The sequence below is a fragment of the Ruditapes philippinarum genome, unplaced genomic scaffold, assembly GCF_026571515.1.
Source record: "Ruditapes philippinarum isolate M1 unplaced genomic scaffold, ASM2657151v2 ctg1832_1_1_1_1, whole genome shotgun sequence".
Lineage (NCBI taxonomy): Eukaryota > Metazoa > Mollusca > Bivalvia > Venerida > Veneridae > Ruditapes > Ruditapes philippinarum.
Window position 1 is genome coordinate 14283 of NW_026853788.1, and position 72089 is coordinate 86371.

The window sequence follows — 72089 nt, forward strand, 5'->3', positions numbered from 1 at the left end:
TGCACAACTACACATTGTGATCAATATTTTCTGTAAGGTTTCAGGACTCGTAGGTCAATTTACTTTTTGAGCTATGTGCCACACAAAAGGGAACAGACAGACGGTAACGGATGGACGGAAAGGGTAAATCTAAATGCCCCCCCTATAGATGGTGGCACAAAAGACTATATATTTATATTCGCCGATGTAATCATAGAAGAAAAAAAAATATGTAAATTGTTTTCTTCGTTATTACACACATAGTTAGTTAGAAGAAAAAGGATATATAACTTATATGATGAAATCAGTGAAATCTAATTAAGCTTCAGGTCAAGGTCTTAAAGCTCAATTTGGTTTGATATTAATGAAGGTCTTTTTTCCTTAAAAATGTTCAGTATATACATATAGAAGTCAAATTCCTTCAATTATTGCAAAGTTACAGCCAATACAGCCCAAAAATTAATATTTAATACTTTGACATTCCAGTCATGATCTGTCTGGTTATTTTTAAGGGTATTCCTTGAATATTACTTTTTCAACTTAAAAAAAAATTCCATTTCAAAATAACAAAGTTATAGCCGATAATATAGAAAGAACAAGCAAAATTTGGACATTTTGACTTTTGCTCCTTGTCAGGTAAGGCAGTTTTTGCAGAATCTCACTCTTTGCCTCTTAGGTGACCTACTTTATGCATCAAACTGGGAACGATTTTTTTAACTTAAAGGAGTGCACCTAAGTATGCTCTACGATAGTTACACTACACATAAATTCTAGGATTTGAATTAGCGAGTGTAAAAGAAGCTTAACCTTTAGGTTGCCTATTATCATTGAGTTCATACTCTTTATCTATTCTCGTTTAAATTTAGAATGTTTAGCGTTGTGAAATCTATTAAAGAATAAGTTACGTGGTACTTTACTTGAGAGAACTGCCCAGGTGTTACAGAGTTGTCTAAACACTTGCACTGTGTTTGTGTTGGCTGGTTGTACCAAAATTCGAATCCACCAGACTGTACTGGCCGGAGTACTTGAGGGCAAACAAACCTCCAGAAGCATGAATTTATAAAACAATTATCATTTGTAAAAAAGGTTCGCACATACTCTTTGTAAATTCTGTAATGAATATTACTTTCTATGTGACTTAAAACAATACATAGGGTGCATAATGGCTGTTTGTTTTTTGGGTTTTTTTTTTCTGTTTTTTTGTTTTTTTGAACTGGTATTAAGTACATGTACATATTGTGAGGAAGATCTCAAACAATGTCAATGACCTTGAACTCTCAGCCACTAAGGTCCCAAAGCTAACATTATTGACCATGTTGAAACATTAACTTAAATAGTATTCCCAATACTCATTTGTTTTAGAGCATACATGCTCTTATACTTGACACTTTTTCAAAGATCCACTTTTGCGATATAAAATAGAGAAAGCAGAATCCCTAAAGAAAGCCCACACGGCAAAATTGAAAATGTTGCAGGCCTTACATCTCCTAAAACTTCCAGTTATTAATCATGTATAGTTTATGTTACTTAGATATTGTTAAAATAAGTCTTTAATATTGAAATTTAACAAATAATTTCTCAAAGAGTAAAATTTAAAAAGTAAGCAAATCTGGCGATACAAGGGTGGGCGAATATTTGTATCTGATTTTCTTAAGAGTTCATGAACCCACGAGAGATTGGTGGTTTATTACAGCGCATGAAATATGATCAGACTACTAGCTGACCATCTGTGAATTTTCATCTATATACCACCAAATCTGATAATAGACAGTACATGAAATGGAAGCTGGACAAGTCCAGGATACTGTTTAATGTCACAGGGTTGTGATAATACTTAATTCATTAAATGTGTTGTTTAATGAAACTACCAGTGTGTGTTAAGCTTCCCATCAGCTGGCTTTTGCAAAATTAAAAATCTTGAAAGGACAAAATCAAATATAAATAATTACAGTAAAAAATTGGAATTCTTCTTTCTGTACAAGGTTCCTTAAATACTTGATTTGAATTATTCAAGTTCAAATATAAAAATGTATTGTTAAACATGCACTTCATATACCATTTAAAATATTCTCACCTGGTTTTTAATTATTAGAACAACCAAAACAATTAATCAATTACTGGAAAAAAGTATTCGCAAATGATCTGTGTTAAATATCTCAGATATTATAGAAAGACAACTAGATAAGAGTTTCAAAAGCATGGACTGCACGCAATATACTTTACCCAAGAATCATAGTTTTACATACGTTCTAATAGAGCTTAAACAATAAGTTATTACATGAACGGTCTTTACTCAGAAAGTTTTGGTAAGTTTATTTCCTGTATAAGTAGCTGCTAAAAAGGTTAGTGTAGATGTGTGGTGGTTCCTGGACTTAAGTTTTTATCTGGATTTTTACAGATTAAACTCCATCTCAACTCAAAGATTTGTCAGTTTATTCATGATATACATTGTAAAACAATTTTTTTAAGTTTGTGTAATGTTTTGTCTGTTAAACAGTTCTACCACAAACTTTCTTCTTCCCTTAGCATGAAGTTTCTAAAGTCAAGCATTCATTAATTATTATTTGATCGTCAATCAACTTATTGGTTAGTGAATTGAAGGCATTGATTCAGATTGTTATCATTTTTACTCATGTGTCTCCAGGGCTTAAAAAACCTTCTTTGTGAGACTGATATAGGTTACTGCCTTCCCCATCCAAACTAGCCTCTTTTTTCCCCAGTTTGGTCTCAAAATTTCGCCCCAGTCTTTTGATCTCCATCAGAATTAAGAAAACAAATCAAAATCGATCGGTGTTGAAATGAATTGTCTTTTACTGCCTTATTAGTATTCCCAGTGCCTTTTGCCTTTCGTCGTATTTTGAAGGGAATTTTGTAAAAAGTTTGTTTAGAGATTTGAGGACCGCCTTTTACCAAGAAGTATGCTAAAAATGAACGCATATTTTTCCCAAAAAAAGGCTGAGGCGCCCTTCCCCAAAAATGGTTGTTTGGGCCCTGGTCTCTCCAGCTAGTCGTCTAAATATAATATAGAAATTTGTGACAATATGATGAAAATATTCAAACTTGATCTTATCAATTTATGTATCATAATTTTTCATTCTTCTGCTAATGGAAAAGCATTAAATGTTTATTGAAGTTTTAATTTTACAAATGCAATGGTTGTAAAAATTTCACATTTAATATGGGTCTATTTTTTCTTTCTTAAAAATTGGAAATAAGAAAGAAAATACTTCAATATATTATACTTATCAACAAATACATCTTTACTAAATCATATTTTTCTAGACATTTTTTCAGCTCTTTAAGACAAAATGCAGATACTTGGCATTCATCAAGAATGCAAGATGAATGTTAAATGCATTTAATGTGAAAGAGACAGACATATCTTTAATACTACTGCCAAAGAGTATGTGTATTATTTTCCAGAAGACCAGTCTTTAGAGATAGACAAATGCCCCCAAGTTGCGCCCAGTAAAGGAACATGACCTTTGACTTCCAAAGAATTCATGCCCTATTATTTCAAACACATACATGACTGACAATCTGATGCTACCAGAATTGTTGACCAGACATAGCAGTGATAGCACACTTTAAATTTCACTTCAAGTCAAGAATTAGTGCTTTTGACCTAAAAACCTTGTTTAAATGTGTGACACATCATCTCAAATTTATTCATGTGCCAAACATTTATACATAATTATTTCGTACATCTAATCATGCTAAAAATAACAAAGTCCAGGACTGAAAATGACCATCTATTCACAATCATATCAAGAGTTTGGTTGTTTAAGTGTGACATTAACCTTTAAACTTGTAAGCTGATTCTTGCGTGTGACATATCTTTAACATGTCCAACACATTTATGCAAAGCTATTTTCAAATCCATCCATGAATGACTAAATTATTGACCAGACACAGCCATGTATGCACTTTGAAATATTAGATTTAATGCTTTTATGGTAGCAATTATCATAAATATTTTTTTTTTACATTTTGTTTATTAATAATTAGTGTCATCCAGTTGAAATAAGGGATTTTTTCATTCTTGAAGTACTCTACTTTTGATATTTATGAGGACATTCAAATTTAACTTGATTCAAAGCTAATAAAGCTAGTATATAACTACAACCACATATTAGATTTTTAAAAACAATATAATAAAAAGCGGCTTATAAAGTTCTGGAAGCCAGAACTAGTAGGAAATTGAAATTTTGCACCTGGGCGAATTATGGTGGTTTCGTCTAACTACGGGTTCGGCAAACTTAACTTATGAAGAGGTGCGAAAGTGGTTTTTGTCGACCTTATGTTATATAGTAATTAAAGGCAATGTAGACATGTTTCATATATATAAACTTTAAAGTATTTTATCATCAATATTTTGCTTTTGCTATTATAATAGAAACTATTAAATCAAAGTTTTATATCTATAGAGTGGTGAATAAAGAATAAAAACAGATTGTTGTTGTTTATTACATATAAATAATGATGTATCCTCTTTAATAATATGCATACATGTGTCAATTGTTTATATAGAGAAGAATAAAGAAATTGTAATATGTGTTGTTTTAAAATAATAGTTTATTATGTATGTGGATTTTTTTATGTTGTTGTTTGTTTTTTTTGTAAATATTTAGATTATAAAATACATTGTTAATTCTTTCTCTTACAGGTTTTATTTTTTCTGTGTATATATATCGATTGTATTCGAAAAACAGAATCCCTAAAGATTTTTTTCCAACACGGCAAAATTGCAAAATGTTGCAGGCTCGGTTTGATTGAGCCTGTTCATGGAAGGTACTGGAAAGTGCAAGTTACCGTCCACTCCCTCTAGCACCGGCTTAAGCAGAATTCAACATTTAAACACAAAAATGGTGAAATTTTGAATTTAGAAACATCCGCAGATGTGTTCATACAGGGGTTATCATGGAACCTTCATTGTGACAGTAGTGTCATTCCATGAAAAGCGGTGTATGGTCCCCAAGTAAAAGAATGTGTGTGCCCTAAACGAGAAAACAATGGGCAGGAACTAAATAAAATGGAATTTTGAAAGGGGATCTGAGGTTATGAAGCCTACATATCACAGACAAGATATCAAAAGACAAATTTAACAAGCAATTATCATAGTATTGCAAGCAATCCATAAGTCCCCTACCGGTAGAACACCATCAACATTCTGAAGGGCCATTGGCTATTCACTAATGTTTCAATTTTTCTCTATTTTAAGTAAATTTGTTGGAAAAGTTCTTTAAAAGTGATCACAGGAAACAGTTTTTATGAACAGACAGACAGACGGACTGAAGGACACTCTAAAGTTAATATTTGAAACATCCCTGTTACCAAAATATAACATTTTTAAAAGCAAAATTCTTAAAGAGGAGATAACTCTTGAATTATTGTTATATTTGCCATGTTTTAAGCCTATTTGTTGCCAAGGCAACCAATATTTTTTCAAAATAGGAAGAACAGATAAGACATGCATAATCTCAAGACTGCCATCTACCCATATGTCAAGTTTCATAAAAATATTTCCAGTACTTTTTGAGTTATCACTGGATTCAGTTTAATCTGTGTGTAAAATTTGCCATATTTTCATTCTATGTGCTGCCATAGCAACCAGAATTTTCAACATAGGAAGAAAAGAAAAAGACGTGCATAATCTCCAGACTGCCATCTACCCATATTACAAGTTTCATAAAGATATTTCTATTACTGCGAATTCACTTAAATTCGTGGGCATGAAATTTCGTGGTTTTATCAAAAAGGGCATTTTCGTGGGTTCTTAAATTCGTGGATTTTTGTTTTCTTGTTAAAAAAAATTCAGTTACCTAGCAAATGCAAAATAATCTTAAACTTAATCGCCGAACATTTTTACTTACAACATGTATCTTTACTTGTCACACAGCGCTTGTCAATAAATTTAATCCTTGCCTCTGGGCATAACTAATATAGCACAGTTATTGGCGATAATTGACTGCAATTAACACATTTATGTGACATGATATACACACTGCCCCTGTAATTCGCCGATGTAAACATCGCATAATTTATACTACACCCTACAGGCTTTAACCAGCGAGTAAGTTTACACCCTTAATTGGTCTTAACATATATGACAGTACTTAACTACACGCAACGTCACAGCGACTGTGTAAATTTACATGCATAAAAATTAATCTCGGTAAATAACACGAGTATGTGTGGATCTTGTATTTTTTTATATCTTGTAAAAATCGGTGGCGTCTTTGATGTTGACGGAATAGCATTCACACAAATACAGATTAAAATTCATATAAACTTGATCATTTAAAACGACAAAAGAATGTACAATAAGTCTGTTTTAGCGATCGCATTTTTTTAAAATAATTTTGTGTACTTACGACAATAATATCAAATACTTTTTTTTAATAAATAAGAGCAAACTGACAATTTTTATTAGCGCTAATTATTGCACTGCCTGGGTTCCCATATTTATTCGATTATATCAAGTATTTTTGTTGACACAATCAAGTCCTAGTAGACTACAACAATCAAGTACGTATATGCGACATTTGTGACAGTAAATTGAGGACATATAATCGAGTTTTCTTTCAAGTGTCTTAAATATTGTAAACGGATTTAATATGTCACTAACCTGATTATCTGTCTGTATATACATCCATTTCACGAAATATCGGCCGGAACAGAGCCAACGCATTTTTGTAATACATAAAACAAAGACTTGGTAAGAAGTATTTGTTGGGATAAAAGTTTGTGGGATCTTAAAATTCGTGGATTGACCTACCCACGAAAACCACGAAAATTCGTGCCCAACGAATAATAATGATTTTACAGTACTTTTTGCGTTAACACTGGATCCAGTTTATGTGTAAAATTTGCCATATTTTCAGTCTATTTGTTGCCATAGCAACAAGAATTTTTAACATAGGAAGAAAAGAAAAAGACGTGCATAATCTCCAGACTGCCATCTACCCATATTTCAAGTTTCATAAAAATATTTCTATTACTTTTTGCCTTAACACTGGATCCAGTTTATGTGTAAAATTTGCCATATTTTCAGTCTTTTTGTTGCCATAGCAACCAGAATTTTCAACATAGGAAGAAAAGAAAAAGACGTGCATAATCTCCAGACTGCCATCTATCCATATATCAAGTTTCATAAAAATATTTTCAGTAGTTTTCAAGTTATCGCGGGATCCAGTTTTGTGGACTGACAGACAGACGGACAGACGGAGGGTAAACCTAAAGTCCCCTCCGGTGTTTCTTCTTTTTTTAGCTTTTACTATTTGTATATATAGTTTGACATAGATAATAAAAATAATGTCTTAATATTTTAGTTTTACAGGCTTAACTTAATGTGTGAAATGTAATTTGTGTAAATTTTGACTCATTATTAGTTTTTTTCAGGTTATACTTTTATACGTATATACAGTATATTTCTATGATGTTGTTTGTTCACTGAGATCTTTTGTATTCTGTTATTCTTTAATGAAAATATTACTAAATATTATGCTAAAGAAAAGAATAAATAATAGGTTTAAATTTTCAATATCTTGTCTTTAATTGCATGAATACGTGTGATAAACCACACATTAAGCCCGCGATAATTGGCGTGCCCATTAAAAAAATAGATATTGTACCCACAATATAAATTAAGTTTGCCGAAACCACTACCTGTTTTATCATATAAGATCAGCCAAACCATTTTCGACCGACCAGGGCCAGGGGTCTTCTGGGAAAATATAGCATAAAGCATACATGTGAACTCTCCCACTTTCAGCGGGAGACTCCCACTTTCTGCAACCATATTTGCAAAGATTTTTCTTAAAATAAGGCGTTTTTTCACAAATAAAAGAAATCTCCCTATTTTTGATGTCAGAACTTCCTTCTTTATTTATTGCAAATTCTAAAATCTCCCTTTTTTTGAAGAAAAATCTCCCACTTGATCATCACAAAAAGTTCACATGTATGATAAAGATGTAAATAATTAACAATTTTCTTCGAATGTTTTAATTTTAATCAACAAAATAAACGAAAATATGTTAAAAATCTTCCTCGTATAACAGTTTTCAAAGTTTTTGATGTTAAACTTGTTCAGTATATTTTTTTAATATTTTGGGTTGAATCGTGACAGGGGCGAATCGTCATGCAAGACACATTTTGGACCGTTGAATGTTACTCGTTATCAGTAAATAAAGGAAAAGAGCAACCAGTTGAATGTAGATTTTTCTGAGTCTTTTTTTATGATCTGTATACAAATGACACAAGTCATTTTTATTCAAAACTAACAAAATTCTTAAAAACAAATCGAAATAGGAATTACCCGAATCCTGCTGACATTTTGGAAATGCTTTATTCCGCGCTTCCCGTCCTTTAGGTGAACACCGCTAAATAAAATGAAAAGCGAGCTGATGTGAATTTGGAACAGGATGAATTGTTACAGCGGGAATTCAGCAATGTTATTGTTAACATAGTTCGTATTTCAAATGAGTCAATAGAATCTAGATTTTAAAAAATGGAAAAGAATCATGGGGAAAAAAACGCAATAATTAATATCTTATTATCTATCTATCTATCTTCCATATAGTCAAACCCCTGCTGGGGACCTAGACTTGACGCGCGTCAACTGACAAGAATGTTAGTAAAAGAACTGAAATAAAAGAATATAAAAGTAATGGAAATGAGTATATTGTTAAAAACAGGTTAAAAATAAAGAAGGTATTTTAGGGAGACGTATGTTCAATCCGGCTTACAGCCAGACTGAACTCGGGGCCAGACAAGTTCATGATATCAGGTGGTAAAGCATTCCAGTGGACTATTGTTCTTGGGAAAAATGAATATTTATAGTAATCAGTTTTAGTTTGGACTTGTTGGAATGCATGGGGATGGGATGTTCTTGATGATCTTGTAAGAGGGACGATATATTTTGGGAAAGGGATAGCCACCTGGTCATGCAAGATGTTGTGAAACATGACCAGGCGTTGGTCAATACGCCGAAGGTCAAGGCGCCTCCATTGAAGGGAAGTCAACATGTCAGTGACACTCGACATATGGCCAAAGTCATGTTTGACCCACCTAGCAGCCCTTCTCTGGACGGACTCTATCTGGTCAATGAGAGTTCCTGTGTCGGGAGACCAGACCGTGGAGCTATACTCGAGCTGGGGCCTAACAAGTGTCTTGTATGCAGTTGACTTTAACCTTTCTGAGTGAACCTTGATGTTTCGGCGTAGAAAACCAAGTGTTTGATTTGCCTTTGTTGTGATGTTGTTTATGTGTTTGTTCCATGTTAGATCATTTGATATTGTAATGCCAAGGTATTTTGCAGATGAGACTGTTTCTAATGTGGTGTTATGTAGAAGGTATTGTGTTGGAATGACTGTTTTTCGTTTTGTGATTTGGATAACCGTGCATTTTGATGGATTAAATTGCATGTCCCATTTTGTCTCCCATTATTCTCCTGATCAAGTAAATTATATTCATTAATTTATTTTTAAATGACTAACACATTAAAAAGCATACACAAGATCTAATAAAAAATCAGAATAATATACTTATATGCTGAAAATATTTTTTTTCTAATTTATATCAATTGATCTTAAAACTACCCATGTATTTTAAACATCTACATGTAAATACTTCAATAAAATATTTTTTTTCTCTAATTTATATCAATAAACTTATCCAATTATCAAACCTCAGTAAATACTTCAATAAAACATTTTTTCTCTCTAATTTATAACAATTAATAATATACTTAGCCATTTATTTAAAAAAAAAATAAGTCTTGCGCACAAGTCACTATGTGGTGTGAACGAGATAATTAAGTTTGAGATAAAATCGTTTCTTCCATCAGCTAACAACATTCATGTATGTTTAAACACCATAGTAAGTTATTCATGACAAAGTTACTCGTCTGCACCACTTAATTATTTCATGCTTACGACATAGTAACTCGTGCGCGTGACATAGTAACTCGTGCATAAAACTAGGGCATCGATTGAATATAGTGGTGTTCAATTAAGACAAACACATTTAGTGGTGTTCACAATTTATTTGATAAAGCGTCTTAATACGCAGATTAAGGTAAACAAAGAAATTCCAAATTTTCCCGGTAAAGTCTTGTGAAAACTGCCTTGCTGCAAAGTATTGAAAGTAAAAATGCTTCATATACCCGTCTTTATGCTAATAGAGACCCAAACAGTATTCTGTTGCAATTTCAGGCTTGTTTGATAATATTCGTACCACTTACAATTCGACCCAAATTTTTCAAAAATATATTAAGGGGGCAGGGGACCTAAAAATGAACAATTTTGTATTTCAGTGTGGCCAGAAACACAATTCCAAATATTTCAAAATCTGTTTCACAGGCAGATAACCAGTTGCACAGCATTATTCAATGGTATATGACATATATTGAAGAAAATAATAGTTTGCATGCATTGCTCCTTAAAAAATGACTGACAGCAATTTATGTTTACCCCCACCCAGCCAAAATCACACCTAATATATACCAATATGGGCAATCTTCATGAAGGTGCAGCATACTCCAGAATCCGCCCGATTCCTATAAAAGTATCACTAACACACAGTGCAAGCTATGGCATTTTCAAAAATGACCAATAAAGTGTCTGTCATACGTTTAGATTTTTCACAAAATTTATCTGAAATTTCTTACTTATTTGTGCCAACTGTCAAAGCTTGATTTTTTACTTTTTCACCTCCATTCGGAGAGTCACAAATACATACAAAGCTACCAAAATGCTTAGTTTCGGGTAAAAACCCAAAAATACTGCTCATTTCCTACTTACAAACAAGAAAGAATTACAATGACAGAGAAATATCAGAAGTTTCCAGTACCTTCAAAACACCATGTCTTAGTTATTAAAAAATTTGAATATGTCCCCTGCCACCTTAAGAACATATATATTTAGTGAATGACTTTGAAATCATTTTCTATTTGACTATATATTTTTGAATCTGGTATTTCCTTGAAACATGATATAAATTTGATATTTAATTTTATGATGGGCATTCGGAACATAAATTTGTCTTGCCAATAATTTAAATGAATGGTCAAATTGTAATAACCCTCTCCCATTGATCATCAAGAACAAAATTACGATTCAGCACCTGTTAACTATATATAATATATACAAGGTACATAACTTGATGTACCATCTTTCTCCACAGTGTCAATATTTTGCTCCAGTAATTCGTTTAAAAAAACCATTATATCTTATAAATACTACATGCAAACATAGCACAATAGGTATACAATAATACATACATGTGTCATGGTTCAAAACTGTTCACTATTTAGAGGAGATGATGTGTAAATGGCCAGATAGCTCAGTTGGTAGAGCCACTGTACAGTATTATTGCTCTGTAACTCTGTGAAATTCGAGGACGAATTTCAATATAGCAGGGGAGTATGTCACGATTCAGAACTGTTCACTATTTAAGGGAGATGACGTGTAAGCGCCGGAAAGCTCAGTCGGTATAGCAGTGGAACTGTATTCCTAGGGTCCAGGGTTTTAGTCCCGGTCAGACTGCACATTTTTCTAACCGTGTGACACATGTATCTTTCAGTAACCATTAAAAATAGTGAGCCCACTATCTTCATTTACGATAAATGTAATATCAAACTTATTACCTGTAAAATTACCTTAATATTGCGAGGTCATCATGTTAAATGATCATGTTTTGTGCCAATGAAACTTCCAAATCAACACTGTTTTAAAGTAAATATACATTTTGCTGCTTGTTATTCATAAAAAAGTATTCCTAGCAGGTTAAAAATGACTGAAGATATTCCCCTTGATGAGATGGATGAGGTGGACGATATGGAAGATGAAGATTTTCATGATGAGCTAGGAGTAGAACAGTCTACACCAGAGAAGCGTGCCAGGCATGCTATTACAGGAAGGGGGGTTACTTTACAGATGTTGATGGCTGATGGAATTATCAAACCTGGAGATGGTGTATTGTCCCTGGAGTATTTGGTATGTTATTCTTTACCAATACAGTCAACTATCTCGACATCGCTTTTCTCGATATTTCGTTATCTCGATGAAATTTTGAAAGTCCCGATTTTCTTCCTTCTTTATCTATATTGGAAATATTTGTTTATCTCGATATTTCTATTTCGATATTTTCAGTATCTCGATGTACAATTTCAGCGCCAACAGTTATTTTTACACTATTATCCTTTGTTTATCTCGACTAATAGTTTTTTTCCGTCTGTTCCCTTCAGATGTGTGAAAAACACAAACTAGACGAAAATTGCTCAATAGCGCGTGTCATAATGATGATTATGTTTGTAACGTGTTTAGCTGTTTTGATAAAAGTTAATCTATTTAGCGTGTTGATTGACTTATGTCCAAAATGAGTGAATTTTACGTTCTTTATAAATATTCGAACACTGTATCAATTCATTATGACTTTAAATGTAAATGAAATAGTGAACGTATAGAAACGCTATCGTTGCAATATTGTTTCACAACATCACCACCAAATCAATCAGCGGTCGAACAACACCGAGAAAGACCCAATAAAAAGCCCGGGAGGATATCCGAATGAACTTCCCTGAAAACAATGTTTTCACTATATTGGTGTATTACTGAGTAAACCTCACTATGTGTTCTTATCACAGAAACCCGTTTATCCGCTGATAAACATCCGCTATTGTTACTTTGTTAAATATTGATTAGGTGTATGAAAACAAAACATGGGAATATCATAGTTTATTTGACATTAGGTATGCACATGTCTTTTGTTAAAATCAGTTTCTGCCTTATTCAAACCCTAATATGTTTATCTCGACATTTCGTTATCTCGATATTTTTTGGACGGTCCTGATGACTTCGAGATAACAAGAGTGGACTGTACTAACATATCCTCAAAATTGTACAGTAGAACTGAATATTTTCCATTGTTAGCTTAAAAGAAAATTGCTGTTATCATAAGAAATGCACTTTTTTTGTCCACAGGCCTATTACTCTGCCCTTTATTCAGTAATTCCCCTTTGTGACATATGAAAATGACTGCATGAATCACTGAAAAAAGTCATTTACATTTGCCTGTGACAGCTCTTGTTAAGGAGCACCCTAAAAGTCTTTCCTTAAGTTTATATACATGTAAACATCATTAATGATTACTTTATTACAATCATTGTATTTGGTCTAATCAGATTATATTTGTACCATTTTGTTTAGAATAACTAAAGTTTTAAGGCTGCAAGTCTCCAGAGTAGGAAACAAGCAATCAAAAAATAAAAATTATGTACATGTAGGAATAAAAGTAAATGGCACTTTGCATGTTTTATGCAATTACAATGTATAACTACATGTAATTTTACTATTTTGTCACTAAGTTTTTCTATTAATTTTCAAAAAGGAGTAATAGAGGATATTTGTTTAGTTCAGTGTAAGATCGGAATATATTTCACCGAGTGAGCACCAAAAGGTATATTTCACGAGTAGAGCAGCCACGAGTAAAATATGAACTTTTGGTGTTCACAAGGTGAAATATATTTCGATCTTACACTAAACTAAACAAATTTTCTTTTTATTATATGCAAAGAAACGTTTAAAAAAGACATTTAACCTAATACTGAGTGAAGAGCGCGCCAAATGATAATATAACGTGACGTCATTTACGACGTCACGTCGTTAAGTTGGTTCCCTGTACTGTGCACGCTGGTATTTCACTGAAACAACGTAAGGGGCTTAAATTCAAAACAGTGAAATTATCAAAGTGGTAATTTCACTGTTTCAAACAGTGAAATTACCATTTTTATTTCACTGATATATTTCTATAAACCACCGAAAAGCATGTAATAAAGAGCTATATCTACATTTTTGTTAAGTTCATTAGGCTAGCTATAACTCACTTTACAGTCTACAATGTGCACTTTGAAAAAATTATATTTAGTATTGAACATTTTTTTGAATTTATATAAAAAATGTGCATGAATCTGGAGGCATGCTGCTTTAACTAACAATGAACATTTTAAGGTTTCTATATTTTATGTTAGGCTTTATCACATTTCTGTAATTTTTTGCTTTTTTTAAATGAATTTCATATGTCATTTCAGGGTCAGAAATTCACAGCAGATCTGCAATCAAATGGAAAAATCAAATCAAACGAGACTGATCAAATATTTAGCTCTCCAAGCTCATGGGCAATTTTCTGTAAGAAACTTGTCAACCCAGCAAAGAAATCTGGTTGTGGATGGGCCTCAGTAATTATACATTTACTGTCTATTTCATTCAAAGCTCATATTGTGTTTATTTAGAATTAATTGAATGTTGGAAAAAATGGCTTTTTTACTATAACAAGGGTGCAATATGAATAAATTTTATACAGTTTATATGCGTTTCTGCCAACTTTTTTTGTCCATGTTATTTAATGATGTTCATATGTAGGTCATAATTACTTCTAATTTAATCAAAGTGAAGGATGATGATTGTTCATTTCTTTAGTCAATAATTATGTGAATGGGAACTGTAAAAAAGAATATGAATTTCCATTAAATATTTTTCATATTCTTTTTTTTGATTCATGCCTAGCACAAGGTCATAATGGTTTAATACATTAAAATGCTGATATTATCACTCATATTGCCTTTGAATTCTTCTTGTTAAAGGTGAAATACAAGGGGAGAAAGTTAGACTCATGGAAAACCAGCTGGTTCAGACAACAGAAACCTAGAAAACCTCATATACCAGGATCACAGGTATTCATCCTTAAATTGTTTTTTTTCAAGTTCATGTTTTTGCACATTTTAGAGATTATTTTTTTAAAAAAAGAAAAAAGATAAAATGCTATATCAGTATATGTTTACAAGATATGCCTGATTTTTAACTGAAAGTTTACTACTTTGCAATGTTATGTTGAAACCTTTTACGTGTTAAATGATGGCCTTTTATGAAAAGTTTGACTTAAACGTCTTGTATTTTATTTAACGCTTTCCCTGCTGGAACAAAAAGAGATAAGCATTTGTTGCCAGTATAAAGCTAGACCAGCCTGCATATACATCATTAACTTGAAATAAAAAAAGCTGGATAAAGTCCATGTAAACCTGCATGCATCCAAATGTGCAAAAAAAATTAAAAAATCAACTTGGAGAAAAATGTACCAAGATGTTAAGAAAAGTAAAATATTCACAATTCAAGTAATGAAGTAAACCTGATATATGCAATGAATTACTGTTTTTCATTATAAATCAAAAGATTTCTATTGCATGACTAATACAGTAAGGGCTATTTTTGCATATTTTGACCTTATTTTGGTGATTTACAATGTAAATGGCTTGTAAGTGCCTATTACATCATTTGTTTTCTTGACATTTTTTACCCTTTTATACACTTTCAAAAGAAAAATAAAGGAAATTTGGCATGAATCTGAAGGCATGCTGCTTTTAAAAGTCAATATACAAAATTATCATTATTTATATATTGTTTCTTCAGTCACCAGCTAGTAGTATCTCGAGTGAATCTATGGACATATTTTCAAGGCAGGGACTTGGTGATGACTCACAGTCTGTCAGTACAGAATCAGCAACAGCTCTGTCTAGGCTCACATCATGTTCTTCCTTTGGCAGTGACCTTCAAACGATATCCAGTGACAAAAATGAAAGTTCATGTAAATGAAAACATTTTTATTACCCAACTAAAGTTGTCTGATCACAATATTTGCCATTTAGGATTTTTTGTGGCTAAGTGGCTACTTTGAATTGTTGTTTAAAAAGTTATATTTTGAATAGTTAAAAGAATACATGTCAGTAGACAGTTAGAAACATGCTTTCTGAAACTTATTATTGAAAAAAGAATTGAGATAATCATTCAGTTTCAGTAGTAATAATGTTTAAAATAGTGAGAACACAACAGAGCATTAATATTTATTATCACTCCTAAAGCGCGGAATATATTCTGCTTAACATTTTACAGAAAGCTTGAATAGTGTACCAGATTCCTTGTATTTTTGTACTTACTTGAAAAATAAGGCAGACTTGTCTACACGTTTAGTGTGAAGTTCTGATATCTGGCTTCAAAATAATTTTATCAAAATATTGTTTTGGTGACTGCTTAATAAAATTCTTTAAAATAGGATGAGGTGTGTTTTATGTCTTACTTCTATTTCATATTATCCAGCTGTGAAGGACAGTGTTTCATCACTTGTGAAGGACAATGCTTTACCACTTTTGAAGGACAGTGCTTTACCAGTTGTAAAGGAAAGTACAGTTGCAACAGCTATGAAGGAAAGTCCATTATCACTAGTGAAGGAAAATCCGGTACCACTTGTGAAGGAAAATCCGGTACCACTAGTGAAGGACAGTGTTACAGATGATGATAATGGTGTGTTAGACTTGACAACCAAACCAAAACCAAAAGATCAGCCTGTGACAGCCAGGTATTATATTAAATAGACAGTATTAAATAGTGTTTGAAACAATTCCAGTAAAATTAAAAACCAAACAATTTTTTTTTTGCTATTACGTGAAAATATTTTATGCAAAGTGCATCCCAAATATCATGATAATATTTACTAAGAGTGTATAACTATTCTACATGTGTGTTTTTTAATCACATTGTCACAAGGAGGCTGTGTAATGACAAAGTCTGATTTAACACAGTAGTCATTAGTTTTGAACTAGCATACCTGTAGTTCTTGCAAAAACTACTTGTTTACAACTATTTTAGGAGGCGTCTGTGTCATTGACTTTAAACCACTTTCCTCTAACTGCTGTTAGTTTGAGCCACGCACTTGTCATCGGATTTTACATGTGAGAAAGCTATCCAGCTAGCTTATGGAATGTCGGTAGTTTTACACAAGGTCTTCCTCCACCAGTAAAGCTGGAAAGTCACCATATGACCTATACTATGTTAGTGCCTTGCAAAACCCAACCAAAAAAACCCCAACTATTTTGTGCATTTACAAGAGTGGTTTGTGGAGCTGTTGTTAGCTTACCTAAGCGTGTACAGGTAGTCAATTTTTATTCATGAATTGCAGCTCTTGGGAAAAGTAATTGATAATCTCACTATAGTTGGTTAAATGCATATATATTATCAAAAATTATGTACAATTTTCAGGTCAGAGCCAGCCAGTCTTTGTTTTATTGGAGAGCAAGAAGAAGGTTTGTTTTGTTTTGTCAGTATCTACAAATTATATTTCAATCATCTTAATATAACTTTTTCATAACAGAATATGTTGCATTATGTAAATATTACTTTTTTTTGACATGTTATGTTGCTTCTTAGAGGTCTAATTATTGAATGCTATGTCAATTGAAGTATGCTTATTTAATTCCACTTACATCTAAAATGACATCCATTATCTTAAAAAGATATACACGACTGTAAAAATGAATTAGATTGTGTTTTGCTCATGTTGGCCTCTTTGATCTTTGCTACAGTTAATAAATTGCATGGAATTATAGATAAACAGTGGCCTTTGTAAAGGTAAATGTAAAAGAATAAGCACATGTACAAAAAATACTGTAAAAAAAGAAAAAGAGTTCTACTTTGAAGATTTATTAATTTTTTGTTTCATAATTTAGTATCCAAGTCTACAAAACCCTGAACTAAACTACACACAAAAATTTAGGTTTACTTCAGCCGGGTATATTTTCTTAAGATACTAAATCTTCTTGTTTAAATTGAGCAGTTCCTTTTCTTTAATTATCAGTAAAATAACTTATATGTGTTATATGTGATTTTAGTTACACTCAGCTCATCCTTCAGTAAAGTATTTTGATCACAGAAATTTATTGAAATCTATGAAATTCTTACTGAATATGTCTGATTTGATTAAAAAAATGAATAAACTACCGGTATGTATGGTTAGCTGATAGGGAATCTTTTTATGACGCTATATATTCTTATTGTGTGTAGAATTTATTTGTTTGTTTGATTGGGTTTTACGTCACACCGACACAGTATAGGTCATTTGGCGACGTTCCAGCTTTACTGTTGGAGGAAGACCTCAGGTGCCCTTCCGTGCATTATTTCAGACACGAACGGGCACCTGAGTAGAACCACCGACAGTCCGTCAGCTAGCTGGATAGCTTCCTCACATGAATTAATCACTAAAGTCTCTGTCAGGATTCGAACCCACAGCGGTGAGAGGCAAGTGGTTTGAAGTCAACGACCTTAACCACTCGGCCACGGATGCCCCTGTGTGTAGAATTTAAAACATGACGTATCTGCTTTGTGTGAAGTCAAAACATGTTAATTTTATATTTACAAAAAAACAGTAGAGCAATTATCAATATTTTCTAATATCAAGTTTGAGCATAGTACTTGTACATCTTTAGGCAGAATTAGATTTTAAACATTTTCACATTAAATTACCTCCCAAAGTTTGATAATGTTTATGGAAAACCAATTATGTAATAGAAAGAGCATTGAAACACGAGGCAATCTGATTTGCACATGGGGGCTTAGGCATTGGCAAAAATAAATTTAAAACACTTTCTTTGTTTTCACAATATGAAACCCCAGAAAAAAGTAACCAATGCACAGGCTTTGGAATATGTTTTTTCTATCCTTATACCTATCCCTATCATCACAATAAATAAACCACAGAAAAAATGAGCCAATCAACAACAAGCATGCTCTATTTTTGTCCCTGATAGACAGGGAGGTAACTAGAGTGCAGGTAACTAAGACCCACATTCCAGCTAACACACTTAATGCACTGTGCATGTGTGGCTCTTGACACATTTTCTATTAAAAGGTCTCCAAACTATGATACAAATATTTTTATCGAGTTAATGTAAATGGATAATGAAAGTACATTGTGTACATTAAACAGTTTATATTGTTTCATGTAATCTTTGCTCAACTTTATGATAGTTTATAGATGTGGAGAAAGTTGTCATTTTTCTCATCTCTATGCCACCCACTGAAATACAGCTTCTTTGTTTCCTCACACCAGCATACAGCATATGGACTTTCCAGATTCTTCAACACCACCTTTCCTGTACCACAATCTCCTGTTATCTCTTGTATAACATTTTCCTTTAAGTCACACACAAAGACAGTACCATCATCTGACAGTGACATTCCAATAGGCTGACCCATACCAGTACATCCACCAATCACTTCACCTTGCCAGTTTAATCTTGTTACTGTGTTCATCCAACTGTCAGATACATAGATAGAACTTTTGTTACACATGACATAATGTGTAAGTTTAAAAATGTTTTTACCATCAATTGTTGTCAGTGTAGTGCCATTCCTATCAAGGATCTGAAGTTTTGCTGGATTAACAAATGACACAACAAATTTACCTTGATAATAGCTTATACCATTACACTCTCCATCAACCATCATAGTGTGCTTCTTTACAAGTTTGTTTGATGAGATAGAAATAAACTGTACTGTACGTTTGTAAGGAAGTGTGACAGCAAGTTCTTTGTTTGTTACTGGTGTGATATCCCATGGTCCAGCATCTAGTTGTAGTTGATCAGATACAGACTGACTGCTGATATCCACCATCTTTACAGCATTGTTATTGCGGTCAGTGATGATAAGAAGATCAGGAGTTAACATTAACATCCCTCTTATCCCACACAATATTTTATCTTGCTGTGTCTTCACACGGATTTCTCCCTCATGTGAAGATTGTCTAGACTGTATTTGTATGGGTAAAGCTTTTTTATTTAAAGTTCTCTGTGTCAGTGTACCAAAAGACTTCTCTGCTTTCAGGTTGGTTAATATTGCCACATTTGCTTTAAAGTGGTGTTCTTTGATATCATATGAAGAAAGTTTTAGTTCTTTTTCCTCCATATCTTTCATTATTTTCTCAGCAAGTTTAAGTTCCTTGAACAGTTTGTCAGCTTGTTTTGATGTGTTGAGTTGTTTTATTTTTTCTGACAATTCCTTCAGAGATTTGTTTATGTCTTCATATGTTGTTTCTGCTGCTTTTAGATGTTTGTTGTTATCTTGTTCATTGACTTTAGCTGCATCTTCAGTTTGTCTCTCAAGTTCATCTAGTCTTTGGTTGATTTCTTGCCGAAACTTTTTGATTGCTGCCAATGATTCTTTGAGAGAGCTGTTGGATTTATATGCCATTTTCTTGAGATCTTCTACTTTCTGTTGAAATTTGTCAGAAGTGGTATTAAGAGCATTCAAGATAACTTGGTATTCTTTACTGTCTATTATATCACCAGAAATGTCTGGTATGTAATCAACTTGGCAGAAAGTGGTTTGGTGTTCTAGGGTAACACAAACACTGCATAGAAATTCCACATGATCATGACAGTAGAACTTGATCAGTTCTTTTGAATGTTTAAGACAGGGTGTAGTTAGGCCATCAGACTGGCCTGTATGAAAGGATGGTGACGGTTGTTGCAAAACTTTAGGCATATTCGTAGCATCCTGAAGTTTATGATGTTTGGAAAGCTTACTTATTTTGTGAGCTGCAAAGCATGTCTGGCAAAGGTGTTCCTTGCAGTCAGTGCAGTAACCATGGGCAGGGAGTCTAGTTCCTTCCTCGTCACAAGGCTGGCAGTAAATTTGAAGATCTTTATCTGATGCCATGGATGTTGTTGATGACAACAAATGTTTTGGTGCTTTCTTTCCTGAAACTGCCATGTTTTACCTAAAAATAAAATTAATTTTGTCTGTAAGAAAAGTTAATATCATGGTAACTATGATTATAATCCAAGTTTTTAACCAGATTCCAGAGGAAAAATCTGGTTATTGGATTGAGGTATGTCGGGTGGCGGATGGGCAGACAGGTGTAAACAATTTTTTCTATGTGCTACTCCTCCTACATTTCTCAAGGGATTTTAACCAAACTTTAACATAAGCTTTGTCATAAAGTGCCCTGGTACATATTGTCAGGGTTATGTGATCAGATATTTTTTGAACTTATTATGGCCCTTTGTTTCTTTTTGTGATATAGAATATAATATACAGTGAACAATTTCTTCAATGTGCAACACCTACATTTCTCAAGGGATTTTGTTTAAACTTTCACAGAATATATGTTATCAAGTGCCCTGGTGCATTTTGTCAGGGTTTTGTGATTGGATTATTTTTAGCTCACCTGAGCATGCTCAGGGTGAGCTTTTAGGATCGATGATTGTCCGTCGTCCGTCGTCCGTCCGTCGTCCGTTCACATTTAGTTGTTAACACTCTAGCGGTCACATTTTTGCCTCAATCATCATCAAACTTGGTCAGGATGCTTATCTAGTTGATAGCTCGGATGAGTTCGAACATGGGTCATCTCGGATGAGAAACTAGGTCAAGAGCTAAAAATAAAAACCTTGTTAACACTCTAGAGGTCACATTTTTGCCTCAATCATCCTCAAACTTTGTCAGGATGTTTGTCTAGGTAATAGCTCGGATGAGTTCGAACATGGGTCATCTCGGATGAAAAAGTAGGTCACCGGAGCTAAAAATAGAAAAACCTTGTTAACACTCTAGCGGTCACATTTTTGCATCAATCATCATCAAACTTGGTCAAGATGCTTGTCTAGGTGATAGCTCGGATGAGTTCGAACATGGGTCATCTCGGATGAAAAAGTAGGTCACCGGAGCTAAAAATAGAAAAACCTTGTTAACACTCTAGCGGTCACATTTTTGCATCAATCATCATCAAACTTGGTCAGGATGCTTATCTAGTTGATAGCTCAGATGAGTTCGAACATGGGTCATCTCGGATGAAAAAGTAGGTCACCGGAGCTAAAAATAGAAAAACCTTGTTAACACTCTAGCGGTCACATTTTTGCATCAATCATCATCAAACTTGGTCAAGATGCTTGTCTAGGTGATAGCTCGGATGAGTTCGAACATGGGTCATCTCGGATGAAAAAGTAGGTCACCGGAGCTAAAAATAGAAAAACCTTGTTAACACTCTAGCGGTCACATTTTTGCATCAATCATCATCAAAACTTGGTCAGGATGCTTATCTAGTTGATAGCTCGGATGAGTGGTGAACATGGGTCATCTCGGATGAAAAAGTAGGTCACAGGAGCTAAAAATAGAAAAACGTTTGTTAACACTCTAGTGGTCACATTTTTGCATCAATCATCATCAAACTTGATCAAGATGCTTGTCTAGGTGATAGCTCGGATGAGTTCGAACATGGGTCATCTCGGATGAAAAACTAGGTCACAGGAGCTAAAAATAGAAAAACCTTGTTAACACTCTAGTGGCTACTGTTGTGATCCAAATATTCTGTTAATTGGTCTGAAAGTTTGTTTTGATGATTTCTAAGTCAAGTTCGAACATTGGTCATCTTGGATGAAAAAAAACTAGGTCACACCGCCCAAATATGGAAAACCTTGTTAACATTCTAGTGGTCACATTTTCGACTCAATTATCATCAAACTTGGTCAGGATGCTTGTATAGGTAATTGCTTGGATGAGTTCGAAATCGCATGTGGAACTAGGTCACCGGAGCTAAAAATAGAAAAATCTTGTTAACACTCTAGTTGCTACTGTTTTGATCCAAGTATCCTTGAAATTGGTCTAAAAGTTTGTTTTGATGATTTCTAGGTCAAGTTTGAATATGTGTCACCTGGGTAAAAAACTAGGTCGCACTGCTCAAATATGGATAATCCTTGTTAACACTGTAGTGGTCACATTTTTGACTCACCTGTCATGAGACTTGGTCAGAATGCTTGTCTAGGTAATTGTTTGGATGAGTTTGATAAATCAGGTGAGCGATCTAGGGCCATCATGGCCCTCTTGTTTTAATTTACCTAATTATTATGGCCCTTTGTTTTTTCCATGTATGGAATATAAAGTGAACATTTTCTTCTTTGTGAAACTACTCCTACATTTCTGAAGGGATTTGTTCAAACTTCACAGAAGCTTTGTCATCAAGTGCCCTGATGCATATTGCCGGGGCTGTGCGATTGAAAATTTTTTTTACCTTATAATGACCCTTTGTTTTTTCCATTAAATGTAGTTATTAGTGTAATATCCTTTTAATCACAACTACTATATTTAACCACTTATAACTTTATTATTATCATTGGACAGAAACCATCTAGTTTGATGCACAACTGCTAGCTCATCTGCCTTCTTCCTGTAGAGTCAGGGTCAAGGTCACTGTTACTTAAAATAGAAAATCTGTTTTCCTGTCAATAACTATAGTAAGGAATGTAATATTTCAATTAAAATGATGTATAGCAAGCTTATGTATATATCTTTCTTTTGATTGCTTTTGGGCCCCCTAGGGTCAATTTCAAGATCACTGTTACTAAAAATAGAAAATAGATTCCAGTCACTAACTAGAGTTTGGACTAAGATATTTTTTATGTAACTTGATGTAAAGCAAGCTTTTAAAAATACCTCACTTGGCATGGCTTTTGTGGCCCCTAGGGTCAAGGTCACTAAAAATAAAGGGTCAAGTTTACTAAAAATAGAAAATCGGTTTTTGGTTAGTATCTAAAGTTTGAAATTAGATATTTAAATGAAACTTGGTATATAGCAAGCTTTTATGAATGCCTCGCTTGGGATGGCTTTTGAGCCCCATAGGATCAAGGTCACTGTTACTAAAAATAGAAAATCAGTTTCAGGTCAATGTATAAATTTTGGATTGAGATATTTCAATGCAACATGATACATAGTTAGCTTTATGAAGATCTTGCTTAGATTTGCTTTTGGGCCCCTAAGGTCAAGGTCAGTTATTAAAAATAGAAAATAAATCATTTTCAGGTCAATAACTAGAGCTTGGAAAGGGATATTTCAGTGAAACTTGGTGTATAGTAAGATTTTGAGAAGATCTCCTTGGGATTGCTTTTGTGTTTCATAGGATCGAGGTCAAGGTTATTGTTACTAAATATAGAAAATCAATCTCTGGTCAATAACTAGAGTTTGGAATGTTAATCCAGCAAAACTTCAGATTCTTGATATGAATGGCACTACACTGACAACAATTGATGGTAAAAACATTTTTAAACTTACACATTATGTCATGTGTAACAGAAGTTCTATCTATGTATCTGACAGTTGGATGAACATAGTTACAAGATTAAACTGGCAAGGTGAAGTGATTGGTGGATGTAGTGGTATGGGTCAGCCTGTTGGAATGTCACTGTCAGATGATTGTACTGTCTTTGTGTGTGACTTAAAGAAAAATGTTATACAAGAGATAACAAGAGATTGTTGTGCAGGAAAGGTGGTGTTGAAGGATCTGAAAAGTCCATATGCTGTATGCTGGTGTGAGGAAACAAAGAAGCTGTTTTTCAGTGGGTGGCATAGAGATGAGAAAATTGACAACTTTTTCCACATCTATAAACAATCATAAAGTTGAGCAAAGATTACATGAAACAATATAAACTGTTTTAATGAAACTTGTTTTAAATTAAGCTTCTGCGAAGTTCTAAATATAGAAAATCAGTTTAAGGTCAATAACTAAATTAAGGAATGAGATATTTTTATTACATGCCCCCCTCCAAATTTCAACTTATTACTTAACTTCAGAACTTTCTACAATGGTGATAATTGAAAACCTGGTTTCATGGCATTGCCATGTTTCTTGTTTATTTTCATCTAATAATGCCTATCAAAGTGTTAATGATGAGTGCACAGGTAAATTACAAATCAATTTGTTTAGTTTTATATTTAAATAGGCAAGTGATAAATAATCCAGGTCACCCACTGAATTAGGCCCCTTCCCCTACCTGTAAGCCCTATCTATTAAATTAAAGGCAATTAAGTAATAGTTATCGTATGAGGAATAGGTCTGCATAGTATGTACAGACCCAGGTGGCGATTTGAAGACCGAGAGAGCATAGCGATCAAGGTTTTTAAAAGGCCACCAGGTCTGTAAATACTATGCAGACCTATTAATATTTTGATAGAAATAAAAGATATTTACCTCGTTTAATCCTAGAAATTGTTACACAGGTTTAAAATCATAATGTTTCACTCTAACTAATGTAAATATTTTGTGCCCTGTTGAATCTGTGGAATTTGATATTTACTTCCTTATTTTTTATCAACCTTCATCTCCATCAGTACATGTATACAACTTAAATCTGAAAAATGGTAGTCATTTGTAAAGGAAGTACAATGTACTAGTAGTACCTAATGTAGGTACAATTATGAATTTCCAGTTTTGATGTAACATATTAAGAATCAAAACATTGAAAAAAAGTCAATGTCAAATATGAAATAAGAATTATTTTTTACAAGAAAATTAAGTTTCTTACAAGTACTCTTTACTACAATAGCATAAGCTACTGGCATTCAGTTTGGAACTGATTAATTATGTTTTTCAAATTGATTATTTCAGCATTAAATTTGTCATTGAAAGCAACCCCAACAAAGAAACCTGTTAAAAATGAAGTCAAGGTAGAGAAACTGACAGAAAGTCCGGAAATGACCAAAAATGATAAGACACCTGTCAAACACAGCACATTACAAGATAGATCTAATGTTGTGTATGTTATTTACTTATTTAGTTTTCTTTATTATTTATAAAATGTTATTAATGCTGTCATTTTCTGTATATAAGAATAATAATTAGTGTGATTTCCTTGTTTGACAGTAAGTGCCATTTTCTTATTTGACATAACATTTTTGTCAGTAGTCATCATTTCCTTATTTGACATAACATTTTTGGTAGTAGGCATCATTTCCATCATTTTCTTTATCCATTTTGTATCATATCCTTATTTGACATGAAATTTCATTTGTAAGTGTACCATCCTCAAGATGACTTAATAGTATATGAATTAATATTGTATCTGATATTTTATAATCAGATAACTATACAAGATTGTTGACCCTTAACCTGTTGACCTTGTGTAAGGGAATTGCTCTGCTTTGAATTTGCAACAGTCTGTTCAAAGTTTAAGGGGGGTCAGTATCAAAATGCAAAAATCATGCTACCAACAGTATAGAACCTGGTCACACTGCACTGCTCACCTTGCTGTGCAAAGGCTGATCACTTTTGGTCTAGCAGTTAAGAATTAAATGAAAGATATTGATGTATAAAATAACTTTACAAAAAGTTACATCTACATAACAATGAATATTGAAACAAAATACTTCATTGTTTAACATATTTCATAACAAAATCTTTGCATATAAATTGTAGATATGTCCACTCAATATGCTGGGCAGTTATGGTAACACATAATCAGGGCATTTTATTGTTTCCAGATGTGAAGTATGAATGCTGTAAAAAAAAAAATGTTCAGAATTATACACATTGTGAATGATGTTCAGTTTTTATATTGTATATTTAAATAACATTTGTGTAATATTTGTGGAGTGTTCTTTGTAACATTTGTGTTATACTTGTGTAACAATGTTTATAATTTCAGTGATATGAACCAGCTTGTGTCATGCGAGATGTTCACGAGTTTAGGTAAAATGCAGCCATACACTGTTTCCATGTCAACCAACTCATTACTTCTGATGGTAAGTTCTGTAATTATAACATCATTGTTGTAAAAATCCATGCTGGACAGCTGAAGTAAATTGTGTAGATTTACCATACTAAAAAGCAAATTTATACCATGGTGATTATCATAAGTATTTAGTAATTTCTACTTTATCTTTTATATAATTGTCCAGTTTGCATTGATTGGGTCGCAAATGAGATGACCCAGGTTTTATTTAGGCCACTTTTGTTGTGATTGATCATAAAATCCTTTCTACAGTCATTTACATTCTACCTGTGCTCTGCTGTGGCATGTGCAAAAGTTGAAGGCTTTAGTACTGGTAAATTGCTTGACAACCTGCCCAGGAACGATGCAGTGGCTGAACTGTGACTTAAAGCTGTGATCCAGATGTTAAACTACCAACACCACCTCCAATCTTTTGTATAACTTATGGGTGTCACTTTAAGTAGGTGATCTTCAACATCATCATCATATATGACAGGTTCCACCATAAGATAGTTAAATAAAAATATATATATGTAAAAAAAACAACTAGAAAAGTTACCCAACATTGCAAAAATGAAATTGTTGAAGGCTCACTTTGTGTGGATCCATGCATGTATCTGCATCAGCTGAAATAAGAGTTCAGCATTTCAATATTTGTGGTATTATTGAAAATTAAGATAAAATTATTGAAGTATTTAACCTAGTCATGTTTATGTATAGTTACCTTTTCAGATTTATTCTGTTTTCTTTTCTTCTTTTCTTTCTTAGTGATATTATTCATTTTAGAAATATCAGTTTTTTTTCATGTTATTTTCCAGGATTTTCATTGTCACCTGACAACAAGTGAAGTAGTTGGTTATCTTGGAGGAAAGTGGGATCAAAGTGCTCAACGTATGTCAATATTGACTTACATTAATATCATTTTATTTCTAGAGGAATTTATATCTTAACTCTAATGAAACAGCTATTTTATTGGGATGAAATTTTATCTACATACAATTAAGAATAAAAAGTCACAAAACAACACAATTTGTCAAGACAAGGTTTACATTTATTAACTTCTTCTTTTGTACTTTAGACATAAAGTTAAGGTAATCAATTCTTTTATTACATTTTGCGATCATATTAAACCTTAAAATACACAAAACATTAAGATCATAAATTGCTTAATTGCATTTGAAATATGATTCTTGAAATGTGATTTATTGTCTAGCCAATTTCTCATCTTCAGGAAATACATCATTATAATGAATGCTAAATAAGGAGGCATAAAAGATTGGTAAAATGAGAAAATACTTGAAATTTAAAGTTCTACAGACTAGACTTATAAACACACCAGTTTTATATGCCTGATATTTTACGCTTAACCTTCTGAATTTGTGCTATGGATTAGCTCATGTATAAATTTGACAATCTGTATAAATTTTAAGGGATTTGAATAACAAAATACAAAAAATGAGCTACCAACGTGGTCAGATTGCTCTATAGTCAGACTGATGGCTTGTAACTTCAGGTTACGGGTTTAAACATTCCACTTTATTTGAAGCCTGATGGTAAATAATTATGGCATTGTTACAGATTTGAGTGTTCAACAAGCATTTCCATGTCGCTGCCGACTGAGTGATTCCCATAATGCAGCATTGATAGAGGAAGAGGTTTGTTTATGTCTGTTTGTTTAATTTTATTCCTGTTACCTATTTTCAAAATAATATTTTATTCTGTAGGACTTGATTTTTGATAGAATCAGATATCTTGAATATTAGAAATGAGGGTTTTTTGTTGTTGTTTTTTTTTATAAATGTGACTTTGATCTGTAAATGCTTTCACTGATGAAACATGATTTATTTCATATTATATTTATACAGATACGAAGTAACATGAAACACCTGGGAATGTCATTGGTCGGTTGGTACCACTCTCATCCTTACTCTCTACCGGAACCATCCGTCCGTGATCTAGACTGCCAAATGTCATACCAACTGAAAATGAAAGGTGCAAAGTCAACATACTTCCCTTGTGTTGGAATCATTAATTGTAAGAACTGTTTTATTTTTTCAGTGATGAAATATTAAGAGATCTTTTATACAGTCATCCTTTTAAAGTAGCCACAAAGTATTGATTTACAATTATTGTTGGATCATAGACAAGACAAATAGTCCATAGGCCAACTGTTGCCCAATCCAATTATAAGAGAGCTAGAGAATCATTTGATCTACTGGCTCAACTTTGGTGACCTATAGATGACCTTTATTTTTTGTCAGATGGTCAAAGATCAAAGGTCAAGAATGTAGTGATCAACATCACAGTTGTGAGAGGAACTCTGACAGTGTACACTACAGAAACAAATATATTAACATCAATATTGGGTCTATCTAGAAAAGGGTATATCTTTGTTCTTGTATTTACTAGCAAGAAAATACTACTATTAAATGAATGTTATTGTACATTGTAGCACCATATTATAGACAGTCACTGAAAACAGAATCTACAGTACAAATGTATATGGTTATGCCACCACTTGAGGTAAACTTATACAATCTTATCACTTTATTTACATTCCTTGTTTTCCTTGTCTTCCTCTAGAAAATTAACTCTTAATCTCTTGAATTTGTGTAATAGATTTGCCCTGCTTTAAATTTGGAATAGTCCATTTAAAGTTTCTGGGATTTCAATATCAAAATACACATGTATATAAATTGAGTATAATGCCTGGTCATACAGCACGGATGTTCAGACCAACTTGGCTCTTTATCAAATACATGTACTGCTTTTGAAACTGCGTAAAAAGGTCTTGCACATCCGTGCATATAGTTTGATGTTATTCGAGTTATACAAACATAGCGAAAAGTCACGCTAATGTTAGCGTTAGACTATAGGCATGCAATAGCATAGAAGGATTATTTTTACTATGTGGGTATGTGATAAATAGAATATTATATTCCTGTAGATTCATTTCTTAATTTATTGATTTTGTTGAATAAAATAATATTATGCTTGCCAGAGATTCGCATAATATAATTCTATTTACAACTCTTTCAATAAATTCAGTATAGAATATACACTCATTTAATATCCTCTATTTATTGGATGCAAAGCATAATCACTCAGTCCCAGCAGTTTAAGGGCTAACACAGAATGGTATTTTCTTATATATCAAATTATTGGCCTATTTTGTTAATATTCAACTTTGGTATTATTATGTATACATGTAATTTTGATACAATTATTGAAAATCTTTCGTTTTCAATAAATATACTATCAACTAATTATTATATGATTTTTTTTCTCTGATAACTTCAGATGACTCAGTTATCCTGTTATGTTTTATTAAATATCATAACATTAAATATGATGAAGAGTTGTGTGATAAATTCTATAATCAAAGGTAAAAATATTTTTAATGTCATTTCAATCTGTGTTTTTATCGTTTTTTTTTTTTTTTCAGACATCAAAAACAGATTATGGTATCCCAATGTCTTTAAAGTACTCAGTGAAGCAGAACCATTCAGTTAGTGAAGAACTTCTTGCTGAAATGGTATGTGTGTGTGTTTACCTCATCAGGGTAAAAAAATAAAAGTTGCCCTGGTCTGTCTTGTTATGCAGTGTCAATATTAAGGCAATTATCATTCCAATTTTTTTGCTCAGTATTTTCATTAACTTTTGTTATCACTTTAGCAATTTAAGAAAAATCTTGTTTTTACTGCTGCAAAACCAAGGAAAACTTTGTCACCATTACAGCAAACTTTAGGAAAATTATGTTACCACAAGAATGATTTTAAGAAAATTGTACCTCTAGGAAAAACGTTAGTAATACAAGAGCAAATATAAGAAAATATTTGTAAGCACAAGAGCAAATATCTATAAAACAATATAAGGAAACAATTCTTACCTATAGAACAAAAAATAAGAAAAATCTTGTCACCAGTAGAACAAATCTAAGGCAATACTAGATGAGCTAAAAAAACTTGAAAACAATGAAGAGCCCTCATGTTTTAATCTGAACATATAATTATTTCCTATTCACAGACATTATTTATTATTTTGTTTTTTATTTTCAGAAAAAGTTGGTTGATTTTTACAAAGGGGCACCTGACTGGATATCATTTGAGCATTCCTGGCACCCAAGTGTTACATACCTAGAAAAATTAAAGGTAGGTTTTTAAATGATATACCCTACTTGCTTATTATACCCCCGAAACAAAGTTTGGGGGGGGGGTATATAGGAGTCACCTGGTGGTCGGTCGGTACAGCGGTCCGTTGCATTTTCCTTGTCCGGAGCATAACTTGAAGACTAATGGTTGGAATTCAATACAACTTTATACATGGGTCAAGCACAATCAGGGGAAGTGCAGTGCACAAGAACCATAACTCTATCTAAAGTAATTACAGAGTTATTACCCTTTGTTTCTTTTCCATTGCTTTTTTTGTCCGGACCATAACTTGATGACTAATGGTTGGAATTCAATATAACTTCATACAATGGTCAAGCACATTGAGAGAAAGTGCAGTGTACAAGAACCATAACTCCATTTTGACAAATTACAAAGTTATTGCCCTTTATTCCTTTTTCCTTGTCCGGAGCATAACTTGAAAAGTTCTGGTTGAAATTCAAAACAACTTCATAAAATGGTCAAACACAATAAGAGGAAGTGCAGTGCACAAGAACTATAACTCTATCTAGAGTAATTATAGAGTTATTGCCCTTTGTTACTTTTCCATTGCTTTTTCTTGTCCAGAGCATAACTTGAAAACTACTAGTTGGAATTCAATACAATTTTATTCAATGGTCAAGTATATTGAGAGGAAAAGCAGTGTACAGAAACCATAACTCTTTCTTGACTCATTTAAGAGTTTTTGCCCTTTGATACTTTTTATTGTCCAGTGCATATCTTGAAAATTAATGGTTGGAATTCAATGAAACTTCATAAAATGGTCAAGTTTAGTGAGATGAAGTGCAGTATACAAGAACCATAACTCTATTTGGACTTATTACAGTTATTGCCCTTTGTTACTTTTTTTGTTCAGTGCATAACTTGAAAACTAGTAGTTGGAATTCAATACAACTTCATACAATGGTCAAGCGCAATGAGAGAAAGTGCAGTGTACAACAATCATAACTCCATCTTCAGTATTTGTAGAGTTATTGCCCTTTGTTTCTTCTTCTTGTCCGGTGCATAACTTAAAAACTAATATTTAGAATTCAATACAACTTCATACAATGGTGAAGCGCAAACAGAGGAGGTGCAGTGCTCAAGAACCGTAACTCTATCTGGTTTTATTACAGAGTAATTCAATTATACTTCATCAATTGCCAACCACATTGAAAGGAAATGCAACATACAAGAACCACAACTATCTTTAATTGTCCACAACTGTAAATCTATTTCAATTCTGTTACAAGGTATTCTGTTACTAGTAACTTCCTCATTTCCGAAGCAGTCTTGCGGAGTTTAATCACATTTAGTGATAGTTTTAGTTATCATAGATGAGTGCTCATTTTATTCTGTTGAGCCATTCACCCAGCTATAATATGTCTATCTATTCTTACCTGGATTGAATATAATGTTTATTATATATATTCCTGAATTCTTCCAATAAAAGAGACAATAATGGTGGTTGTTGGTTTTTTTTTTGTAGACCTCACTAGGGAATAAACTACCAGAGGACCAACTTGACAATGGAACATTCATGGAATTTGTTCAGCATGTGTTGACATCTTAAAGAAGTTCAGATTGGTGCCACGAGTACACATAGATATTCACTTTGTGTCTCTAGAATGTTCAATGTGTCTCTAGAATGTTCCATGTGATTCTGGAATGTTCCATGTGAACCCATTGGAAATTTGGTTTTACAGCAATGAGAAAGTGCAATATGAAGCAAGTGCTACAATAATTACAGTTTGTTTCGTTTGAAAGAAGAGTAAAAGAGTTTCCTTAGACTATCAGTAGATGAGGAGAGATAAGTTAAGCTGCCATGTTTTAGTAAGATATGTGTTAGTTATTGCTGCACACAGTCACTAGGGAGTGATGTGTGGATATATATGAAGATTGTCTGACACTCCTACCACTTCTATACTGACATTAAATTTATTCAGTACTGATACACACTGTTTTGTGTTATTTTTTTTTCATGAAAATCTTTCACACATTTCTAAGGATGTTAAATCTTTGTATTGTATTAAGGAATTTAATTTTTACATTGAGTCTAGTAGAGGTACTGTGTACCATTAGTTTTTGATACATTGTATATGTTGTAAGAAAAAAATATTGATTTACACAGGGATTTGTACATGTACCTGTGTAGCTATATATGTTGTTAAATAAATAACACAGACACTTCATTTAGCAACAAAATGTACACAAAAAGTTAATGTTTTATTTTGTGTTTTTAGCTCACCTGTCACAAAGTGACATGGTGAGCTTTTGTGATCACTTTTCGTCCGGCGTCGTCCGTAAACTTTTACTTTAAACGACATCTCCTCATAAACCACTAAGCCAATTTCATCCAAACTACATAGAAATATTTCTGTGGTTATCAACTTTAAAAATTGGTTTAATGCAAAACTCTGGTTGCCATGGCAAACGAAAGAAAAAATTAAAAAATCTTCTTTTAAAAAACCGAAAAAGCTAGAGCTTTAATATTTGGCATAAAACATCGTCTAGTCAGTGTCTACCAAGTTTGTTGAAGTAAAAGCCCTGGGGTCAAAATTGGCCCCCGTCATTGATTTTCCTTATTTTTATATAGTAAAAACTTAAAAAATCTTCTTTTAAAAATCTCAAATAGCTAGAGCTTAGATATTAAGCATGAAATATTTTCAAGTGGATGTACCAAGTTTGTTCAAATAAAAGCCTGGGGTCAAAATTTCCCCTGCCCCAGGGGGTCATTGTTTTTCCCTTTATGTATATAGTAAAACTTAAAAGATCTTTTTTTTAAAAAACAAACAAAAAAAAACCAAAGAGCTAGAGCTAAGATATTTAGCATGAAGCATCTTCTAATGGGTGACTTCCAAGTTTGTTCAAATAAAGGCCATTGGGTTAAAGTTTACCCTGCCCGGGGGTCATTGATTTTCCTTATATGTGTATAGTAAAAACTTGCAAAATCTTCTTTTAATAAACCCAAAGACCTAGAGTTTAGATACTCGGCATGAAATATCTTCTAGTAAGTGTCTACCAAGTTTGTTCAAATAAAAGCCCTGGTGTTAAAATTGGCCATGCCAGGGGGTGGGCATTGTTTTTCCCTATATGTGTATAAAATCTTCTTTCCCAAAGAGCTAGAGCTTCAATATTTATCATGAAACATCTTCTAATGGGTTTCTACCAAGTTTGTTCAAATAAAACCCTGGTGTTAAAATTGGCCCCGCCCCGGGGGGGGGGCCTATATACAGGTGAGCGATTCAAGGCCATCATGGCCCTCTTGTTTTACATGAACTGTCATATAGTTATATAGAACCATATACTAGTTCTTTAACACATGTATGATATTAATAATGACTAGTAATTTGGCAGGTGACACCAGGTTTATGAATTTGTTCTATATGTATTTATAATTCAACATATTCATATTGTAATAAATGTATATTAAATGATAAAGTAATGCTGAACCGTCTTTGGGTATTATCTTCACAATTCCATATCAAATAAAAGACAGTAACATGTTAAGTTTTGAAGTCCCTGAATTAAGAACTAGGCATATGAAGCAGTTACTTTGGGAAGTTTGTCATCAGTTACCTATGCATGTATTTAACTGACATGTTCTTGAAAATGTAATTGAGAAATAAAAACAATGAAATATTGGTACACACGATTTGAGAGATGTTTAACAATGAATTATTTGTGGTATTTAGAAAGATGCTACTTTGGTAAACATCATCAAATCAGAGCAACGTTCCTTGAATACAGCCATTATGCACTTGTCCGTTTAAACCCAGCCGTGGTTACAAATTTTAGTGCATTAGCAATCCGAAAATGTCAAATAGTGTCCTAATCTAACATTACTTGTGTATATAGCCGTAGAATGTAGACTACACAACACTATATTAGATTACTTCTATTATTGACACTCCGCCCATTATAGGTAGACGGATCCCATAAATGTTCAATATTTGCTGGGTGCTGTTACAGACATAATGTAAATACTCTCCATGACCACTCCTGACAAATGAACACGGCGTTCTTCCAAATAAATGATTATGTCTGGATGTTCAACAGGGTACTAAGTACGGGGTAATTTTAAAACATTTCTATTCCCGTCCTATTTTTTTTCCTGGTATATGCTCTTGGTGTCGTGTAGGAACAGTATTTTGCTGTACATTTTCTTTTAAGATTTTAATGTAATGTATTTAAAGTATATATTGTAATGAAACTAGCATTAAGCCTTACAGAAGATCGATGGTTCTACTCGGTGCAGGCTAGAGTGGTCTATCTTACCCAGTTAAGCTGAAAAAACTTCCGTATGACCTTTTAGTGTCATTGTGGCCACCGGTTATGGGTGTGGGACCAAGCCATACCCCATGGGACCCTCCCCCAGGGACCGTCTGTACTACCCAAATATTCGTCAACTCATTCAAAATGCATGTCAATACAAATCAAACAATTCTAACAAAAAGAGTAGTATAGAAGGTATTCAGTTCTTGGTCCCACGGCAATATCCTGTTATTGTGGGATAAAACTTGACCCAAGAAATGCATGTCATACAAATGACAGTCTTAACTTATGTTAGCATTACTATAGAAAGTAAAAAGAAAGTACGCAGTACGTAATACTCCTTGATAAAGGTAATGTCTCAGATTCTGTGATAAATGTATTACTCGCATTTTGGAAATTTGCTTCAGGAATATTGCATATTTGACATTTTGTGGTGTCGTATTTCTTGAAATTATTTTGATCATAAAAAGGCAATCAAGGTCTTCACGATTTTTTTTGTCTCGGTGACTTCTTCGATATAAAAGGAAAACAAATCTTATTTCAAGATAATTTATCTGGTAGACGTCTTAACTAGCACAGCTAAAATGCTTTGTTAAAAGAACGGCCATTTGTTTATAGGGAATTATTTGAGGTATACATAGCAATATTTCTATTTCCAAGTTCAAAGTGATTGACTTTACATTATATCAAAAAGAATTTACACCATCTTAATACGCGCAATTGTGTACGTTTCATCGAAAATAGCTTCACGTAAACCACACAGTGTAAGGGTCAAAATTTAAATATGAATGTATACGTTTTTGATGTGCTGTCAGAGTCCATTCCCCTTTTTTGCTGATTTTAGTGCTGCGTAACTTTCATTTCGTCCATCTTGAAGCGACAGGACACAACATTAAAGGATAATGCATGTATCAACATAATACAAACCAGGTGTGTACGTTTTTTAAAGATTTATCAGTATATTCCTCCTTCAGATTAAAAACATCAATTTCAAATATATGAATATGCTTGAATTATTTAAATATATAATACACAGAAACAACAAATGCTATAATAAATAAATTATCAATAAAATACATGTATCTTGAACAAGGTGTAAATATAAGTTGCTCACAGGATAACCGGCTATGGGGAAACCCGGCGGAAACAAACGGCGATTGTCTTAGAATGCAAGATGGTATTTGATTGTGGATGGTATTGGGTCGCCTAAGCATTGGGTTGCAGGTGGTATAAGTTCGTGGATGGTAGGTAGACTTAGATTGCAGATGGATGATATTGAATGGTAAATAGACTTGCAGATGGTATTGGATGGCAGATGATAATATAGCACAAGTGTTATTGGCAATGATGATGTGGAAGTTTAGCATACGTTCAACGTGATAGTTCCGTTAAGAAAGCATGTTTTACTGTAATCAATTAAGTTCCACACAGTGGGTAAACGAAATCTCTACAATGTCTTGCAATCTTACACAATTAAATGTGTACCATCACTGTATCTCTCTTTGAACCCTTTACCTTTCTTGCCAAAACATTAAGTAGATTCGTTCCTTGCTAGAGTTGTACGTTGTGTAATAACTAACATAACATTTTTAGTCGGAAATACGAGGCAAAGATTCTACGTACGTAAAAGTGTTGATTTTTTTTCTTTTAAATACTACTAATCAAATATCGATTTTAAAAGAACAATATTTGAACATGTGTGTGGAAATGCGGAATTTAAGGAATTAAACTTAAATTTAACTTGATATCTTTACACAACTTTCTTTTTTATTTTAAAGACACTGGCAGTATATTTTTATTTTACATTGTTATTTTTTTAACATTATTTTACAAACTGTAACAAATGTACTTCCAATAAGAATTTTATTTACAAAATGATCGATTTTGTCATCAAGAACACAACCTGTCTATTTGATCAGCAATGAAACATTTCCATCTTGTTGTCAGATAGCGTATATAAAAGTACGGTAACATTTAGTTGCTGGTTGGTACAGTTTTTACTATTTTCTTTATTCCAATTTGAAGCCATGTTCGATTTCAGATATGTTTAATTTAAAATAAACATACATAATTCAAGTTTAGTTTTATGAAAATGTGTAAATATTCTATAAGACTTACAGAAACTGTATTTTTTCTTCTTAAGATAAAATGTGGAAAGATTTTTAGCAAAAAGTATTCCTGTTGATTAACGAACATGAATACATACTTAAACAAGATAAAAATTCCTTCACAAATGGGTTCAGCGATGATTTTGTGAATGCGCCAAACGCTACTTCCGAAATTGATTGTTTTCTTTCAACTTTGGTGTTTTGGTGAGATCTTAACTTATGTCAATTAGCCTGGTACTGACCAGATTGCTGGCTTACTATCATTAGATTTTCATCTTCATTGGCTGTTACAAAAACTGAAGTCTATATTTAAGAAACTCAGCAGATTTAGGCTGAAGATACAAACAAATATTCCACCATTAAAAGACAACCCATTAATAGCTTTTTATCCTTCAAATATTTATATGCACTCGGGGGTTAGTTGTGAATAGATTGTGAATGATCCGGTATAGCCATGTATAGTTGATTTGTTACCGATGAGACTGGTACTGCTTGATCAAATAATAGCCCCAATAAGTTATATTGAATACTATAAACAACAACGGGAACAGAAGTCGTGCATATTTGTCTATGACATTCACATCCCTTACTACGGGCAACTTAGGTTTCAATATTTTAGCTGTTTGTTTGACAGTAGACAGAAGTTTCCTCTTCTGTACAAGGTTTCCATTTCGCCTTCTGAGCAAAGAATTTGGGGTATATCCTTTAGCAACACAAGTTCGCGGAAGTACTGGCGCCATTCTGATAACTGGTGGTTCATTTGTTACTTCTGTCTCAAAATTAAACACATGTTGGTACGATTTACGGATGGCGGGTAGAGGTGAAATGTTTATGTTGTTTGCCTCCTCTATGCAGGTTTCTTGTTCCTGTTGTAACAGTAAAAAAATATGTAACTTATAATATAAATTTTAGCATAACTTTATTTTGTCCAAATAAACATTTCTTTACATAACTTCTTTTGATAATATTCGAAAATCGAAAAATAAAGGCCTATTTTGTACCAGTTTTTTTGCCAATGTTCACAGTTAATCGCTGTTTGATGAGATATTTTAACTTTTGTATATTTGGTAGAAGGTGAAATAAATAAAAGATATCTGTCATTTTGCCAAGCACAAACTATAAAGTATGTATATAATTTGAATGTAGCTTTATAGTAAAATAATATATGAGATATCTTTATTCTGTTTGTAACATTCCCTATAGATTTATTTATAGCAATTTATTAATCAATCAAAAAATAAAGAGAAAATTATTCGTTCGTAAGAAAAGTTAGATATAAAAGATGATCTTCTCCAATCTCAGCATTTAAAAGTAAATGTATATTCAGTGGCACAAGTCATAGAGTTTAAAAAGCAAAATGTTCTACCATTTTAAGGGATGGCCCAAACTCCAAATGTATATCCTCCACTTATAAGAATATTCAAGTAGGTAAGAATTACTGTCAAGTGCATTTAAAGTTTGCATACAGGTGTCCATAAAGGCAAATACTAGTAACTGACTTTCGTTGCCTTTTTCTTTTTTTTCTTCTTTTTTTTTAAATCCTGATATTGCCCATTAAGGGGTCATACCCTCAATTAAGCGTACTGGTTATTATAAAAAATGTCTGATGATTACTTACCATTTTTTTAATTAACTTGAATTTAGTTGACAAATATATATATGAGCCGCGTCATGACAAAACCAACATTTCATTTTCTTTCTTTTTTTCTTTTTTTTTAGTTCCTGATATGACCCATACCCTGAATATAGCGTACTGGTTAATAAAAAAAATGTCTGATGATTACTTACCATTGTCTTTAATTAACTTGAATAAAGTTGACAAATATATATATATGTGTGTTTGTATACGAGATTTCTTGCCGTTTTAGAAGATCAATTGATTTGTTTGTTTAAATCTTAAAATAACAACCCTCCTCAAATCATATTGCTTTTGTTTACACATATTATTATCATTGATAGCATGCGTTTATTACTTTACTTTTATTTTGTATTCTCAACTCTATATAAGTGGATCTTTACCATTTCTTTAGAATTTCTGTCAATCCCTGGACCACGTAAGATATTGGTTGTTCCTCCGTCCTTGACTTTCTTAGCTTTTCGTTTTGCACGTGCCCCCCAGTATGTGTAGTTTACAGCTGCATATTCTAGTAACGCGGCAAACACAAACACAAAACACATTACAAGATAAATGTCTATAGCCTTGATGTATGATATACGTGGCAGGGAAGATCGTACACCATTACTGATTGTAGTCATGGTTAACACTGTTGTTATACCTGTAAACATAAATAATAAATTCACATCTGTTTTACTACCCGTATTGTCAACCCATTTCTTTAGAAAACGTACCATTCACATCCAAATCATATTCTGATACATTTACCAAAACCATTTTTTACATAAAAAATGTTTGTACATAAAAACGTTTTCTTATCATCTCATCAAATATTTTGGTTGTAAGATAGGCTTTCTTTCCATTAAAACTATTATGACTGTAAAAGAGGGCTATTTCAAACTTCCATTGAGAATTTTTTTTTCTATATTTTATACAACATAGGCACCTTAAACTTATTTTTATGAAGGAATTATTGCTTTTTCAAGTACATGTATTAACTATAACGTATGCACGCATTCATCTAACACTTATCCCCGTATGATAAATATCATTTTCCCGATGTCCTTCTGTAATCTGATGAAGAACTAGAGATATACTGTTCAGACTTGGACGCTAAACAAATATCTTATTTGATAGACAATAATGAGTCACTCTATCATTATACAGACGAGGAAGTAAGCACGAGCTAGATGTGACATACACAGTGGGAAATGTTGACAATTACCTAGTGCTACTCGTGCTGACGTCGCTTCATGATTGATCCAAAACGAAACCCAAGATAACATAACGATCAGTATAGATGGTAGATACGTCTGGAATACAAAGTAGCCAATATTTCTCTGTAGCTTGAAACTAAGAGACAATCGCTGGTATTTTCCTGAAAGAAATAAATATGCTCATATTTGTAGAATGTGTTTTCTTCCTAGATAATTTTTGAAAAAAAACTCTTTCAGTCCTACAAAATGAGTGGCGATTTTCATTAAGGAAGAAGAAAATCATTTCCAGATTCCCTTTTTGGGGTCAATGTCAATGTAGAGGTTAGAAGATATATATGGCGAGCGTCTTCAAGTTTGTCGTACGCTAATCCTAATCTCTGCAGACAACATACGATTTTATGCCTAAACTACTTCGATATACATTTTGTAAAATATTTAATAAGGAGCCTTATAGAGAGTCTATCACACTGACTGACATAAAAAGACGATTAAACATGACTAAAAAGTTATAAATCTTCTACATTTAACGCTTGTATCATATACGCAAACACGACCATAAAAAAGCCTGTATTGCTGGCGTTATATTCCAATTTTGTAATTGATTGTATTTGGCTGTCAATGATTTTATTAGAATGGTTCACCCTCCGTGCTTCCGCGCCCCATGAGACCAAAGCTTAATAAAATCCACTCGAGTCAAATAAAACTTCCAGATACTTCGATCTATGCTAATCTTTTTATACCAAGCCAAAATAATTGTTTGTATCATGATCAGAAATAAACCAATGGTCCTAAAATTGAAAGAACGCTGTTCGTTTATTTCATTTCTGTAAAAGTCAGCGGTACATGCCTAGAGTAATTTCTATTCCCCAATCTAAATAACATGGGATTATCCTGTCAGGAAACAATTTATTCAATTAACTTATAATAACCTGGAGTGTTAAATAACAGAGACACTTTCTGTCAAAAGTGTTTTGAGAAACGACCATGACCAAAATTATAGACATTATATTACAGTTTCTTGAAAACCATTTAGTTTACTTTGTAAATTATAGCTTTTCACTCTCAAACGATGACATAATTATACTGTATTTAAAATTTATACTTATCATTTGATTTAGATGGTGTTTTAATTATCGTTCAATGAATCTTAACATTAATATTGATAGAGTAAAACAATTATGTTCCAAAACATAAGCACATTGTGGCATTTTGTACAGCAGTAAAAATATAGTAAAATAGAAGAATAACTGATTTTTTTCAATGCATGAAATGGATGCACAATTAGATTTTATAACGGAATGAAAAGTCATTGGTGTGACAAAAAAGAAAGACATTTTTCAAAATATTCTGTAAAAATACATTACGTACTTTATGACGTCAGAATAATTGTTTGGTCTTTGTATTCGTTACTTGAACAAACATCACATGTGTAACTAATCATTCTTAGATGTAATGAAAAGTAATTTCGGGTATTTTGATAAAAAAACAACAGTTCTTTAATTAATCTACAACTGATTGAAGAAATATATATCTAAACAAGTCACCTGTTAATAAAGATTCTATTTTATTTATTGCTTTATATTCGACGACGTCAAACTGGGGCAATTCAACATTATCTACATTATGAACAGATTCAGTTCTCCAGTACAGTTCCACATCAGACATCGCATAGCCGTCTGAAAATATAATAAACCACTGTGTTAATATGCAAATAAAAATTTCCACCACTTTCCTGTAAATATGATGGTCTAAAGGTCCAGTATGCCATAATTTGATACACACGATTCTACCGTAATATGAAATGTAAATTTGATAATATAGCCACATTTTTAAAAATAAATTAACTAGTATCAAAGCGTATATCAAAATATAAAAATCATGCCAATTTATAAAATGATTCCCCACTTCAAACATGTCAAAGTTTTCAAAGTTATAACTTTATAGCAGTATTCCATCAATATCAAAGAAAATATGTTCTAAAGAAGATAAAGAATGGAAACTAAACTGTATAGAATTCAATCATTATTATTTATTTCTTATAAAGCCAACTGGGTACATGTACATACTTTATAAACATTACAAATCTTACATCTAATGTACTATAATATAATATTCTAACGATAGTCAAAATAGCTGATATTAAAAAGAAATAAGTATTCTGCTGTGTGTGTCCACCGAGAATAACAGTTTTGTATTTCTGAATGTTTACTGTTTAATATATTTTTACGTCTACTTATTTTGCTCTCGTTTGTAGGTGTAATAAAACGCTATGGTTTAAACACTGGCATTACTTATTTTACCCTGACAAGTTTAAATGCAATTCCTTTCTAAAGTGACAGATTTCATTTTTTAATTTCAATGAACCGTTACTCGTAAAATTACAAAGCCAGTTGAATGTTTCATAAGACAGCTTAGTAAAATATATAAAGCCAGTTAAATGTTTCAGAAGATATTTAGTAAATTATGTTGTCTAATTCATCAATGACATTTTTGACGGCGTTTCTGTTTTGCAGAATTTTCACACAACGCCAACAATTTACAATATAGACAAATATTTATCCTTCTCAAAAAGGTATGCCAGCATAAGATAAATTTAGATTAGAAGGAAACAAATGAAAGAAAAACATTATGAAAATGGGTGATGGTCATCATTAATTATTCAAATGATATCAGCCTATATTGGGATGTCTGTAATTACTGATAGATGCAAATACAATGCTAATTCAGTTTTTGTTGGGTATTTTTCCCGCCTATGAGACATGTTTGTTTTACATATTGCATTTAATATTTCGGTCGTACGTTAACCTTTTCCCGACTTATTTTGACTTGAGCTTAGTAATGTTTTACTTTCGAATTTCAACAGTAATTATAACCAAAATATTCCAATCAACAAAAATATACAAATCATGTTTTGAAATACATAATAAAAAACCCGGAGTTTTTCGCGCTTTAACGAAATTGAAACAACATTAAGTTGCTTTTTACTTTATGGAAGAACAACATAAATTTCGAGAACATATGTCATTTTACTGACATTTTCTCTGTCGATTTAGTGACAACTACATGCGTGAAATTGAAGAAATCGTCTACACAGATTTCTCTATATGTTTTATGATTGTAACCGTTAAGGCGGCTACAGCGCATGCAATGGGAACAAATCACTCGTAAACTATTGCATGTCTAAAACAATATCAGGGATTGCTCGCACCATCATATTGATATACGATACAAACAGTCTGTCATCTTAAATTAAACTGTCAAAATATACGCCAGGGGAAAAACTGCTTTATATAAATGTATATAAGCACTTACAACTTTCTATTTCTACCGTACAGTTCTGGACATCAAGTGGATAATGATGTAGATCCATCATACACGCTAATGTTGTCGTAAATCTGAAATAAGATGTAGACACACATCATAAGATAAATACTTCTATGATATTTTATATTTACAGACATCAATGATTTCAGCAAAGAGATAGCCGAGAAGAAAGCCGACTTCAGCGGGATGATAAAACATTTGCAAATGAAACTTTTCTTTGAAAGTTCTGCCAGACGAAATAGCTTCTTTGTGACTATGAACCCCAAGGTTTCTTTCTTGTTCAGTTTCGAAGAGGTCTTTTAAAAAAAATGTTTTTAATTATTTCACTTTGAACCAGATTTTTTTCACAGAAATTCAAAGTATTGAAACCATATTACATTATTTGTTGCAACAGAAATTGTTTCTAAGTAAATTAAAGGAAAATAGATGAGAGAAGTACGGGACTTATTTCTTGCAGACGTTGAGGAATAAAGGCTCCAAGACAACTAGATTGTCCTATCGAAAATATTCTAGAATTTCAAAAAGATAAAAACATTATGTAATTGAGCAGATGTTGGTTATAGTGGGGCCCCAAACTGTGTACACTGTTGTTAGTAATTTAAACAGTTATAAGAGATAATTAATACTATCATGAATAAAAAACAACAACAACAACAACAAAACGGCAAAACTGCAATTCCTTTGTCACCATTGAACTTCACAGGTTGCGTACTTTTGACTGACCAAATTTCAAACTTCATTGTGATACCAATAGGATTATGAAATGTTTCAAAATGGAAGTTATTGAGGAAATTTATTACGTTAAGTGAATGCAGATTGACGATTTGTGCATAATTTTCTTTGGACAAACACATTCACTGTGTTTGTAATACTTGAATAAAACGTTAATACTCAAATACTACTTAATTAATCAATTTATGCTAGAACAAGAAATACCTTTTTGTCCCAGATTTATGTGAAAAAATCGCAATATGACTCTAACAATGTTTGACTTAAAAGAAGTAGATTCCTCCAGATTCTGTAATTATCTAAAGATTTAGAGCGTGTTTCAAAAAGTGAAAAAATATGTCAATAGAAAAAGAGTAAATGACCAAGCAAGACACAATATACTCAAAATACACACAATGTGTCAATATAAAATTATGTATAGAAGTCATTATTACGTTAGAAACCGGGGCGTGATATGTAAGGCATTACATAGATTTTGGATTGTTGATTTTTATATACTTCCCAAATTCTATGTAGTTCTCTAAGTTTATTTTTTTCATTTTGAAACATTGTTCGCTCGTCTGGAGGTTGATTTTAAGTCTGATGTCTTACCTCATACCATAGATGATTGAACCGTTTCCAAAAAGTCGAATCATTTTGTTCTTTTCTGTGACATCATGTAAAAAAGAATTTTTATCATTGGCGAAAAATGTATCAGGCACCCAAATTTTCTCTGCGAAATCTCCTGAAATGCAATAAAATCAATGACAACAACGCAACTCCGACTTGTTTTTGTACTTAGAACTACAGGTTATCAAAATTACCTTTTAATTTTCTGTTTTAAAAAAGAAACAAGTTTTATCTATATACATATGCAAGAAAATAATACATAATATAGAAGTGATCGTTTATATTTCAACAGTAAATGAGTGGTAACAAAATTATATTACAGGATGCAAACATTTTGAATTTTTATATATCTACATATATATTATCTATTATCACTTAATCATCATGACACGTGGTAACATATCTGCTGGCATACATTTTTAATCAGACTAAGTACTTTTGACTCATTCTCATTTATATGCCATACGGGTTGTCGAAATTTTGGATATTTTGATGCCCATTGTCCAAAGTATAAGAATCTATTTTTCAATATTATCGAGGGCTTTGTTCTGATCATTATCTAAATTGATTCACTTCTCTGTCCATTTTTTTCTAGGAGGATAAAAGATGGAATAAACATCAACAAATTTTTTAACTTTCAAACTTTCTTCATATATCCTTTCTACGATTACGCTTCAACAGTGATGCAGTTTCTCACCACAGTCTACTGAATTATTTTCTCACTTCCAGTATGTCAAATCTTGTTTAAGTGAGATTAAACAGTGAATTATTTTCTCACTTTCAGTCTGTCAAATCTTGTTTAAGTGAGATTCAACAGAGAATTATTTTCTCACCTCCAGTCTGTCAAATCTTGTTTAAGTGAGATTAAACAGTGAATTATTTTCTCACTTTCAGTCTGTCAAATCTTGTTTCAGTGAGATTAAACAGTGAATTATTTTCTCACTTTCAGTCTGTCAAATCTTGTTTCAGTGAGATTAAACAGAGAATTATTTTCTCACCTCCAGTCTGTCAAATCTTGTTTAAGTGAGATTGAACGGAGAATTATTTTCTCACCTCCAGTCTGTCAAATCTTGTTTAAGTGAGATTAAACAGAGAATTATTTTCTCACCTCCAGTCTGTCAAATCTTGTTTAAGTGAGATTAAACAGTGAATTATTTTCTCACCTCCAGTCTGTCAAATCTTGTTTAAGTGAGATTAAACAGTGAATTATTTTCTCACCTCCAGTCTGTCAAATCTTGTTTAAGTGAGATTAAACAGTGACTTATTTTCTCACCTCCAGTCTGTCAAATCTTGTTTAAGTGAGATTAAACAGTGAATTATTTTCTCACTTTCAGTCTGTCAAATCTTGTTTAAGTGAGATTAAACAGTGAATTATTTTCTCACTTTCAGTCTGTCAAATCTTGTTTCAGTGAGATTAAACAGAGAATTATTTTCTCACCTCCAGTCTGTCAAATCTTGTTTAAGTGAGATTGAACAGAGAATTATTTTCTCACCTCCAGTCTGTCAAATCTTGTTTAAGTGAGATTCAACAGAGAATTATTTTCTCACCTCCAGTCTGTCAAATCTTGTTTAAGTGAGATTAAACAGTGAATTATTTTCTCACTTTCAGTCTGTCAAATCTTGTTTCAGTGAGATTAAACAGTGACTAATTTTCTCACCTCCAGCCTGTCAAATCTTGTTTCAGTGAGATTAAACAGTGACTAATTTTCTCACCTCCAGCCTGTCAAATCTTGTTTCAGTGAGATTAAACAGTGACTAATTTTCTCACCTCCAGCCTGTCAAATCTTGTTTGAGTGAGATTCAACAGTGAATAATTTTCTCACTTACAGCATATCAAATCTTCTTTTAAAAAAGTGAGGTTTCAACAGTGAACAATTATCTCACTTCCAGCCTGTCGTCTCTGCTGTGAGATAAAACAGTGGATCCGTGTGATTTGATATTACTTTTGTCGTTTTGTAGAGTAAAAGGATATCATAGACGTCACGTCTTTCACTTCACTTCAAAGCTTATTTGGGTGTATTTGACATTACTGTTCTACTGTAAATATTTCTACTATAGATGTAAAAGGATCATTGATAATCCGGTTTTACCAGTAATTTTATTTTCATGCGGTAAACAATCAATTATATCTACAATAAAGACATTTACAGCAATCCTCAAATGTAAATGTAACATTTGTGTACGGGCGTTGATTACCAAAGTACTTTCGTGACTTGGCTGACTACAGAATTAGAACGAATTTGATGTCGTGCTTCATTTCTTTCAATGCATTTAAAACAGAATCCCCATTTACTGTTAGCGGAAACTATCAAAACCAACCAATTCAACAAATGGCTTTTACAACGTAACATTATTCGCAGGTTCAATCACATTACTTGCTTTCAGTAATGGGAATGTTTGAAATTAATGCACACTTTAACTGATGTCGTCTGGGATTTGCTTTAAAGTGTTAAATGTGTCTTGCAATAATCAGAACGTTTACCCGTTTTACTTGTCCAAATATGACAAGAGTATCCAAGTCATTTGTTGAATTTCTTTAATCGACTTAACCAGTTTCCATCCTTGGAATTGTCCAGGCTGACCTGACTCTATGCTGGTGGCAAAGGATAATTACATTAGGTTCCAGTAGGTTGAGGGTTAATTCAATTCGTCATAATATAAGCTATCGAAAATGTTCCGAGTGAACGCAATAACATCCAAATATTTCAATATTCTTTATACAATGCAAGTTTCCAAAATGTTCTAGCTGAACTCATTGACATCCAATAATTCATCTGCCAGTAAATATCTGACTTTTAAACTTTAGAGGGATACGATTGTCTCAATTTCTCTAGTTATAGTTGACATAGCTCGTTGTTTCACTTAAACTTCAATTAGATGACATTACTTCATCTGCAAGAAGCTGACATTGTTTGGATTCTAGTCAGATGTTATTGATCTCGACAGCATTCCTTTAATTCAAGCTAGATAGAATTTCTCCGGAGATGACTTAAATCATATCTCACCCTGAATAAATTGCTTTTTGTCAGCTTGATAATATTATTCTCATTTTATATAGACGATATCGTTCCAATTCTATCTAGATGTCATTACTCCAATTCAAGTTATATGACATTGTCTTCATTCCTATAGTTGGCATATTTATAATACTAACTAAACGACTTTATTTTAATTTACAAATTAGTTATGATACTAATTGAGTTAGATTGGTCATATTCCAGTAAAGCAACATTTTTCTAATTCTAGGTCTGATAATATCAATAATTTCCAGACAGATGACATGGTTCCAATTTAAAAACCAGATGATAACTGTATAAACCCTTTTCAAATTTACCTCAGATTTCAATATTCGGATTCAAAAGTAAGGAATCTTTGCTTTAATTCTTGCTAGATGATATTAGGTAAATAATGTGACATTACTGAGAATCAAGTAACATGAGTTTGGTTAACTCATACTCGATGAAATTTTCCGGAATATTTTGCAATTCTAGTAAGAGCTAAAATTCTTTCAATTCTATTTGGACGACACTGCTCGAATATTAGGGAGATAACATGGCTCTTATATTAGAGGTAGGCGGCATTGCTTTAATTTTACTAGATAGTAGTTCATTTCTCATTTCAGAAAATGATATCTCGAATTCCAGCCAAATGAATGAAATTGCTCAAATTCTTGTTAGATGATATTGCTTTAACTCTAGCTAGATACTATTGTTCAAATTCAAGTTGGATAGCATAATGACATATCTGTAACTCTATTTAGATATGAGAATCAAGATCAACAAAGCAAGAGCGACGTTCACGAAAGGCAGCCACCGACACAATCCAACAACCTGAAAGGCACCAAGGAGTGCATCGAACAAAAAGCAGAAGAGGGTACAAAAGGCGAACTACCTACCAATCAATAACAGCAATTAACAATTCGATTAAGAAACCACAAGAAGTTTCAACCAACGTGAACCATAAATTGATTGATGAAAAGAGGGTGCCAAACAAGAACCGTAGAAGAGTGAATTAAATTATTCTCCTTGATTTTTTTAAACAATTTTCATCGTTACAAAAGGCTAAATATCTCAAAGATCTAAATGATGAAGTTATCAACAAGGATAGCATAATGACTATAACAAAAATATTCGGTGCTTTAAGGGAAGATGATGGTAGTTCTCTAATCATCCTAGATAGTATTGCTTTAAGTTTATGTAAAAAATAAATATTTAATTTTAGCATGATGCTTCTGCTTTATTTCTTTAAACTGACATTATTCTTGGTGGATTGTATTCACACTTACTCTAACAAGATTGCATTGCCCTTGAATTCAAACAAATAGCAGTCTTCTAAATTAAATTTAGAAGCGAAATGGAATAATTTCATATTTAATGAATGTCGGGGCCCAATTTCTGTGATATTGCTATTCAAGTCAGATAGAAATTATCACATTGTAGCCAGATAATATTTCTTTTACTGAAGCCTGGTATAATTTCTTTTCCGGCTACGTGATATTGCTCTAAAAATAATAATACTTTATCGCTATTATTATTATACATTGTACCTTGATAATTACAGGTACACGTGTAGGTAAAATTATTAGAATTCTAGTTATGTGGTTTTTTCCCAAAGAAGCTTGTATATTATGTATATTATGTATATACTTTACAACTATACTGTATATTATGCTGTCTAGCTTGCCCAAGTAGATATTATCTGTCTTTATCTGGCAAGATGGTTTTTTCTTCAACCAGCTAGATAGCATTTTGTCTAAGTCCTGCCAAATCGCATTTGTCTAAATGTAGTTTGATGATTTCAAGATTTATGATATTTGCCTAGTTCAAACGAAATATCATTTGTTAAAACTAAATTATATAGAACATTTCCTTGTTCAGATCTTGCTTGATGAATGGTGTAGAATCTCAATGCAGTTGTCCGTTGTGACTAGATTAAATCAGAATTTGATGATACTGGTATTTGTACTAATTCAGCAAGTTTACATCCGTTTAAACTCATCTAGATAGTAAATATACTTGTTTCGGTTCATCTTGATGATACCTATCTGTATTTTACCAGATCACATTAGTCTAAATATTATTAATTCAAGGTAAAGATGCTTGTCTCAATTCAGTCGGATTTTATTTCTACGCTAAGTTGAGAGATATTTGCCTTAATCAAGAAGGTCGACATTCATTAAATTTTGCCTACATATACATTGTACTGGTATGAATCCAACTTTATGAGATTTGTTTAAATCAAGAAGCCATATCAAAGTACCTAAATATACTACTAAATGGCATTTATCTAAACATAGATATAGATGACATGTACATCACTTAACCTAGATACATGAAAGAGACTCGATCCAAAATAATGAAATTTGTCTGAAGCCATGAAGATAATAATTAGATTGAACTTTGTCTTAATCCAGCAAATGAAATTTAACTCCACCCGGATAAAATTTCGCTATATCAAACAAAATTATTTTTTCTTGATCAAACTTGATAAAATTTGTATAAATCCACCAGGACAATATTTGACTTAATTCAGCTTATTGAAATTTGACAAAATCTTGCTTGCTTAAATTTGAATTTGTCTAGCTAGATAAGATGTGACCAATTTATTGCAAAAGATATAGTGAAATTTTAATTAAGTCACTTCAATCCCAGCAAAGAAATTCATCTTTAAGAAAATATTTTTTTATAGTCAAAATATTTCACTCCATTGCTTATTCTATAAAATGAACTGATCTCAGATCGCATCATAATCGTGAATGGTGACCCTTTTCTTTGTTGCTTTGAGGTCTGAGTCGATGAATATAAAATATTCTTTCCTTACCAAAACTTCACAATATTTTTCCGTTTTTGATTGCTGAAGTAATATGTTGTATTTTCTCACAGCATGTTTAACAAATTTACAAAATAAAACTTTCTTTTATTGGAATCAATATATAAAGTGGCAGATTCTTCCTTGTTTTTTTTATTTACACCAATATGGTTAACGGAAATAGCTTAAGATACGTAATTTTCTTAATTTTTCCTTGGGAAATCATGATACTATTTTAAAAAGTGAAAGTACTTGATCCAAAATTGCTATTGCCAATCATTCCTCATGTGTTTGCGTGTCTATTTTCATAAAGATCGTTGTTGGTAGTTATTATATAATCATACCTGATAATGTCATGCTGTCAGTTTCGTTGCTAGAGAAGGCAAGTCTGTTATCCTCCCAGTATTGATTCAAGTACATTGTTATAGTATAGTCCTGTAATGGGAAAACATAGTTATTGACTAGTCGAGCAATAAAAACAGCTACTTCTTTCTTCTTTCATTTGAAACTGTGTTCCAAATGAGTTTTTATTTCATTTCAATTAGTTCACGCGTAATTGTAGAACCAGAGGATATTAGAAACACATAAACATGCAATTAAACACTCTTGAATCTCTAATGCCATTTAAAAAGTCAATATCCCTATGAAGCATTTCCAGAAGCTTTAATGGCATAAAGAAAGAGGAGGAAGGTTATAAAGATATAAAAAAAGTCAAATAAATTTACTGTTTGAGAAAACCTTTGTACAGTGTTTAAGTAATGTCACAGTTTAAGCTTAACTTTCCTGTAATGACCGGAAGGGATACGCTATTGTCACCAGTACAGAGACTTTCTATCCTGCACGTTCACGCAGTGTGACTCTATTCTGCAAGGAGCTCATTTTTTGTTTTCTGGTATTGAAATCTCTTACATTTTGCTCTGTTGATATTATTTTTGTTTTAAATTGTTTTTATTTTTTGTGTGCCGAAGACGGTGTACTGTTTTATGCTATTCATTATTTCAATATTCTTAATAATAATATTCATGCTACTGCATTGTTTAAAATAAAATAATCTGAATAATATCTTTTCATAAACAAAATGTATACAAATCTGTATTCTGGAATACCCCAAGAAGTGTAAAGAAAAATGCTATAAAAGTTACTTTCAAATCTTTAAATAAGATACATGTACAACTTAATGAATAAATTTCAAACAAATCAATTGGTTTAAAAATTCTATTAGATTTTATTTTATAAAACACTCGATGTCATTCCCAATGAGCTGCAATTAAAAAAAAAACAGGAGAGAATATATCTTACCATGTTGACCTCTGAAATAGCATCAAAGCTTGCTAAAATAACCTCTATTCCAATTGACAGCGGGTCGCCTAAAACGGAAAAAGAAATACATGTTGTTGTTTTTCTTGGAAGCAATGACCGGGCGTTGTAAATTTCCATTAAGAAAACCACTTTGTTATTCTAAATTGACAATTTATACACTCTCAATATATATTAGATAAAAGTGGTAATTCTCATGAATGTATGTTCTTTCAGTTATTTGGCAATAAGAACAATGCTACTGGTAAACTGTTGCTTGATATAGGAAGAAATGGCAGTGACTAATTGTTGGCTTTAATTATACACTTCTAGCGCGAACTTCACGGTAGCGGCAAAACTGTTCAATACAATAGCTTGTTTAATGATTCAGTAACTTTTTAAGGCCTTACAGTTAGTTTCATCGGTATAAAAATTATTTTAATTATCTGGATGTAGCCAGCTTTTGGAGCAGCCAAACCTTTTCTTAACATCTGATTTATACAACACGCTACTTTAGAAGATTGTGGCATGCACTTTTCTAAATTCTTCATTCAAAAATCAAAGTTATCGGCAGGCAATTTTATGTAGAACTTTTACAAAGCGGTTTATGAGCAATTTGAATTTAATACAGGAAATTGTTAGAACCCTAACACTCATAAAGTTTGAACGCTACTGAACATCGATACAAGTAGTTGGATAAATCTAATTTTTGCAAAATATAAGGCTGCTTCCATTAAGAAGGTTCGAATGAAAACTCAAATAACGATTAAAATTCTTGTTGATGTTTAGTATTTTGATGAAGGTTGCAAATTCATACGAATGGGATATGGATCAAAGATATCCCGATGCCCGGTGTTGCTAAAGCTGCAATTGCCCATACTCAGGTTTATGATGTCCATTTTACATGACCACGCAATTGACAAGCATATAGGAACTACGCAAAATATTATCACAGAGCTTTATTTATATTTTCAGCACAGCCAAATAAATTATTTAAAGATAACCATGTAAGGGGTGACACGTGACTCAGTAACTTCAATGCTATGGACGAATGTCACGTTAAACCTGTACGACTAAAAAGAAATTCAACGGCTCGACATCTTAGTCAAGATTACCGACCCGTTTTTGTATCATGAATTTTTCTTCTTTAAATCGGTCATACCATTTTTAAACAGAACGCTGCTGATGAATAATGGCGGATGAAAGAGACAACGAGGTAAATGCTTTAAGGCGGTAATATATGACACTTGCCCGCATCTATCATGCTCTAGTATCTACATAGCTTTAAACCCCCTATATTCCCAGCAATCAACAAAAAACGTCTCAAAACTTGTTTCCATGGACAGAACCTACCGTCAAATACAGGGCTATTAGAAGTGCCTGTTACTGAATTTCCAACTGGTAATAACAATAATTATTAGAATATGACAACAGTAAGTTTCCAAACTTATCGTGAATGACCAATTTTTATTTGTTTGGGTCGTCAGACCAAACAAATAATGGTAGCGAAATTTCAGAGCCTAATGCTGTTAATTGCAAATGCCTAAAGTAGTCCACTTTTTTGAAGCGGTTACTTCCCTTAATATGTACACTAACGCCGAAAAATTCAGGGGAGATCAATGCGTAAAGATTGTCAAATGACAGGCGCATTAATTTTCAAGCAAAGTAGTTCCCGAATGGTCTAAGATTTCTAATATTGTTTCATTATTTATAGATATACATGCTTACAGTAAGCTCCATGATTATTTACATCTGTGTTAAACAACAGGTTTAGCGTCGAAATAATAAGAGTCACAAACCCTAATTTAGAATAATTTGGTTTTCTTCAGGCCGTTAAGATATAACTTCACCGTGGCCGAGGGGTTTGCATACTCGCTCATGAATCGTGAGGTTTGGAGTTCAAATCCCAGTTGAGGCAACTCATTTTTTTTAAAGTCAAATAAACATTGAATTGACTATCAGTGTTGCAATTAGTCTTAAAGCCAATTTACTACAATTAAAAACTGGAAAGCATTGGTGGCACTATACAAAAACAAATTGGTTTATAATCTCACAACCTTCACCTTTCTGACATTCTGAGACCCAAACAAATTCAGCGCCTTCTGTGCTTTGATCTTAGATGTTGTTTGAACATCTTGGCTATGGTTTGAAACAAAAACTAATATGCCATAAAACACAATTTTATAGTATTTATCATGGCTCTGAATTAATATTGTCAACCTTATACACGAAGTAAGTACATAAGTTTTTTGTACATACATACACCATCGCGTAATGAAAATTGATTGCATAACTTTAACAGTTTAAGACATATAATTATAAACCTGCAAAATCCGGTCTCAGTCGAATGTCATACCCATCTAACAGTCTCTCAATGGCTTCTGATGCATTTTTGAACTTCATTGATAAGTCTTGGGTAGTCGCTCTAAAATAAGATACAAACATGTTTACAGCTCATCTTGTATATGCTTTACGTTTTCTTTTTCAAATTTTCACATTCTCATACTTTGTGTTAGTGTATATTTGAAAATTTGATTGTTAGAATATTTCTCATACTTATTATTGTATAAGGAAATATTTTCTTCATCCAAATTCAAACTAAAAACCGACTTTCTATGTTAAGGGATTATCTTTTTACTATGTCAGAACATATGTATTCAATGTATATAAAGTTATAGACTTGATAAATGCAAATATGTACAAAATAGATTTACAGAGGATTAATTCGGTATTTAAGATACAATCTAAAATTATTTTACGATATAAATACATACAAGATAATTCATTCAAATTAACTTAAAAACTTATAAACTGTTCAAATGATGCATTATCTGTAAGTTTCAATGTAATGAAATATACATGTAGTTTCTATGACTGCAAAAGAAAAGTAAATGACAAAGAAATTCAACTATGTATGATAAAGAAATTATAAAAAAATTGAAATCTAATGCAAAAAGCTAGCATTTTAATGCAAAATATTTTCTAGCACACATTTTAATGATAACTAAAAAAATTAGAGACAGGTATTAACTGGTTATTAACTGATTGTCTGATAGCCTGAACAACGTTCAAAGTTACTTGTAAGACACATGTAATAAACAAATATAATAAATACAAGTTTGTTTCTTTAAAAAGAAGCATACGAGAGGTCTTTTGCAGCAGTTGAAGATTTGTTTATTTCGAAATATTTGTAAAAGGCACCAGAGATTTTCCAAAACGGGCATAAAGTATGTTAATCAAACAATTTTTAGTCCCAGATTAACAATAACAATGTATATATCATTTGGTTGGAATAAACAGTATATTCAGCTGCATGCCTCCAACCATAATATTTCAAGAAAATCAAACTTGAGTAAAATTTGTGCCATTTGCGCCAAAATAAACTTCTTTGCGTAATTTACTCATACCGGTTTAAACGTTAAAGGAGCAGCAAATTTACTCGATGGTGATATTGTTACTGTAATGTTCACTGTTACCTTTTTTTTGGAACATAAAATAGTAAAACGCTATACAGAAAACAATAATCGAGTTATACAGTTTAAAGTATTAAAACGGAATGAACCATTGCTCGGAGTGATATTTTCCGATTTTTCCTTGTACCGATTTGTTCACTTCGATGTTTATTTTCCGTTTAAGTTAAGTCGTATTTTGAAGCGGAGCATGTGCATAACAATTTGTAGACTGGTTCTAATGATTGAAGGCTTTAAATGTGATGCATTAGCTTCAATTTGATACGCAAAAATGGATGCCGCCAGCATTGTGGAGAGGTCTGATGACCTCTCCAATAACTGTTGTGAGGATGGTGCAATGTTTATGTTGTGTAGATGTGACAAGGGTCATCAAGACATACAATTCTGTCGGGTCTTCTCATAACATTTCAAGAGAAATATTTTATAAAAAACCCTTTATGGATGCTAACGTTACAACCGGCTTTTACTTGACATTAAAATGTAAATTCTTTAGACAGTTATAACTCTATCATGGGATGTCTGTAATGGCAGATGTGTTGAAATCTTGATCAAATCATATCACTGTACCTTACTTTATATAAGGATGTTTGTAAGCCACAAAACAGGTGAATAAGTTGTATTCTGTTTTCATACATAATCTATTTGGTTAAATAAAAAAAACAATCATTTTTCGTTAAAAACTCTATCCAGATATGACTTTAGGAAAATGAAATCAACGTGATTGCATTTTTTTTTTACTTTTTATACTTTTGTATATTTTGCTAGTTATCACTTTGAACTTTTTCGCACACATCATCAAAAGTGAACGTTTAAGACGATTTACAACATGTTAAGAAAAAATGAAGTAAAGAAAATGTGCCCTTTCCATTGTTAAGTTTGAATGGCAAACAATATATAATTTATTGGACGTGGTTGCGGACATATATTGCGTATCTATTGGCAGTATAAGAAATCTGTTGTACAGACGATGTAAGAAATGTCGGCGAACATAATTATCTAGAAGCAATTTGCCAAACTCGACAATGTCTATATAGATTTTTGAAAAAGAAAAAATGTTATAAATTAGATACAATGTGCCTGTAGCATTTCAATACACATTTGTACTGATTACATTTGGAGTTCATGTATGGATTGAAAGAAGGACTCTATTGATGTCGTTTAGCCGTAACTAGTATTCTTTGTTTAGAAAGCCAAAATAACTATTTACATAAAAGACATAAGTAACTATATAATATAAACTTTATTTTGAAATTGAGCAGAGGTTTTGGCATCTAAAGTGTACATGAAAACACGTACATGTACAGAGCATACAGATTCGTGAATCCTTAACTAATAGTTGATTACAAATAGTCATTTGATAAACGACATTAATACTTTTGCAACTTTATGTTATGACTGCAATTTTCAAATACGTCATAATAAAATCACTATTTTCAGGCATCGATTTACTAGATGTGTTTGGAACGTTATAAACCCAGAGTGACAAATAACTATAACTATATCCAAAATTTATGTATTTTTAAAAAAAAAAAATCAGCGATGTCTGGGCATACGATGTCAATGATTGCATGTAAATGTTTTGTTAAAGTCTTTACCGAAAAATGTTTTTAGGCACCTCTTTTCACATTCACAATCATGTTCAAAGTTTTGCGTTAAAAAAGTGATAGCAATTTCACTATATTCACTTCAAAGTTATAATGGTTATAAAAACATTAGTTTAATAACACTATAACATAAAAAATGAAAATAAATGAGACTACCATTTTTACGCTCTAAATGTGACACAATGCATGGAAACAAATATTATTCATGAATCTACATCGAAGTCAACTGTCACTTTTTAATATAAAGATGTGTCGTTATGTGCTTAAAATGATGACATGAATATTATTCTGGTACATTTTGTGTACATAAAAAACATCAGTACAATAGATTTGTGTTAGGATGAAAAAATAAAGATGAATTGTTTGCCCCTTCATAATAATAAGCATATGCTTTTAAATTATAACAATATAGATACATGTTAGAATAGTGATGCCATAGAAGATCCATTATGTTTTCCTTTTGATGTGGTCAGTATGCCTTTTTAAACGGGTGTTTTCTGAAGTTCCTGGAATTGTACATACATCGGGCATAGGTGATGGAAAAAAAAACAGTTGCATGTGTAAAGTACAGAACAAGAGAGAAGAAAATATAAAAATTTACACATGTTCATGCAACAAAATAAGTTCACTGCAAGAAGATTTAATTTATCAACGCTATAACTGAGGTCGTAAAACGTAAAATAATCCAAAGAAAACACAAGAAAAAGAGCATTTTTCTGTCTCGCAAATAAGCTCACAATCAAACATGTTTTTTGTAAGTTCAAAATATCATTATTTGTTCAATTTTTGTGAAGACCGTATGTCAGACAAGTGTTATTTTAAATGCTAATCAAATTATTACCATTAATGCAAATAGAGGGGAAATTCTCTTGACAAACCGACGCGGGAAAATAGGCACTACTGTACAGGATATATCGCTTAAATGGGTGAGTAATGCATGATGATCTTTATCTCCTATAGAAATTAGACAGTTAAATATCGCTATTGTTTTCTATTTGATACCCACGCATGTATTTATTTACTTGATTATTGTAATGTCTGTTGTTACAAATGTAACCTTGACGAAATAAAAGAATGTTGTATTGTATATTGTATTGATTAAACTTCATAAATCGTAGAATTATACATGTATGTACATAATCCTAAAAGACAATAATTTACTGCAGTTTCGATCAAAATGCATACTGTTTCCGCAAGTGGCATTACTTTACTGACTTCTTCAAGACATTGGTTTCATTAAATCATTACTTAGGTAAATGGAATGTCTTGCTTGAATTTAATACAATCTAGCTCAGAGTTATTTGATTTACCTGTTAATTCAAACAAATCTTGTTTCTTTCAATTCAACTCATTTACTTAACTTTAACAAATCCATTTCAGTCAGGTTTAACTGAAACTAAGTCATTTGATTTATTGATTTAACCAATTCATTTTAGACTGTTCTACTTTTGAAAAAATTATATAGTTTGTACCAATCCAATTCAAACTGATGCAATTCAAAGTAACTTTTTAATTTAAACCAATTCAGTTCAGTTAAAACTTCTTTCGTTTAAACTAATCCATTTTAATCAAACTGCTTTGATAAAAAAAATAACTCAGTTCAGGTTGTTTTAATTTAGACTAGTGATTTAATCAAAATTAATCTCAATAAAACTGCATCGTTTAATCATGGGTCAACCAATTTCTGTTTGGTGTACATAAAATCAATGCATGACACGTGACGCATTATACAAGTATCAAATATGGAGACAGTGTATCTTATCTACGTGGTTGTTTTGTGTGTATTTGTTTGTTTGTTTGTTTGTTTCAACTGAATCCCAATTTCGAATTGAAATTCTTACTTTGATATAAGTGTTCTGTTCATTAAAAGAGTAAACAAACACATGAAACATTATAAGGTTCCTTAATTGGGAAATACTTCATGTATAGAATGTGATTTTTGTATTAAAAAATACCCACCCTTGGAAAGCTAGCACGGTTAATATGGGCCACATCAATATTACAGTTCTAAGGAAATAATCCATGTCTGAAAGACATCCTTTATTTGTCCGTATGTTATCTTTCGCGGACATCTATGCACCAACCAATTTCTGCCTCTTGGCAACTATCGTCTCAACTCGGCACAATCCACACAAAAACACAAGTAATTTCCAAATCGTTTCCCTTGGATACAACTCTATAAATATGTAAGTCCAACAAATGTTTAAAGTGTCCATGTACTAAGTATTGAGTGATTTAAGAAAGAACATGTCTACTATTTGTATAGCAACTGCTGTAGCCACTTTGTATTCTAGTTTGGCACTATCTTATACATTCATTCATTAAGAATGACACTTCCGTACACATTACAATCTAACTTTGATCAATATCAAATAAAAAAGCAGATAGATTTTTTATCCTCCGAGCGCATACACATGAAATTGTTCGGATTTTCCAACAAGCGATAAAATGTGGCGTTCTAAGATTCCAATAGCATACTAGAGCAATGAGGATTCAGCTCCGGCAATAATCGATGTTCCTCCATTGTCATGTTGAGTGCCTTCTTGCATGACATTTTACCATTCTCTTGCATAGAAAAGAGATTACTGAAAAATATAGTAAATGGAACTCGTATTCATAAAGCTCAATTTAATTCTCTACTCTATCCAAACAAACTCTGCCACTGAGTAATCAATAAAAACATCTTGGTAGTCATGGCGTATCATTAACATGATTATAAAAAAAAGCATTCATTCTTAGGGTAAAACCAGATGATGATGATTTATTGTCAAGAGCGAATACGAAATACATAAAAGTTGCTGTAGAACCAAATCACCGCAGGCAACATAAGTGGGGTTGTTTTTTGTTTGTTTATTTTTTTTTTCAAATTTGCCAAAACTTCTTACTCCGATATGATTATGGGTTGAGTGCCTTTGCTTCACAGATACAAAGAAGCAATGTAGTTCGTAAAAAGAAGAATGTTAAGCACATGCTTAGAGCAAGAGGAAATGAAATTACATGAAATTATTATGAATTAAAAGTGCAATATGCCTTAGAGACTAATAAATATTCCTTCTTTTTAAAGGGTTATAATGAATTTGATACCGTTTTAAGTATGGTTTTAGAGCATGTTAGATGGTTATTACCTGGAGAAAGTAGCGCTGAATGTAAAATTAAGTAGCAAAATGTAAACAGAGTAGTATTTTGACTGCCATATATAGTACTAAATCACTATAACTGTACTTTCTCCTATTAAGCACTAGAAGCAAAATATGAATCAGGTAATTGGCCAATGAGTAACTTTCTGGAAACAATAAAATAATAGCTTTGAAAATAAAAAGAAAATTTTTAGGGATAATAGGATTCTTCACATTATTGCCTTATACGAGCGAAGTATAATTTATATACTGTAGATACTGCAGAACACTTCAACGAATTTCTAGCCACTATATAAAGTATGATATTTCACAACGATCATGGTTGTTTTAAAATTGTACACATCAACCTATCGAATTAACATAAAGAACTAGTATTCACTTACAAAACAATCTACAGTATCTTTAGAAATGCATTAAATGAAAAGACGTGGAACATAACGCTATATTACAATATTTCATTTTCAGTTTTTGTTTTATGGGTTACCATTTCTTTTATGTTTATTCCCGTTATTAATTTGCAATGAAGTTTTGTTTTACATAGAGTTGTTAATAATATTAACCAATATTTTGTTATTTGACAACTATGGCTTCAGTATGATAAAAAGTATAATGAAGACCAACTAAAAATGCGCCAAAGCCCGCAGCACATTTGTAATTGTAAAAACAACCTTTGTACAGACTACATCATGGATTTTCCCATAATGTCTTGCAATTATTGTGTGGCAATACAGTTATTGTTTTTCTGGCTTCAAATTTCATAGAAATTTTATTCTCGTTATTTTGTCCTTCAAAAATAACTATTTTAAGAGGGCACTGGTGACATGCCCTTGGCCCGGACTCTCTATCGTTTCATGGTATACTAAAGCTGAGCGGGCAAGTGGCCTCTCATCTAACATGATTTCAACTCAACAACTCAGGAAAGTTGACATATCATGTGAAGCCAGAAATGACTTTAATTAATTTTCAGTTTGACATTTTATCATATTGTTTACGAACATTCTAGAAAGGAACTAAAAATTACTTGTGCTTGAATTCATTATATTACTTCTCGTGATATGTTTCTAATTTTGTTCATGTTTGTGATCTTTGTAATATTATATTACCGCGCAGTTGAACTCAAACAAATCAATGTTAAAAGACGTTTTCCACTTGATTCCCGGCAAAAACATTAACACGTGATGAAACATAATAACCAAAAGTATTTTTTACAGTCACATGTGACGGCTATTTGAACTGATACTTTATATTCTATGACGATATAGAACTAATTTGTATAAATATAAGCTACAATCATTATACTTAGTCATCAAAATCAGCCATCTGGATCACGCTGTATAAAAAGATATTTTCTGCCAGTTTCTAGTCAACAAAATAGAAGAAAGTAACAAGAGTCAAATCCAATGATCGTTCGTTGATTGTATCTTTTCAGGAAATTATTGAACCTTAGAAGTATGTTTTTCCTAGCGATGAACAATGTAACTATATAATTCCTAGCCGTGTTAGGGAAGGAAATGTATTCAAATTGCAATGTTCATATCAAAACAGACAGCCTAGTGAGACATTGATTTGTCGGAGCACATTAATCCATATAAGAGGTCCGCGAAATCGATAACATCTAAAATGAACAGACGTAAATTGCGTCTTACAATATCTAGAGAATCTTTTCCCATAGAAACATTTACAAAGATATTACCAAAACGACCTAATTTTTCATTCAATATTTCAAGATTTATTTTGGAATCTTACAGTAAAGAAATCTAATAACTTAGCATTTAAATGAAGAATTTAAACAAATTTGATTACAAAATCTCTCAAGCGCTCGGCTTTATCACCAGCGAGTAAGTTTGTTTCCACGTTATTTCAAAGTCTACAAATACTGGTACATTTACAAAAACCAATTTATTGTCTGTCCTTACATGTACACTGATTTATGTTTTAATTTTGTTGAAGATTTCGTTCCCAAAAATACTTAAAGTCATTTAAATATTTAAATTATGTATTCATAAATAATAATTATATATGCAAGAATCTGTGAGATTCTACAACAAATATTGTTCAAAGAAATGCCTTTTACATTTCATTTTGGATACAACCCATTTCTTCAAAGACACTGTTAAATTCTCTTCGGTGTACGTAAAAACATAATAAGGACAGTCAAAATTAGTTCATGATTTTTTTTCATGATTTGTATAGGTTGTAGAAGCAAAATGCATATATTAAAAAGATATATTAGTTCAATTCCTTTATTTAACAGCATGGGAATAAAGCATATGACAATTTCAAACAAACAATTATCACGTTTTTAATTGACACGCTCTTTTAATATTGAGAACAATACGCATCAACATAACTTTATTTTGTTCTTCTAATTTCTGTTAATCTGTCGTCATCCCTTAAAAATATTATTTTTAATATCATTAAAAGCTACAATAAGTTAAACGAATATGAATCCAAATTTGGAAAAAGTAGATAAACATTTATGTTGAATATTTGGAAAGCGATGAGTGAAATACTTTAACAATAAGTTTTCAAGATAATAGCTACATCTTCTAACAGTGAAATTTTCAGTAGATTAGTGAATACATTAGCAGTTATTTTTTCAATTGATCAGTTACATGTTTTTGGAATGAATATTCCAAACAATTAGGCAATTTTTTTATATTTTAGCAAAAATATTTCAATTGAATAGCTATATCTTTACCACTAACCACTAACATTTCAGTTGATTAATGTAATATTTTAACAATAATAATTTAAAGTGATTTTATATAAGCAATCAATATTGTTAGTGACTTGAAATATCTTAGCAATATTTTTTTAGGTGATTGGCTACACATTTTAGCAATAATATTTCCACTAATCAGTAAAGTATTTCGGCAATAATATTTTAAGTACTGGGTTGATTAATTTTGTAAATGATATTTCTGGTGACTTGCTTAATAAATTTTAGAAATAAACAATTTAAGATGTAAGTAAAATATGTTGGCGAAAATATTTCAAATTATAAGTGAAATATTTCATGGAATAAATATATAAAGCGATTGACTACATATTCTCTTTGTGATATTTTATTTGAAGTTAGAATTACATATAAATGAATTACATGTGCATAAATCAAATGATTGTGGCGGCATTGGTCCAAGCAAGAACGTTACGTAACTGTGGTGTCCACATCACTACATACATTGTATTCTAGTGATACTGGCTTATTCTCTATCTTACGTCCCTATATACAAAAGTGACGATAAAGAAAATCCAAACAATTAAAGTTCTAAATCTATTCTGCCTACAATTTCCAAAATATTTGAATGACACACTCATTCACTTATTCGGCTATTAGAAGCATGGCTAATAAAAAGATAGATATAGATTTTGGTAAATATGTTGGATCTTGTCGACTATTAAATATTATTGCATAATTTAAAATTTTATCACTTTTAGATAACTCGTAGTGTCCACCTTTTGAAATCTTATCTATCAAACAGAACGCAAGTAATTAAAGTTGAAAGTACCATGTTCAATAGCAGGCTTGTAACTTCTGGAGTTCCTCAAGGTTCTATAATTGGCCGTCTTTGTTCTTATTATATATTAATGATGTCGCAATAGCTACAACAAAATATATAAAAAAAGATTTGGCAATTTTACTGTGTCTCTTATCTTGATTTGAATGTAGTACAAAGTAAACTTCAACAAAATTTGGATGCAGTGGATAATGGTGCAATTTAAACTATATGATAATCCAAATCAAACAAAATGCATGGCATTGTGTGCAAAACGAAAAAGTAATATTGAACTATACTCGTATTTTTACTATTTGACAGATGAAAAGAAGCTGCTACTAGTATTTTATAATGTATATAGTATGTCGAATTTTGATTATTGATGTGCTTTTTAGAGCGAAGAAAAATTAAGGTTATTGAATAAAATAGTTAACAACGATTATTTATAACAAAACATCTCGAATAAAAAAACACACAAGAAAGGACTTGGGTGGATGCCATTCAATGAACGATGTGATTTTCTAACTGGGACTCTTATTTGTTAAGCCATCTTAGATATCTGGAATATTTACTTTTTTCAAGCATTAAAATTCAGCTTAATAACAAAGTTTAACTCGAACATCGTACAACTTATGAAAAGAAAAGACTTTTTAAATGTTACAATGGTGCAAATGTCCTGGCTCCCGCCACTAGTGAAGTATTTATTTTCATACCACTCGATGAAAATAAATGCTGTATTTATAGAAAAAAAACTTAAAAATCCTGTATTTAGCAATGCAAATTTTAAGTGATGGCAATGGATATTCTACACAATTTAGCAACGAAAATATTACATGGTTAGTGACATATTTAAGCATTTTATTACATATGCAAATTTAGTAACATTATGTACATCTAATTGGAAATGGTCAGTATACAGGTAAAAATCAAAATAACTTGACAATTTGCAATAATTGTGTTCAATTCCATATTTTACTATGTTCGTGAAGTTGGCAACTTAGAAGCCCTGCAGCCTAAAGAAAACGAAGAATATTACAAACATGAAAATGGTCGGAAATGCATTATAAGTACTTCCTTAGATCATTACACGCTTTTTTTCAATACTATGTAACGCTCAATTGTTATAAAGAGTGGAGCAGTTTTGTTTATATATTGTATCATAGGCATTTTTCATAATAAATTATTGGTCAGTCACAATTATAATAGTCAATTTTTTGAAAATATTTACTAATTTAATTATCATGAAAATTTGTTACTAACATATTATTTTTATTTTGTCTTGTTAAATAGCTCACATATATTGTCATAAACATATATAATGTTGCTTATAGTAAACTACTTATACCCATAAAATAATCAATGAATACCGCTATGAACAAAAAGTCTGTAAATACATTTTTTTCTTAGCAATATCTTTGACAGTGAATTTTTCATGGCGTCATTTTTGTCGGCAATAGTTGCTCGAATAATTTTTAGTACGGGCGACATATTTTAGGAAAGACATGAAATCAAGTTAAGAGCCTGAGAGTAGAGGATTAATCTAAGAGCAGACAACGAGGGGAGACATTGATTTGTTATGGTACATTAATTCATACAAGAGGTCCGCAAAATCGATAACCTCTTAAATAAACAAACCTTACTCATTTGACAATATCCAGAAAATCTTGACACATGAAAACATTTGCTTGCTGGATAAAAGAACTGTGTTGCATCCAAATGTCAGAGTTTCTGACAGATATAAAATGGATAAATTATTTTAGAAAAGAACCTGTCAGTAAGAAATTTTCAAAGTTTTTGCTAGTTGTGTAAGTAACTAGAAATTTGGTGTTTTAAATGTAGGTTCTTACCGTTTTTGTACTGTTGTTATGAAGTTATATACATGTAGCTGAGACAACATATCTTGCAGAATAAAAATTATACAAAACATGATTATCAACACAAACAATTCAAAATAAATTTTGATATCGTGGGATTGCGTTCTCTTTTCGGTGCCTGGTTGGTAGGCAAAAATGTAAAACAATATGTAACACCTTTTGTGACGGGATTGCATTTTCTAGACACATGAAAAATATTGCACCACTTTATATTTCTATATTTCTAGGATGGTGGTTTGTCTGACATTTGCGCCCACACATATATAAGGCTCTTTATGAGTTATGTGAATATAATAAGAGCTAATAAAGGTCGTAAAGCAATGCTTTCACTAGGTTTTATTAATATTTTAAAAGGAATTACAAGGCAAAACGAACTAAAAATGATGTAGCGCTGATGATGTTACCTTTTGTCGTCTGAGAACAAAACTGAAAGTTACAGTCTTAAACAGCTCTAGCTGACACCAATAGCATTGCTTGCAAAAATAGTGAGTTATAAGTTCTACGTATGTTTTCAGCTGTCTTACAAAGCCAGCTGTCGGATGATCATGCAAAAAGCTCATTTCTAACAGTGTGTTTTGAGGTACTGAAATGAAAACTGTTAATTACACGGTTTTCATCTGAAGATCGTATTCTCTGTTTGTCTCTTTGTTTGGAGTTTGCTTAGTAAAAAGATCACGCAAATACACTGGAGAACTATTGACGTAAAACCCGCAATTTCAAAATTTATTTGATTATTAATCAGTTAAGATAGAATGAAGATTTCTTAGAAATTTCAAACTTCCCACATACTTTTGATGCGTGTATCTCATTTAATTCATCTTCTATATGGCATTGCAATATAGCAAGCAAATTCTTAGTAAATCTTAGTACAGAAACATTCGACGAAGCTTCTAAATGACAGATTTTCTTTAAACACCATCCATCTATATATAGGACTCTATTGTACAATAGTTACTTAACTGGGCTTTACTGCGGAACATGATAAACTCTGTTTTTCGGCGTTCATATTTAGTTTGTTTGCGTTCATTCAATTATTAGTCTTCAACCTATCAAGTATTGAAGGTCAGTATAAAGGTGAATGTCATCTCAACAACAAAAATCTAAAAGCAAATGTTTGAATAGATTTACAGCTAATCTGGGGATACAAATAAAACTTTAACAGCTTCGAAAATAAGTATAACATGTTGAATTATCAATCTATTGTGACCAGAAGTGCACCGGGAAGTACCGGGGAAGTAGACTGGAAAAACCAACATTTGCCGAGTTCCGGATAACATGTAATTATTCTTACTTTATTATGTGGCCCAATGAACACGAACTTGATGTTTTTGGTCTGTATTTTGTCAACAGCTCTAACCCGTTGGACAAACTTCATGACTTAGGTTTGATTTAATTGCAGACTTAATTTTCCATTTATATTTCACCACAATTATTCATCTCCTTAATCTACGTACTCATGTCTCAATAATATTTCTGATTATAATCACATGAGTGTTTCCGACGTCTAAAGCTAACTGATTAATTCATTGAATGAGGGTATTTCGCACGAGTCGAGTATAGAAATCAGAGGTTGAAATACATTGATTGATGGCTACTAAGCTTTAAAATGACCAAACAATATAAATGTCAAGTTATGAAGACTTAACTTATTTTACAAGTAAGAATTGAGTAATTTTTAAAGATCATATAAATAGAATTTCAGCTTATGTTATCAAAGAGCACAACTTCTTATAGATTTACAGTTTGAACAAATAGTACTAGTGTCCTTATAATTTGGCATTTTAGTTCACTAAATGTTGTATTTATTATACTGTCATACCCCATTCAATATAATGTGTGTTGCTCATCTAGAAACATCTGTTCTGTTCTCAACTTCAAACAGAAATACAATATTATCTGAGTTCTAACTTCAGGGAAGATATTTTTGATGACATGGTATTTATTATCATGGAATAGTTATCTCAATTCCATAGCATATAGTTTGTTTTTATAAGTTTTGTAACCTAGAAATACCAAACATAATATGTTTAATAGGTTGAAAAGTTGTTTTTCTGGAATCCTTCATTGAAACAAAACAAACTCGACTGAATAATATTTACATAAAAAACAATTGCAATCATGACACAAACAAGAATGTTTTAAATCTTTGTGATTTATTTTCAACTTATCATGTATAAATTCTGTACATATTCTTATATTACAAATATGGTCATCTACAGTAAAAATATCTCTTATTTTTAACAACAAACAACAACAACAACTACAACAATGATGATTTCCTACAACAAAAACAACATAAAAACCTGCTATGTACCTTTGTTGTGTATATTCTAATGTTTAATAGTATTTTCCACAGTGAACATTCAAAGTTAATATCAAGGAAATTTACTAATTATGTATTTGTAACTTTCAAAAACTCATGATTTGTATATTTGAATAGTACCATACTATCAAAGTAAAGTACAACAAAGGTACACAGCAAGTTTTCATTCCTGAAAAACAAGATACAATATTGTGATGGACATTATTATATCATTTATATATTTTGATTATCTACCAACTCACATAATTGATACACAATAAATATCATATATTTTTCAATTACAATCACAACTGTATTATTCAAATAGAGTGGTTTTACTCCGACATGATTCTCTAAAAACTGAATTGAGCCAATTGTTTTAATATTTGAGCATTTCCACTAGAAACAAAACTAATATTTACACAATGTTAACAACAAATTATTGTCTTTTTATACAAGATTCGTTTTTCAATATTTATTTCTCTTTTTACAAGATTTTACAAGATTTTCTCTTTGCTTTAAATAAATGACATAAAATTAATTTAACTCATAAATAAACAGGTTTGACGATTTAATCAAATATAAGATATTTGATGGTTTTTAATTGAAATATTGACAGTTTGTAGATTCACAATTTAAATAAAACGCTGTGATATGTTAGAACATGTAAAATAATGTAAATATAATAATCATGAGATTCTATATGAACATTATATAACAATATACATGTACAAGTATATAACAATATACATGTACGAGTATATAACAACAAACATGTACGAGTATATAACAATATACATGTATATAACAATATACATGTATATAACAACAAACATGTACGAGTATATAACAATATACATGTACGAGTATATAACAATATACATGTACGAGTATATAACAATATACATGTACGAGTATATAACAATATACATGTACGAGTATATAACAATATACATGTACGAGTATATAACAATATACATGTATGAGTATATAACAATATACATGTATGAGTATATAACAATATACATGTACGAGTATATAACAATATACATGTACGAGTATATAACAATATACATGTACGAGTATATAACAACAAACATGTACGAGTATATAACAATATACATGTATATAACAATATACATGTATATAACAACAAACATGTACGAGTATATAACAATATACATGTACGAGTATATAACAATATACATGTACGAGTATATAACAACAAACATGTACGAGTATATAACAATATACATGTATATAACAATATACATGTATATAACAACAAACATGTACGAGTATATAACAATATACATGTACGAGTATATAACAATATACATGTACGAGTATATAACAACAAACATGTACGAGTATATAACAATATACATGTACGAGTATATAACAATATACATGTACGAGTATATAACAATATACATGTACGAGTATATAACAATATACATGTACGAGTATATAACAATATACATGTACGAGTATATAACAATATACATGTACGAGTATATAACAATATACATGTACGAGTATATAACAATATACATGTATGAGTATTATATAACAATATACATGTTTTGTTTGATTGGATTTTACGTCACATCAACACAGTAAAGGTCATTGGATTTGCCCTGTTTTAAGTTTGGAACAATCCATTTGAAGTTTAAGGGATTTCAATATCAATATACAAAATCTGAGCTATTGACAGTATAAAGCCTGGTCAGTACAAGCTGACTTGCTCTATACCGAAGGCAACGGCTAATTACCATCAGCTCCAGCAGGTTGAGGAATAAAATGCTCCATCAGGTAAGTTGTAGGTCATTTCAAACAGTACAAGACAATTGTCTTGTAATCTGTTGTAACAAAACATATTTGTGAAAGTCCAGAAACATCAAATCCAGGAATATCGTACATGTGTAAGTGTCAATGTGTGAAATGTTATAACCATTACTGTTGTAAACAAGAGTTCTTTAACCGATGTGTACATTATTTTAAACTTGAAAATTTTAACATACTGTATACCTTATACATTGGTTTAAACTGCCTTTAGATCTTAGTTATACAGATGTAATAGTCACATGAAAGCAGAATTACATCTACCTCCCTTGGATTCTCTTCAAACATGTCCATTATGTTGTTTGTTGTCAATGAAATTATAAGTCATATTTTCACCCCCATTGTAAAATTGCAAAAAATACACACACCATTACAAAAGCTTAGTATTTTGGAAAAAAACAATGAAAATATACCAGCACAAAAATATCTAATAGTATTGATAGCACACCTTTGGATTGGAGAACAAAATGTTTTCAATTTTAACTACAAGAATTCATTAAGAGATTCAGATATGTATAAACATTCACAATCTCCGTGATGTTTAACATCTAAAATTTACTACTGTATAACCTTTGATAAAGTCTGGTTGTCACACTAAACTGAAAAACAGGCTGGCCTGGCTTTAATTCTGGTGGCATAGGTGTGTTACTGTTCTCATCTGCACCAGGGTCTTTCAAATAGAAGACTATAAAATCTATTTGAAAGACCCTGTTTGCACTCAAAGAGTTGAACTGTCTAACTATTGAAATATATTGTATATATATATATATATACATTGTAAAAGATGTTATACTGATGTAAAGAGCAGTGAGAAGAAAAAAAGCTTGTTTTCTTCTTGCACACAATATAAAAAACAATTCTTAAAAGTCTTCAAATATTTAACATTGGTCCTTCTAACAGACTACCAGTATATTTCTGTTACATTACCATATATCGTCACAACTTATAAAGATTATTGCCATATAGTTACATTTTGTACAAAACTGTATGGAATTAGGATACTAACACTGGGGAACAAATACATGTATAACAACACAAGACCATGTACATGGCACTTTGGTGTGAAACCAGGATTTCAGATCCATTTTGTACTGTCATTGCTGTGTAACTGCACACATTGTGATGTTTATTATATACATGTGTTAACATCAACCATCTGTCTCCATATTTAATGACTATCCATTGCATTTAGATATTTCTGCTGAACAATCTTTGGAATTACTTTTTGTCTGAAAAAAAAAAGAAAAAGAAAATATAATCAATAGCATTAAAACATTTTTCAGTTCATGTGTGTCATCAATAATTAGTACATGACTGTATTGTCATTAATTTAAAGTGGATTATTAATGAAAGCAATAAATTTCAATTATCATAATACATATTATACAAATATCACATGACTGACAGGGAGATAGTGGGGTGATAAAGTTTATTGTCAACGCAGGATCTGTATATTGTGGGTTATATGCCAGTTGAAAAGTTGTTTATGTACCTGTTGACTTACAACAACCTTTATAGATATTCATATACAGATATTCTTCTTATTTACATTTAAATCGAATGGTTTCAGGTGATCTTTCATGTGAAACAGAATATCATAAGAGTGGTTGAAAAAGTAGACACTTATTTTAGAATGAACCTGACACAATTACTTTTAAAGATTTTATTTTCATTGTTAATTTTTAGCTTCTTTGGCTTACATGTACATGAGACTAGAACTTTTTTTATATTACTATATAAGAGGACCATCTAAGGATCGCTCCATTGAAGTTTGGTCAAAATCTAACAATTAGTTTGGAAGAAGATACTATTTAATGAAATTGTGGATAACAACAAGCAAAAGACAAAACTAAATTTTCAGCACTTTGTTCCCAAGTAAACTTAGTGTGCAAATAAATTAACAATTTAGTTTATACAGAATTTAGTTTGATTTGATTGTTATGTAAAATGTTAACTTATAGACACTTTCTCGAATTAATAAACAGTTTAAGAAGTTATACATACCTAAGAGGTATTAAAATAAAGATGAGAACAGGGAAAAACATTTTCAGGTATGGATATGGTGCAAAGCCAAATGCACACAATACAGCAAGCTGGATTAACTGTAGTAGTGTGAAGAAATGCATCATTCGTTGTGGAACCCTCCGGATATAGTGGTTTGGTGGATAAGCACTCTGTAAAATAACAATTCTCATATTTATATTTAATGTATAGAAAATTTTGATAATATATTTTTTGTTGTAACAATGTATATGTTTTTTTTTTTTCCTCTATGATTGCGTTGAGAAGTACAAAGAACCCAACAAAGGTAAATGTTGGACCATTTTTAATCTCCTTTCATATAAAAATATATTCTTTGCTCTGTAAATGCTATACTTAAACTGGTTCAACGTTTGAAATTAAGTTGGAAGACATTATGTTGTCGTATACTTTGTTTTTAAAACAAAGATACAAAGGGCAATAACTCCTGTTTTATCCTAAAGTAAAATAATTGAAAGTAGCAAAAATGCATATTTTGAAATGTTCAGATGATAATTTCATGTTTTGAAATGTTCAAATGATAAATTAATGTTTTGAAAATTTCAAATGATAATTAAACAATACTGGAACCTGTTCTGTTATGAGCAGCATAATTCTCTCAAACAGCTGGTTCCCGGTGAGTGCTGTGACAGCTATATACAAGAATAGTCCATAGAGAACTGGTGTCGGAATATAAGATAACACTGGCAATATAAGCAGTGATAATCCAATCATAACATTGGAGAATATTGATGTCAGACGTGTTTCTCTCACTCTCACAATGCTGAAATATCATAAAGACATCATTTTATTACACTAATTCATTAAAAGAATAAAACAATAAAAGCAATATGAACAATTTTCCTGCTTTAGC

General features: G+C 31.7%; 4 protein-coding genes across 7 annotated transcripts in view; 1 reads left to right on the forward strand and 3 right to left on the reverse strand.

The window, feature by feature from the left end:
- The first annotated feature begins 10007 nt into the window (after positions 1-10007).
- Positions 10008-33940, forward strand: LOC132737877 (MPN domain-containing protein-like). 4 transcript variants are annotated; one of them, XM_060725247.1, is made up of 16 exons: positions 10008-10125; positions 11765-11975; positions 14069-14215; positions 14621-14710; positions 15444-15618; positions 16128-16386; positions 17067-17110; positions 25234-25381; positions 26270-26366; positions 27154-27226; positions 27914-27990; positions 28201-28369; positions 28788-28858; positions 29781-29870; positions 30394-30486; positions 31973-33940. In XM_060725247.1, the coding sequence occupies exons 2-16, from the start codon at positions 11772-11774 to the stop codon at positions 32054-32056; spliced, it is 1821 nt and encodes a 606-aa protein (XP_060581230.1). In that variant the 5' UTR covers positions 10008-10125; positions 11765-11771; the 3' UTR covers positions 32057-33940. The 4 variants fall into 4 exon arrangements, with proteins under 4 accessions (XP_060581230.1, XP_060581229.1, XP_060581228.1 ...); XM_060725246.1 differs by having other exon boundaries at positions 10011-10056; XM_060725245.1 differs by having other exon boundaries at positions 10026-10125; positions 11762-11975.
- On the reverse strand, positions 18248-24905 carry LOC132737878 (E3 ubiquitin-protein ligase TRIM71-like). Its single transcript, XM_060725250.1, has 2 exons — positions 24817-24905; positions 18248-20580 (listed from the first exon to the last, which is right to left on the reverse strand). Exon 2 carries the CDS (start codon positions 20571-20573, stop codon positions 18822-18824), a length of 1752 nt encoding a protein of 583 aa, XP_060581233.1. The 5' UTR covers positions 20574-20580; positions 24817-24905; the 3' UTR covers positions 18248-18821.
- A 1764-nt stretch (positions 33941-35704) lies between the features above and the next one.
- LOC132737879 (gamma-aminobutyric acid receptor subunit beta-like) lies at positions 35705-59103 on the reverse strand. Its single transcript, XM_060725251.1, has 10 exons — positions 58498-59103; positions 53789-53889; positions 51468-51535; positions 50513-50603; positions 44343-44475; positions 43011-43093; positions 41243-41374; positions 39707-39859; positions 38886-39142; positions 35705-37732 (listed from the first exon to the last, which is right to left on the reverse strand). Exons 1-10 carry the CDS (start codon positions 58608-58610, stop codon positions 37337-37339), a joined length of 1527 nt encoding a protein of 508 aa, XP_060581234.1. The 5' UTR covers positions 58611-59103; the 3' UTR covers positions 35705-37336.
- Positions 59104-69965: 10862 nt separating this feature from the next.
- Positions 69966-72089, reverse strand: part of LOC132737880 (solute carrier family 4 member 11-like) — a 44279-nt gene continuing 42155 nt past the window's right edge. The window contains exons 17-19 of the mRNA XM_060725252.1: positions 71807-71999; positions 71201-71370; positions 69966-70425 (exon numbers count right to left, since the gene is read on the reverse strand). Of these exons, the coding sequence (XP_060581235.1) occupies positions 70365-70425; positions 71201-71370; positions 71807-71999 (424 nt within the window). The 3' untranslated portion in view covers positions 69966-70364. The remainder of the gene's footprint in view (positions 70426-71200; positions 71371-71806; positions 72000-72089) is intronic.

What these genes read in the sequence shown, in the direction of transcription:
- LOC132737877 (XM_060725247.1), top strand. Translation starts at nt 11,772, where the DNA reads ATGACTGAAGATATTCCCCTTGATGAGATGGATGAGGTGGACGATATG. An exon ending in CTCATATACCAGGATCACAG is followed by an intron (nt 14,711 to 15,443) that starts GTATTCATCCTT and finishes TTGTTTCTTCAG; the next exon opens with TCACCAGCTAGTAGTATCTC. An exon ending in GTGGGATCAAAGTGCTCAAC is followed by an intron (nt 27,227 to 27,913) that starts GTATGTCAATAT and finishes GCATTGTTACAG; the next exon opens with ATTTGAGTGTTCAACAAGCA.
- LOC132737878 (XM_060725250.1), bottom strand. Translation starts at nt 20,573, where the DNA reads ATGGCAGTTTCAGGAAAGAAAGCACCAAAACATTTGTTGTCATCAACA.
- LOC132737879 (XM_060725251.1), bottom strand. Translation starts at nt 58,610, where the DNA reads ATGTCCGCGAAAGATAACATACGGACAAATAAAGGATGTCTTTCAGAC. An exon ending in ACCGTGCTAGCTTTCCAAGG is followed by an intron (nt 53,890 to 58,497) that starts GTGGGTATTTTT and finishes ATCTTATTTTAG; the next exon opens with AGCGACTACCCAAGACTTAT. An exon ending in ACAGAAATTCTAAAGAAATG is followed by an intron (nt 37,733 to 38,885) that starts GTAAAGATCCAC and finishes CTGTTACAACAG; the next exon opens with GAACAAGAAACCTGCATAGA.